The sequence below is a fragment of the Fukomys damarensis genome, unplaced genomic scaffold (assembly GCF_012274545.1).
Source record: "Fukomys damarensis isolate Sample0158 unplaced genomic scaffold, DMR_v1.0_HiC HiC_scaffold_12, whole genome shotgun sequence".
Classification (NCBI taxonomy): domain Eukaryota; kingdom Metazoa; phylum Chordata; class Mammalia; order Rodentia; family Bathyergidae; genus Fukomys; species Fukomys damarensis.
In genome coordinates, this window is record NW_022900924.1 from 52,811,447 (window position 1) to 52,882,133 (window position 70,687).

Sequence of the window (70,687 nt, forward strand, 5' to 3'; positions counted from 1 at the left end):
GCCAGGGTCTGCTCCTCCTCTGAGTTTGGTGTTATGTTACAGACACTGGTGAGTCACAGGCAGCCAAACACAAAAGTACTGCTGCTTACACAATTGCTCTTCAAACAGTAACAAACAATTTTCCTTATCCAAGTCAGATCGAATCATCCGCCTGGCCATCCTGCCTCAATCCCAGCCACACAAACAGGACCCAAAGCCTCATGCTCTGCCTCCTCCACTCCGACAACACTGGGCTTCATTCTGCCTCAGCCTCAGGACAAGGGACAAAGCGCTTCCTCCGATCCTTTCTGTGAGCTGGATCTGCTGCACGTCTGTAAGGGCTGTCTGGACAAACGGGGAAGACACAAGGACCTACAGGGCTTGGGACCCGCTCAGATGGGGGGTGACATGTTACTCAGCACCTGGGTGAAGAAAGCATTCAAGAGTTTGGAGGACTCCATTGCCAAGTTTAGAAGGAATCCAGCAAGATAACCCTGGCTCCCCACCAAAGTGCTCACTGGCCTCAAATGGAGTGTCAGTACTTGACATTTCTTTATTTAATCTTTTTGGCCAGGCAGTTTTTTCAACTAGGAATGTGTAAGCTCATTCCAGAATGTCTGCATGAGAGGCCAGTCACACTCATTACTGGGATTTTTCTACCACTTCTCTTAAAAAAAAAAAAAAAAAAAAAAGGCTGTAACATTTTATACTTGTTTCTTAAAGGTAGAGCACTTTAAAAGCACATTTACATTTATAATCTTGGGCCTCAAAATCTCCCTGGGGGGATGGACAAAGTAAAGTTTGTTTGGTCTACAGATGAGGATTAGTGGCCCAGAGGTTCAAGGTCCCGTGCAAGGTCATGGGTAGGTAAGGATCTGACTCAGTGCTCGGACTAACACCTTTCCCACACTCCCACACGGCGCTACACATTCCAGGACAATTCGTCCTGCAGTTCTGTTTCCAGCATAACTCCCACCCTTTCCACACACTAAACTATACTAAGCACTGTGTACTTCCTCACCCTGTAGGCTAGGCTACCTGAGGATCCCCCCTCATGAAGTTTCCAAAATAAAAGTTATCCAAGTGTTTCACCGTTCTCCAACCAAAGAGATATTCCTTGCCTCCACTTTAACAGCTTGGGTAAGCATTAAAAGCCCATCCAGTACACGGTGGACACAATCAAACTGGAAAACCAACCATTTAGGTCCCTTCAGTATAACACTGTAGCACCTAGGGATTGGCAAATGCTAAGGCAAAGTCCATTTTCCTTTCATACTTATTACCTCCCACACCTAAAGGCCTATTTGTTAATTTTAGAAAGTCTTAATTTCTATAATTTTCGGTATAATTTATCTGCCATGAAATACACAGGTGTTAAGTGTACAGCTTGCTAAGTTTTGACAAATGTATGTATACACTCAAATCAGGATACAGAACATTTCCATCACCCTAGAAAGTTCTTGGATACCCCCTTCCAGGCAACCCCATGCTAAGCCTCCACCGTCTTAATTTCTATAACCATACATTAGTTTATCCTGCCTTGAGCATCAGATAAATGGAATCATATTAGATATATAACCTCCTGTTTCCTCCTCCTCCTTTTGTGGTACTAGGGATTAAACCCAAGGCTTTTGCACTGAGCTATGTCCCCAGCCCTTTTTATTTTTTATTTTGAGACAGAGTCTAAGTCACTAAGTTGCTCAGCTGGACTCAAACTTGTGATCCTTCTGCCTCAGCCTCCCAGGATACTGGGCTTATAGACATGCACCTTTTTTCTTTCAATCAATGTGTCTGCCACTCACCCACATTGTATCTGTCGTTTGTTTCTTTTTATAAAAAGTATTACATTTTTCACTGTTCAATCCAGCTATATTACTATTAATTTTCCCCTCAAAATTCTTCCCATTATATTTATCTCCTGCATGCTTCTTTCCAGGTATATGTCTTCTGAATATCCTCTTGGCCATGCTTGCAATGACCAAAAACACATAAATGGATTATTTTACCTCAAGAATTACCCTTTCTGGTAGGGGTGGCTAACTAGGTCATCTGGAATGGTGGTCACAAGCTCAGGCTTCAGAGTAAGCAGATCTGAGTTTAGATTTCTGGTTTAGCACATGACAGATGGCTAGTTTGAGGCAGGTAACTTAACCTCTCTGTGACTGTTTTCCCATTTATAAAATGAGGATAATAATACCTTCTTAATAAGGATTTGTGAGGAATAAATTACACTGTGCATAAAATGTTTGGCACAATGCAAACTAATAATGGCCTCAAGCTAGACTATACTAAACATCCTCCTGCTTCATTCACACACTCTTTTTGGTAAGTGATATGTTAATGGGTATATATTTTTAAGACATATTTCACATTTATATCTAGAAAAGTCTGATATTTACTGAAAATAAACTATTTCCTAAGGAAAAAAGTAAAGGCCTCCACCATTTATTTGTTGACAAGTATATGTTGAGTGCCAACAATGAATGATTTTAAATTATTACAAACATGGCCCTGGGCCGGGGATTTAGCTCAGTGGTTCTGCTGCCTGCCTTCCAAGCACAACGTCCCAAGTTTGATCCCCGATACCACAAAACAAAAACAAAACAAAACACAGATGGCCCTAGTTTTTAGGATGTTTGGATTGGGGAAGGCAAGAAGATAAAAACAAAAATAATTACAATACAACATGTGGCAAATAATAATAATAACAATTAACATCTATTAATGTAGTGATTAAGAGTATGGTCATACTATATGGGTTAAATCCCAGCTGCAAGATGCTGGGCAAGTTACTTAGCCTCTTTGTATGTTACCTCCCTTGTAAAATGGGGATAACACTATTTACCTAGCAGGGTAAATTCTCAGTAATAATGCAGCCAACATTTATAGACTACTCAGTATGTGTCAAGCACTGTGTTAAATGCAGATATGCATTTCTTTACATAATCTCTGAATGCTATTATTCCCATTGTACTGATATGACAACTGAAGGTCAGGGAGTTTAGGTAATGTTCTCAAGATTATATAACTAAAAAATAGCAAATGCCAGAGGATAAACACAATTATCTATAAAGTGAGAATCAAGTGAATTAATATTTGAAAACTGCTTAGAACACAGTCTAGCCTATATACACAGGTGTCAAATAAATACAGTGATTCAGAGATGATAGTAAATGCACCATGCACGATGACTAAGGAAGACTTTGGAAAGGTGACATTTAAACCGGGCCCCGAAAAGTAAATAAGTTTGGCTAGGAACTCAGGAGGCGTGTGTGTATGTGTATTTAGTGGGTGGAATACTTTCCTTTCCTCCAACCATTCACTATTCTTCAATTAGCTCTTATCATTTTCCTCTTATTGCTAGAGAACCTCTCATTACAATTATCCACTGAACAATAGTTCTGGGTGTCTCTATGTTCCCCTCCAGGTCTCAATTCCTATTCTCCACTATAATCCTCCAAACTGGATTATCAGCTTTTAGAAGGGTCCACTGCAACCCATGCTCCACTCCGTCACCAGAGACTAAAGACACAGACCCGGCCCAGACATTCTTTGCTCCCCCTACAGTCTTTCCCTATTGTGTTCAGAATAAACTTCAATTTCCCTAGCATCTTGGTCGAGGCCCTTCACTAACTAGCCCTGGGAGCGTATCTCCCAGTCTTGATCTCTATACACTCTGGCTTGAGCTACAGGAAATCAGTCAAAATCAGGGCTACCTACACTTATAAAAAAGAACTCCATTCCTACTTCAGCCTTTACATATTGAAACATGTCTTGAATGAAAAAGCCCTGGTTACACCCCCTTTCCCCTCAGTTTTCCCAACCAAGTAGCAGCGTACCCATAACCCGGAGAAGACCGGAAGAGGAAAGGTTTCGCGCGGACCCGGGACCGCCATCTTGGCTGAGGTGGCCGGAAGTGGCCGGAGCGCGGGCGCGGACTGAGGATGCGCAGCGGCAGGCGGATCCAGGACGCCCGCGGCGTTATGGCAGCGATTCACGCACCGAAGGGTAGAGTCCCGCAGCTGCGCTCCCAGCCCTCCTCGCGCCGTCCAACCCTTCCGTCCGGGTTTGCGCAGCGGTTTGCACGCCCCTCGGCCCGTGTACGCGCTGTTCTGTCTGCCGGTCCGAAAACACGTTGCGGAACCCAGAGCGCGGGGGTCTCCCGGACTCGGGACGAGGGGGAACGTGATGGCGGCCGTGACGGTGAGACACAGGCCCTGCCCGTCTCTCAGAGGAGGCCTCGAGGCCCCTCCTGCAGGAGAGCCCCCTCCAAGGAGGACCTCGGCGCTGTTTCTGCTGGCGGAGAGCAGGAAGAGGTGTCCCATCACGCACTCTGAGATGGTGAAATACATCATTGGAGACTTGAAGCATCTGTTCCCGGAGATCATCGCAAGGGTCGCAGAGCATCTGCGGTGTGCTTTTGGTTTTGAGCTGAAACAGCTCGACCGCAAGCACCACACTTAAATCCTGATCAACAAATTTAAAACCTCTAGAGGTTTTAAGATTGGGTCTCTTAGTGATGATCTCTTAGCGATGATCTTGGGACTTACCTACTTGAAAGGTAATAAATAGTGCCAGGGTGGCCCAGGTCTGGGAGATGCTGCTGGGTTTGCGGTACTTGTGTCAAGAGTGTCTTATCACTTCCCCTTTGGGCACCCAAAGAGGCTTGTGGAAGATTTTGTGCATTAGCGATACATCAGTTACAGGCAGGTGCCTCACACCAGTCCACCGGAATATGAATCCATTTGGGGTCCCCAAAACAACCTGGAAATCAGCAAGATAAAAAGCCTGGGGTTCTGGTCAGCCTTCATAAGGAAGAACCCCAGCACTGGCCATTGCATTGTGGTGAGGCTGTAGCAGACAGAGGTCAACAGGGCAGAGCCGAGGCCAAGACTGTGCTAGGCCCTGCATCAATGCTAGTGAGGGCTGGTGGAAAGATGGCCAACAAGGGCCCTGTGGGTGTGGAAGCCACTGTTTTGAGTCAGTATAGGTAGGGTGAGAGAGTCATTTTTTCTAAGGAAATTATGTAACTCTTTAGATTTTGAATCCTCATAGGTTGTATTAACATTTAATATGTATATAAATGAAATTGATCTTTTTCTGTGAGATTTTGTTGTAGAGTTTTGCTAGTTTTAAAAAATGGATTGAAAAATGTTATTCTGTGATCTTGAAAAGATTACCCAGTGTGGGAATGCTGTTATTTAAATCGTTTGAAGAATCTTAGCATTGTGATGATATAGTACCAGAAGAAGAAAACAGCTGATTCCATGTCTAGCCTCCCAACACTTTTTGTCTGTTGTATATTTTTTAAAAAAGATTGACGTGTACCTTTACTTGCTTAGATGTTATATTATCTAGAAAATTACAAGTATACACTGAACACTTAATAAATTAAACCCATGTTTAACATTTTGATTTTTTGGATGCATTGTTTTGGGCATTTGGGGATAGGATACATTTTATTTTTTTATAGAATTGGGGAATATATAAATAACCCAGAAGTTACAATACAATGAGTTGAACACTACAAAGGACACCTAACGCAGTTGTGGTTGGTCAGGACTGCTTGAGATCACCTTTGGTAAGTCACCTCTCTGGGGGAGGGGAGGGAACAGAGAAAGGAAGTTGGAAAGTGAGATGAGTGGGGGATGGTATTTAAAATGACTTAAACTCAGGTGCTCCTCAATACCTTGGGAAAAGACCTGCTAGGCAGCAGACTTTGGAAATGCCCTACATTTGCCAGTGGTGCACAATGATGGTGACCAGGGGCATTTTTGGTTCTCCATCTCTCTCTCCACCTCTCTTAAGTTTCACTCTTCTGTCAAACCCTTGAGAGAGCAGTTAGTGTAACAATTCTGAAATACTGTAGTATGATGGAGAGTACATCTGATATCTCCTGTTATCTAGAAGTTGTACTTCAAGTTTTCTGCCTTACATCAGGAAGCACAGTACTCCTTGTTTGTACCTGCTGCTTTCCACCTGCCACCTCCCATTAGGTGGAGACCATTTGGTACATCCCTCACATTCTTAATACCAAGAAGAGTCGTGCTAGCTGATCTGGACTCTGCAGTGCCTACCACCTTTCACTCTGGGGGAGAAATCCTATAGAAAGATGTATATAGTAATAGAAAACCTACTGGAATGGAACCCACACCAGAGGTGGAGGGGCGTGGATTGGGAAACTGTCTCCCTACAGCTGTCATAAAAGAAGAGTTGCTCTTTGCTCTCTTTGCTGTTAGTTTTTCTGCTTCCAGTTGTATCAAATAACATTTCTGAGTGTTTTAAGGTTGTCATAGAATACAGATAACTTTGAGATGGGGCCCTGGGATCCAACAAATCAGACCAAAGCTATCAGCTTATAGGGAAAAAAGTTTAGTGATAATTAAAACTATGATGTCTAAGTAGTTTATGATTATTAAACAGAACAAAGATACTGAGGGCCCACTGTTCTGCCAACAACTCTGCTAGGTACCAAGGCTATTAAAATGGAAAGATTGAAGTCTAAGGCAATGGGCCACACCTGTGATTTCAGTGTGGGAGGCTGAGGCAGGAAGATTGCAAGTTGGAGCCCAGCCTGGGCAACTTGATGAGACTCTGTCTTAAACCTAAAAAATTTAAAAGGCAGAAGGTGTATTTTGGGGTGAAGGTTCTAGATTCAATAAAATGGGAAGACTGGCTTTGCCCTCTAAGTATAATAACGGAAATTCTTCATGTTTGTGATCTCAGTGGCTGAGAGGTCAATAGTGTGTTTACCTGAAGGTCAAAATTATCTGACAGTTTGCCTACTGTTCTACCAACAACTTTGCTAGGTAAAAGAGAATAGCAAGACTAGAATCCAAGACTCTTGCCCCCATGTTCCCCATTCCTGGCCTTCAATATTTGTGTGTGGTTTTAGTTTTCACAACTCTTAAGAAACAAGCAAGACGGGTGTAACTATCTCCAGCTGCCCCTGTTGTCTTTAAGGGAGTGAGGCAGAGTAGAAATACTCTCCACTTTACCGCGACTGAGATGGCTTTGCCCAGTGTTAAACATGGCAGCTGTGGCAAAGCAAGGACTAACAACAGTACCATTTATTAAACATCTTTGGACTAAAGGTATTTCTCGTTCTGCTTTTTATGGTCACATTGAAAAGCAGCTGTTACTAAACCCCTCCATTTTATAGATACTAATGATAATAATACTTGACATTCATTAAATTCCTGAGATGCACCACCTTCTTTATGGTTTGTGTGTGTTTTAATGATTTTCATAATGGATAGATATTATCCATTCCATTGTCACTAAGCAAATGAACTCAGAAGTCCTTAAGGTCTCACAGCTAGTCAGAATGAGGATCGAAGCAGGAGTCAGGCTGAGTCAAGAGCCTGCACTTGTCACTATTTTACATTTCTTTCCTGGGACTTTCCAGAGTTGGGTCAGGTGACACATGACACATCTTTGTTCAGACACCCCTCTCTGGAGACACAAGAGCCATGGAGTCAAGGTAATTATGGCAAGATGCTGGCCTGCAGGAGGGTAAAAAGGAAGCTAAAAGTTGGGGAATCATCTGCAAACACTGGTTCCAGTCCTGCCGACTTTCTTCTTGATGTTCTCAGAGAGCTGACAAATGCTGAATGTGTCATTTTGCTCAATCTTGGCAGATTTTGCCCTTAGAGACTATGTTTCTTCAGTGTTTAGTCTGCCCTCTGCCGTAACCCTCAAATTAGTCTTCCATGCCATGGAACAATCAAATGGTGCTTGTGGACCTGCAGTGAGAATCCCAGCGTTGCTTCCAGATGGTACAAAGGCTGGCAGAACTCCTACCCTTGCCACGGGATGAAAGACTTCTCATGTCACTGATGCCATCATCAGTTTCTTAGAAGTACAGGGAGTGTGGCTTCCAAGGCCATGTGTGGAGCAGACACTGGCCGTGGTGAGGGCGAGAAATGGATTCCCACAGTGCTTGTGGCCATTCCCAGGAGGGAGAAGGAAGACCCGGATTCCCCGTCTCCTTCCTCTTCGAAACACATAGAACTAGGTGTTCCTGGGCAAAACACTGCCTGATTGGAGTGGAAAGGATGGAGAGGGTATTGGCGAATGGATTATCCCCCAAGTTGTAATTACAGTACAACCAGGAAGCCACGTTTGCAGGGCTCAGTTGGGCCATGGGCAGCAGGGATCTTGACGCTCACCGGAGCTGCAGTTTCTAACCCTCTGGACTTGGAAGATGGTGTTTGGAAAGAGACTCAGGTCAGGTACAGTCCCAGTATCCAGCATGCACACGGTGATCCAGAGGTGGCAGCTCATTTGCAGCCTCTGCAAATCAGATCTCCATTCACAGGCTCAGTCAGTTTCCACCTGAGGTAATTATGCTCCATGCCTTGGTTGGGGGCAGCTGATCACTTGTGTGAATTATTCTTCAAATTGTGCAGCCCAGCAGAGATGGCAGTAATTAACCTCCCAACAGAAACAGTGAACTGAGCAAGGAGGTTAGGTGTTCTGGAGAATGTCCTCATCGAGGCCTTTTAAAAGTCTTGACTGCGACCTTGAACGAGGAATGTCAGTCTGAGAAACAAAGATCTAAGAAAGTTTGCTGGATGATTGGAAAAGGGGTCAACTGCAGGCTGTGCCCCACACCCCAGCCTTCCAGCTGATGTCAGACTTTGCCCAGTCCCCCAGCTGGTCGTGACCAAAAACTGGCAGCCAGGCACGGTGCTCAGTATGACAACCTCATGGTCTCATGCATCTGCACACAGCCCTACACTGCCTACATTAGGACCCTGTTAACGTTTATGTCTAGATGTCCGCAAGAGCCTCGTGCACTCATAGGTGGGGTCTTTGGAAGGTGGCTGCATTATAGGGATTTACAGCTGACTTGCTGTTAGGTGTTCTGGGTGGAAGAGGCGGGTCACTGGGGGCGTGGCCTGGAAGGATGTATCACCCTTGCCCTGTCCTCCTTTGTGCTCTCTGCCTCCGATTCCACAAGGTGAGCAGATTTTCCTTCTCAGTGCCCTTCTGCCCTGGCATCCTGCCTTGGAGCCAGCCAACTATGGACCAAGCCAAAATGAACCTCTCTTCTTTTAAGCTGTGGTGTTGGGTCTTTTGTCCCAGCGACGAGGAAAGTGACCGAGACAGGTAGTATAAGAAACCACAGGAAAGAAGGATCCCAGCTGTTCCGTGAACAAGTTAAATGACATGGCCAACTTGACAACTAGTGGATACAGACCCAGGACTTGAATCTAAACTTTCCAGGTTCTTGCTGGTCTAACACTCACTGGTCCTCAGTGAGTTCTTAGGGAGGAACCGACCTCCTGTTGGAAAAATGGGGCTGGGAGGGAAGGGAGAAGCCTCTGGCACTGCTTATTTACATCCTACCCTGGTATCATACCTGTGGCTTGTCTGGGCCATGCTGAGTGAAGAGGTATTATCTTGGGCTGCATATAAAATATATAATACAGTTACTGATAGGAGTATATAATTCCTTTATTGTTCTTACTTGAACTTATTAAATTATTTTACAAAATAACACAAGCCCAAGTTTAATAATTACATAAGAACACTTACATGTCCGCTTAGTAACAATAAACACCTCTTCACAGCACATGCGCTTGTAGGTAGGTGAAATATTACCAGTAATCGGTGTGTTTTACAGGACATTGTGCACAAGCGCAGGTCACATCTGATACGCAGGAGTTTCAGTTCTACTGATCATACTCTTCCCTACACGGCATCCCATTGTCACCCAGAGCCCTACATAGTCTGTGCTCAAGCACTGTGCAAACATAAAAAAAAAAAATCACTAAAAATGACATCATCGTGTTTAAAGTTTCCAGTCCAGTGGGGTTGTGGTACTAGCTGCCCTGGTCCAGAAACTCCCCCAGAGCAACCTGGCTAGAGGGTGGAGGCGGTAACAAGGGCCAGGAGTGAGTTGGCTTCTCTGGTTGTAACACTCCGAATGGGAGAGGGGCTCACTGTTGAGGGGTGATCTCTCCGAAGTGTCTCCCAGACCTGCTGCAGGAGCCCTGTGTCCGTGAGGTGGGGAGCAGCAGGGGCAGCCTGAGAAGGCTGTAAAGATAGAGGAGGCCTCCTGCAGTGGAAGGCTTCCGGGCCTGGAGCAGAGATCTGCGCTCCAATCTCCCTGCCTGTGGCGGCAAGGTGGCTTGCTTGGGGTTCTGTCATTAAAACAGAGATAATTTTACCAATCTCAAAACACTGATAAGTACACAACCACCAAAGCACCCACCACAGTATCTGGTTTTGGTAACTATTGTTATTAGGAAATGCATCCGCTGAACAAATATTTCTTGAGCACCTTCTAGATACCAGTCATACATATAAGTGATAAAATTACAGTGGAGAAAAAAATAGATGACCACCCTTACCCTCAGAGAGCATACATGCTAGCATGCGGACATAAGTATTGCCAGACATGGTGGTGCACACCTGCAGTCCCAGTACTCTTGAGAGGCTGAGGCAGGAGGATTTCAAGTTCAAGCCTAGCCCAGGCAACTTAAGCAACTTAATGAGATCCTGTCTCAAACAATTAAAAAAAAAAAAATGTGGTCTGGGAATGTAGCTCATGTGTTCAGTCTCTAGTATAGGAAAAAAAATCAATATAAGGCGATAGATAATAAGCATAATACATAGCTTGTCAGGTGATACAATCTTAAAGAACTCAGGGAGAGCCTCGTGGAGCGGTGACATATGAATCGCAACTGAAGGTGACGGGGGTGTGTGGGCCAGAGAAAGGGTCCTGGCAAAGAAACCTGCCGGTGTGGAGGCCCACAGCAGGAGCAGGCCCAGCTGAATCTCAGCGCAGTCCCTGGCTTCTGGCTTGTGGCAACTGTCCAGACTTTGGCTGCCACAGGCAGTGAGATCGGAGCGCAGATCTCTGCTCCAGGCCCGGAAGCCTTCCACTGCAGCAGGCCTCCTCTATCTTTATGGCCTCCTTTCTCTGGCTGCCAAACTGCTACCACCTCACGGACACAGGGCTGAGAAGCAGCTCTAGTGAGAGGACTGAGTGTCAGGCCAGTGGCAGAAGAGCTGGCAGGGCTGGCGCAGGAACCCAAGACACGGAAGAAACTGCCCACAAGCTGACTGCAGATCGGCACTGTGCCCGAGCTCCCGTCGGCCCAGCCTTCAGTGGTACAAAGATTTCCACTGAGCCTTGAAGGAGAAGGGAGATAAAATATTTCTTACTCATAGAATTGGTTTTTCTAATCACAAATATTTCTTGTTGGAACACTGGAAAGTTTCACGGAAATATAAAGAACATGAATTCTCTGCAATACTGGCACAGAGGCAACCATAGTTAACAGTAGAGGGTGGTTTTCTAGCTCTAGTACATCTTGTTTTCACTCTTCTGAGAAATGATGTGTTGATGGCTAAACTGCGAGGTACAGGGACACGGATCGCCATCTCAAGCGACATGTATTTCTGAGAGCTCCCGGGGCGGGGGTGTCTCACATGATGTCACAGACGCATCTGTGCACTGCGGCCGTGACGGGGCTTGTGGAGGCCCACGGAAGGACCCTTTGCCTGGGCAGCTTCCACAGGGTTTCCAGGCCCCACGGCTGCTGCCTTCTCCAACGCCTGGGGTTCTAGAGAGACGCTGAACTCCGCGTGAGGTTAACACAGAGTCCTCCCCAGTTCGGCGCCAAGGTATGTTACCTGGACCCCAAATCCACAGTGCCCAGTCCCCTCCCAGCTCTTCCGGTGGGACGCTTGTCCCTGGTTTCCGGCTTGCGGCAACTCTCCCAACTTCAGCTGAAAACAGCCATCTCCAGGGGGACCGGTTCAGGCGCCCTCCTTCCTCAATTCCTCCTCTGGAGCCTCAGGGAAGAAAGAGAGAAGTCAGCAGCCCCCTCTCCCAGGGCCTTGCTATCTGCATTGCTGAGCCAGAACTGTTAACATCTGTGTTCAGGCTGACAGTGACTATCTAGTGTTGGGTTTGTGTTGATTTTCCCAAAACCAAATGAAAAGTCTGCCCCAGGGGTGGACTAAACTTTCTACTTCTAGCAAACTGCTAGCAACTTTTCCCAGCTTCCCCTCATCCTATTTTCTAAAACCACAGGGTGCAACTCAGCCAGGGATGTTATCAAGTGTTAAAAATGGCTAGAATTTAGCTAAAAGGCCGGAATGGGGAAAAGGTTCCAGGCAGTGGAAACAACTGCACCAGCAAAGGCGGGGCAGGAGCACAAGGAGTGTGTGGTGTCCTGGGAACAAGGAGGGGACCGCTTAGGCTTGAGCCACAAGTCTGTGGAAGAGAGAAGAGGGCACTGTGGGTGGAGACAGCACTTGGGGCAGTGGCAAAGGGACAGCACACGGCAGTGCTTTGGGAAAAGGAACCAGCTGGTTGTGGACCAAGGGAGGCCAAGTGGGAGACCCCCTCAATAGCCCGCATGACAGTAGAGACAGCCTGACCCATGGTGGCTCCGGAATGGGAATGGGAAAGGGCTGCTTGGAGGAATATCTTCAAATTATTTGATAATTGATTAACTGTGGGAAGCAAAACCCAGGGAGATGTGAATATGACTCAGCTTTTCCAGCTGCATGACTGGAAGGCTGCTGCAGTCGTTAATCAGAATAGCCGGATGCTCAGGGAGAGCTGGTTTGGGGGTAAGAAGGTGGATATGGTTTCAGGCAAAACTGGGTTTCAGTTGCTCAACAGGATATCCAGTGGACACTTAGAAACAAGGCAGAAGAGGGTCAGTGAGGCTGGGTTGTCTTCTTGAGGGCATAGTCAAAAGCATGGGCTTCTGTTTTGGAAGAAAGTCTAGAGCACAGAAGATGGATCACCTCCCTTCTCGCTGTAGGTTACAGCGAGGGCCTTGGGGATCCCAGACAGACCACTCTGCAGTCTGGTCCTGCTCCCTTGGTTGCCTATTGGAGGCTGGTGCTGGGCCATCTTCTAGCTCCACCTCTACAAATAACCTGGGGGATATGGAGAAGGGCCCCGAAGGTGGCAGCGCGTCCTGAGCATTCAAAAGTGGGCACAGAGAGCCTCGGGTTGTTGTAGGTGGATGTCAACAAGGGGGTGGCACTAAAAACAGAACTACAAACAACAGCATCACACCACCATGGGAAGGAGTCACCACAGGCCTAAGCCAAGGCTTCAGTGGGCCACCTTGTAGGATTTTGGGCTTAGTGACCTTTCTTCCCCCTCTTTATTAGCAAACCTCCTTCCTTAGAATGGAACTTTCCAGCAATTCCATCACCTCTAGTCAGACCTGAGATATCTTTGCTGCACAAGATATATCTTGAGGAGAGGAGGCTGTCACTCAGGGAGAAGTCACAGGTTCAGACTTCTCCAGGACACCTGGCACCTCACCCAGCCATGCACATGCTTGCTCTATGTGTGCAGAAATACTGTATCTCCTCCAACTCCTCAGGAAACAGAAGGAAAATGATCGTTTGCCACCTACCACATACTTTGCTTAGACAACAACAGCTGTGAAAGAACGAGGTTATTTTCCCATTTTATAGAAAACTGAGGCTCGGAAAATATTTGCCCAATCTCAAAGCTGGAAAATGGCAGAGGGGTCCTTTCCCAGATCCGCCTGGACTTCACACTTCCTCCTTCATTGTTCTTATATGTGGCTGTCATGGACTAGTACACCCTGCGCAGGCCACCTGCTTCAGATGCAAAATCCCCGTACATTATAACAACCTGGAATGCAGGGGTCTTCGTTTTCTTCACAGAAACGTCATCCTAAACCCTTGGAAGAGGGTCTCGCATATAGCAGTCACTTGGTTAATACTTTGTTTGCTTTTGTAACACTGGGGATTGAGTCCATGGCCCTCACCCTGAGCTACATCTGCAGCCCTTTGTTGTTTTTTATGTTGAGATAAGATCTCCTTAAGTTGCTAAAGTTGCCAAGGCTGGATTCAAACTTGTGATTCTCTTGCCTCAGCCTCCCAGAGAATTAGGATTACAGGCATGTGCCACCACGGCCAGCTCTCAGTAAATACCTTGTTATTGCCATCAAGTGAGTTAAATGGACACACACGCGCACACACGTGCACACACGATACTCACCTGTACTCACCTGTACACACGCATACCTACAGACATTCACCCTTCCCGTTCACTTGCGTACAGATCAAAGCCCCTGCCCAGGGGGAGATTCTGGGTGGGGAGGACGCAGCTCTCAGGGGGACCCACCCACATCCGCCCAGTGATGGTCTCCCCAGTCTCCTTCCTGGGCAGGCAACCTGCTGTCTCTCCCGCCTTAACACAGCCCATCTCCTCCTCCTCTTCAGTAAGTCAGAACAAATAAAATTTTCCAAAAGACCTTTACCGAGAAAGAAGACGGAGAAAAACAGAGCAGGAGACTCCAAGCTTTGATGTGGCTGAGTGCAGGGCGGCTCCTTATCCTCATTTATCCCCAAGGTCTGGCCTGGTTCTCACTACCTCAGCTGGAAGGGTGAGGGGCTCCCAGAGCCCAGCTCTAAAGTGGGTGCTCTGCAGGCGGCTTGGATCCCCAGCCCCAGGGAGGATTCCAGACTTAGCAAGGGCGGGTACAGCTGCTCCGTCTAGAGCTCCTCACTTTCTCCAGGTCCTGCATCTGCTGCCGCTCTCAAGGCAAAGACCCCACTGCCACGCAGGCCTAGAACTAACTGCAATTTTGTGCTGTGCTCTCAGCTGGTCAACCAGCCTGGTCCAACCCAGATCATTCACTTGGGTGGTGCCAGTTCCCTGCTTGAAACCTCAACAAATCTTCATTCTTTCCTAGCACGCTAATGTTCTGCCTGGGCTGGCTTCTGCCCACCTCTCAACCTCATTCCGTTTCACTCTTCATCAGATCTTCTGCTGTATTCATAAAGCAGCTCTGAAGGACAAACCAAAGCCCAGGAAGTAATCCAGTTCTTCCCTGCACCACTGGGAGGTGTACTCCCTCCCTCCCTCCCTACACACACACACACACACACACACACACACACACACCAGACCATTCCAAGGCTCTGCTCATCCAGAATCCTCAGATGACTCCAGACCAGACTCCAGACCAGTGTGTCAACATCACCAGGGCCTCTGGATTCAAACGTAGATTCCTGAGCCCACTCAAGACCTGCTGAATCAGAATCTCTATGGGTGAGGCCCAGAAGCCAGCACTTTCAGCAAGCTGGGGAGCAGTTATTATAGCCCAAAGTCTAAGAAGCACCACCCCAAGTCTCCTAAATTTCATACACACACTGATGCACACATATAATAACAACAGCTCAAACATTTATTGAGCACTTACTATGCGCCAGGAAGTATTTTCATATCTTAACTCACTGAACTCTTACAATGATCCTGTGAGGGAGACATGTTAGCATTCCCACTAAACAGCAACTTTCCCATGTTCACAGCCAGCTAGTAGGAAAGTCAGAAATGGAACCCAGGCTCCGTGACTTCAGAGCCTGCACATGCCTGCCATACTTTCTCTAGCACAGACAAGGGTACACCCACACTGACTCCAACACCTACCACACACAGCACCTCCACCTCTCAGATCTCACCAAAGAGGAGACTGAAGGCCAGGGTGTCAGAAGAGCTCCTGGCTTCCCCCTCACCCCACATCTGGCCTATATGTAGCTGAGCGGAGAGCCAGCAGCCACAGCCAACAGGCCCGGGGAGTTGGCAAGTGGCAGCTCCAGGACTTTGGCAGCCCTCGGGCCCCTGCAGCCCAGCCCTGCTCATTGCATTAAGTGTGCCTGCTTCAGAGAGTGTGCCTGCTGCAGTCCACACTGCTAGGGGCCGAGGACCCTGCCCCCAGGCCCCTGCTGCCCAGCGTGTCCTGGCTCCCTGAAACCGAGCCCCCTGACAGGGCCCTCAGAATACTGCAGCCAGAGAGCAGATGTGCTTACAGCTTACTCCAAAGACTAGTCTTCTTCGGAATCCTGCCATGGGGGGTGGAGGGGCAGGGACTGGGGAGGGATGGAAAAACAACCCAAATACCATGACGCAGAAAAGTGATCCAAATAAAAAGTAGTAACTGTGTATCTGGAAAAAATAAGCTGAGGAGGAGAGGCGTGGCGTTGTGCATCGTGGCCACGAGGCTGCCAGCCTTGGCACCCACGGCGGGTACTGGGCAGCCGCCACTAGCCAGCCGCAGAGCTGCTCTGGCCAGGCTGGGCTGCAGGGAGAACAGAACCTGGGCCGCCGTCTCCGTGTCTCCCGCTCCACCCTGGGCTTCGAGTGTTGTATCCTGTAGCCCCAGAAGGCCACAGAAAGGAAGTGGGGTCTGGAAGGGGGCCTCAGGAACCCCGACCACCCACAAACTGTCTGGGGGACTCTTGTCCCTGCTCTCTGCCTAGGGACCCCTGGAACGAGCCAGCATTTGGAGCAGAGCTCAGAGAGATGCGGCTTCTCAGGCTAAGGCTGGGAAGCACCGACCATGGAGAGACGTAAAAGATGTATTCTCGGGCCACAGAGTGCAAAATCAAAGCAGGTCACTTACTCTTACAGAGCCCGGATCGCCTTGCTGTAAAACAGGCACAATTAAGCTTCCTCTGCATACTTCTGGGTCAAACAGCACCGGTAAGGACTGCGCAAAGCATCTGCAAGCAGCCGCGACTTTCTGCTGCCACTTCCCTGAGGAGCTGTGCCCCAGCCTTTTCACATATTGGTGCTTCTATTTCTGTGGAGCTGGTGCTATCATTCCCATTTTACAGACAAGGAAAGTGAGGCTCCGAAAAGTTGAGGAACTCTGCGAACTGGTGGGTGTGGGAGTCTGCAGACAGAGCCCAGAGAGCCCAGGCCTCTGCGCTAAGCCTCGTTGCTAGAGGGTTCAGCCAAGCTCCTGCCCCGTGGCCTCTGCGGTGGAGTGGTGACCCCCTCCACAGTGCCCTGTGGCCCCCGAGGTCCCACGCATACCTTTCTGACAGTGTGACCACTTCGTTCCACAGACACACTTGCCGGTCTGTGGGCTTCTGAAAGATTCCCCACCATGAGAGACAGGCAGGTGAGAGAGGAATAAAGGAAGGAGAACAGGTCCGGGGATTTAGCTCAGTGGTTCCACCGCCTGCCTCACAAGGACCCAACTTCGATCCCCAGTACCAAAAAACAAAAGCAACAACAAAACAAAAGGAAGGAGAACAGAGCACAGTTCAGCCAAGGGGATTCCCAAAGCAGCTGGTGGTCCATCTGGGCCTTAAAGGAGTGGTGCATTAGGATCCTACTTTTCCTTCAAAGAAATCAAAGGTCTTCCTGGCTCCTAATGCTTGGGCTTAGCCATAACAGTCTCCAAATGTTAGAAGAACTCTCTCGACAAACTTTATTTGTTCATTCCACAAACATTTGTTGAGCGATAGTACTCTGTGCCAGGCTAGAAAGCAGAAGCTAAAAAGACATGGCCCTTTGTCTTCAAAGGTTTAACTACGATAAGTACAATCTATTACCATCTGGAGGATTCTTTAAGATTTCATAAAAGAGACACCAAATCCATTCAGAAGGGAACAAAGAAAAGCAGGTTACCAGGTGTGACTATGCAGTGTGTGCACTGCCCAAGCCAGAGTGAGTGAAATACAGGCCCCCGGTCCTTCTAGGTCGGCAGCGTCTGAAGCCTCGTTGTCTGACTGCGGTCCCCAACTCCAGTCATCTCACTGCCCAGGAGCTCTTTCTCCTTCTCTGGCTCCTCTTCTCTCTGAGAATTCCTTTGTCCAGCCTTCCAGAGGTTTCTTTAGGAAAACTCCCTGGGAGCTCTCGCTGTCCCCTTTCTGCTGCCAACTCTATGAAACGTGCCGGCTCCTCTCGAAGATTTTCATTTTGCGGGGAGGTGTGATTCATAGGGAAAGAACTCTTTCCACAGCTTTCTAACCTTTGATGTGACCCCCGCCAAACCTGCAGCTAACACAGAGTGATCTACATCTCACAAAGCTCATAAACACAAGAGCCGCACCGCACCGGGCTGTGAACAAGGCCTCTGGCTGGCCAGCTTCGGCCACCAGCCGGAGGAATGTTCCCTTTCCCACCCTTCAGCAACAGCCCCCCGCCCCGCAGCCCGCGCTCCACTGCCAGCTCCTGTGGGGCAGCAGCCAGGGCCCCTGCCAAGGCTGCCCATGAGCGCAGTCCCTAGCTCGTCCCAGAATCTCTGCCTCTCCAACCCCGGCGAGAAAGACCTCTGTCGTTGAGCAAGAGTGAGGGAGAAAAGCAGGAGAAGCAGATATCCCAAAGACAGCCTCATTGATGGGAAGAACAGCTGGGACCAGAAAACGGCTTATAAATTACAGGTGACCCCTGGATGAGGTTGTGCCTGGTGCGGACACAGGCAGCAGCAAGGGTGGCTCAGACTGTCATTTCTCGAAGCTTCCCTGCAAAACAATACTATAAAGTCTATTTTTTTTTCAATAAACATATGTTGGGGGTGGAGCTGTGTATCAGAGACCGGTTTAATAGAATGCTATGCCTGCTCTCTATGTAGTTCAGCTTCCTAAAGCAGGATACAGAGCGAGCAGAGATGTGGCTCAGGGGTTGAGCCCTTGCCTTGTATGCACGAGGACCTAGGTCCTAGAAAAACCAGCGAGGGTGGTAGCTAATAAAGCAACGCCGGTGAGACGCCTCCCATAACACCTGGCTTAGAGCAGGGGACCCATAAGCCCTCACTATTATAATACCGCTACGTGACGAGCCCTGGCAGAGAGAGCAGCTGAGCAGAGCAGGGAGTAGACAGCAGCCTCCAGGAACCGGGCTGAGGGTCACCTGCCTGAGCCCAGGGGCCCCAGGAGCCTCCAGCGAGGGTTTCCTGGCAAGAAATCAGTCAGCTAGCTGTGCAGACTACATTTGTACTCCTGCAGCTTGCACTGAGAATAGCTCTGCCGTACAACCGGCCTCAAAGGCAGAGAGAGGGACAGGGCGGCTTCAGGGCACCTTGGCTCCGGGACCTACCTTCCTTCCCCCCACCCTCTGCCCCACTCCCCTAGCAACTGGGAAGTCAGAGGCTCTGGAAACAAGCTTCTGTCCCTGAGTCTGGGCCTCCCAGGCAGGGAGTCCTGGGCCACGACCATCTCTGAGGCAGGAGAATGCAGACCGGGCTGGCCACCAGCAGCCTGATCCTGGCACCTCCATTCCAGCAGGTAGGCAACAGGGACACTAGGCATAGACTCAGGACAAGACTGGGGTGGCGTCTGTTCCCTGGAGAGTCTTTCCAGAGGCTTTTCTCTCTTCCCATTGCAAGGAGGGCACCGGAGGGGAGATGCGGCTGGGACTTGGTTCCCACTCCCAAGTGCTATGGCTGGGTCATGGGAAGACTGAGTTTCTATCCGACCGGGCGCTACCATGTACAGAGCCAGGGAAACTATATTCTTGGAGCCCCACCTTCAGCATGAAGGCCCCCTACCTTTTCAGCTTGGTGACTTCACACCCAGGACCTGGTGAAAATTACTCACCCCAGCCCTCAATTCTCCCTCCTCCACCATCACCTAATGCTGTCACTTTCCCTACTGAAGGGACCTCCCCGGGGTGTGTGGGGGGTCTTAGCACAAAGGGACAAGCCCTGGGGACTTAGACACCACTCAGGTTCACTGCACTTTCTCACAGCTCGCTGGTTTGGTTTGTTGGCTTGTTTTGCATTGCTGGGGATGGCACCAGAGCCTCTCTCATGCTAGACAAGCACTTGGGCCTCTGAGCTACCTCTGAAGCCCGCTCATGTTTAGTTCCAGGATTTGTAGTCAGGAGATGGCTTTGTCACTCACTCCTCACCTGCAGGCACCCTTTTGAGGCTCCGTGGCCTCGTCTGTGAAATGGAGAGAATGACAAGATGGCCCACGAGTCTGTTGCTGAGAAGAGTAAATGAGATACGAGACCAGCTTTCCAAACTGCGGAGTGCCACCTAATAATGTTATAATCACTGCACTGCTGCGAGTCCAAAAAGGCAGCCACTGTCCCTCAGAAACACCCCCAAAGCCTGTGTGCGTTTCTCAGGGGGACACCACCAAACCATCAAGCCTGGCGTCTGGCTCCAGGCCCTACGACCCTGCCACAGCAGGGAACAGACAGCAAGGGAGGGGCCAGCGCAACACCAGCACCCTGCAGTCACTGCCTGGTGGCCTTCTGCCAGGACACTGATTGGGACCCTGAGAAAGAGCTCCGCCCAGCAGGAAGGATGCACTTCATGGAGGGGTTACCTTCCCTGCCACCCCAGAGCTGGAGACGCGAAGACACTGAGACACAGGGATGGCCTAGCCAGCCTGAAGTCACGTGGCTTTCCCAAAGCCAGTCCACAAGCTTAGTCACAATGTGACACTGAAAGAAGCCCTTCCCCGAGTCAGGTGTGGTGGTGGTCCATGCCTGCACACCCAGCTCTCTGGGAGGCTGAGGCAGGAGGCTTTCTAGTTCAAATCCAACATGGGCAATTTAGGGATTTAGTGAGACCCTGTCACAAAATAAAAAATTTTTAAAAGGGCTGGAAGTGCAGCTCAGTGCAAAGGTCCTGGGCTAAATCCTGGTACCGAAACAAGGAAGAGGAAGAGTAGGAGAAGAAGGAGGAGAAGGATAAGAGGAAGAAGAAGAGGAGGAGCATCAGGAGAAGGAGCCACTCATTCCAAGAGTCAAGTCCAAGGTCCTCCCCCAGCCCAAGAACCTGGCTCCGAAGGGGCCAGACACACAGAAGACGCCATAGCAGCTGTTGTTTGTTGAGTCTGTGCTGGATGCTTTACACTCATTTTTTATTGCATCAGTTTTTCAGATAAGACTGTATGTAATTTTCCTGAGGCTGCTCAGTCAGTAAGTAGCAAAACTGGACAAGATATGAATCAGGGTCTGAATGGGGAGTGAAGCTCATAACCGCTCTACTCACTGCCTGCTTTGTTTGGGGACTGACCCAAAATGTCAGAGTGGGCTGGTGGCTTCTGGGCGGGGTCTCCAGCCACCCCAGGAAAAGGAGAGAACCACAGAGGAGAGGGAACGCCATTGACTCCTGGCAGCTGCAGGACTGGCCCCCTGCCAGCCTTGTACACCCCCCACCCCCAGGCAAAGACCACAGGGCCGCCCTGCCCTCGTGCCCGGCCGGGAGAAGTGTCAAGTTTGGCTTGCTCTGAACTTGGCTCTGAACCCGGGGTGGGGACCCCAGGAGGGGGAGATGGCGCCTGCTGTGGTACGTCTCCCACTTCCCTTCTGCTGCAGCCAGAGCAACAGGGCGCTATTTATGGAACCCTGTGGACCCTGCTCCTGGAGAACAATTTGGGGTGAGGAGGACGCAGCCCTTCAGAATTCCAGGGCCAGATGGGCCGTGGGAAAGACGCCTGAGTCATCACCTGGGCAAGTGGTGCCCTGCCGGGCCCGCCACCTCCATTCTTGTCACCTCCTAGGATGGGGCAGAAGGTGAGGTGGCCTGGACTGAGACAGAGGATCAAGGCCTGTGGTTGGGGGGCAGATGGATCACCCCAAAGGACCTCCTCTTTGCCTTTGGAACAACACTCCTCCAGACACATCGCAGGAGGGTTGGCAGATAGAATTCTCTGGAGTTGCACAACACACCCACTGCTAACATTTTCACCAAAGGGGATGCAGAGTCTACACCACTCTCCCTGCCGCCACGATTCTTTACAGGTCCTGCAGGGGAGGTCCATCGTGTCGGGGGAGGTAAAGGCCTTCGCCTCCAATTTGAGGACGTTTGTACTTGAAGTCTTTCAAAAGCAGAACATGGAATCGCGTTTGCTCAAACCTTTCACAAACCACCAATTTTGAAAAGAAAATTACATGGATTCAGGGCTGATCCAGAAAATCCAGGCAGCCCTCGGTTTGGGCAGATTGAGGAAGCCTGCCGATGAGGGAGGCACCACTGGGGCAGGGCTGGGACACCTGCTCTGGGCTCAGGAGCCCCCCACATCAGGCCCCCTGGCCTCCCCTGCAGGACCCGTGATCTCAGGAGAGCTCCTGGGCCACAGTTGCAAGAAGAGACTGTTGTGTGAATGCTGAGTTAGAAACCAAGGAGCCCCTGCATCTGCCTGCTGTCCTTTCCAGAGCTTTTCTGCACTTGCTGGAGGCTGATTGGGGAAGGCACCTGCCTGCCCTGAGCCACTGCGGGGAGCACAGCATGGAGTCCCATCTATCCCAGCCTGCCACACCTCCCTCCTTCAGCCTGCAAGTGCTCTCAGGCGTATTTGACGTTTCTTACGGAGCAGCTGGACGCATCATTCCAGACCCGCTGCATACAGGAAGACACAGCCCCTGCCCCTGGAAGTTTACATTCTGCTTGCTGAAGAATATAAAGAGGGCCATCAAGCCTGGGGATCAATGGCTCTCACTCTGGCCAGACCTGCCTTAGGTTGAGCGTTTCCCTGCCTCGCTCTACTTGTTTCACAAGGAATTTTGACTTGCTTTCACCTTTCTAACCTCAGCCTTTTCATCTGCAGGATGGAGTTAATCTAATTTACATGGCAGAGTTGCAGTGAGGACCAGAGACAAGATATGTAAAATGCCAGACATTCAGTCGGCTTTCACAAATGTTACCGTTAAAAGAGCACAGAACATATGTAAAATGCTAAAGGGTCACTGTGTAAAGCTGAGAGGTCAGAGCATTGAGGACCGATGAGGCAAACAATTCTGCTAAGGCAGAGATTCTCGTCCTTGTCTGTGTAGTAGAAATAGCTGGAGCACTTTAAATGATGCTGGTGCCCAGGCCCTGATAATTACACCAGACAAGGGCCGAGGTGAGGGTAGATTTTTTAAATCTGCTCAGTTGATGCTGGGTGCACCCAGGCTAGAGAAACAGAAGGTGCTTTGCAATGCAATCTGGGAAGGCAAGAAAAGAACCTGTATTGAGTTAACTGGTTTGTGCCAGTTGCTTTGAAACAACTACCGGCTCATCTAGTTCTCCCAACAATCATCAGACCCACTTGAACCAAAGGAAGCAGAGATTTAGCAAAGTCACACATAAAACCGCGCTGCCAGGCAGATCTGCCCCCCGCCCAGCCGGGCACTCTTCCCTGCACCGTGGTCTGGAGCAGGCGGTCCAGGAGAAATAGAAAGCAAGCCACAAATGGAGTCTCATGTGTAATCTCACATTTTCTAGTAGCTGCATTAAAACATAAAACGAGGGCTGGGGTTAGAACTCAGTGAGAGCATACAAGGTGTGGATGAATAATTCAGTGAATATTTAAATTTCAAAATGTATTACAGTAAGAGACACATTGCCACCAACCATATTCGAGATACCTCCCTTGCTCAAACACACTCACCCCATCATCCATGTCGCTTCCTGAAGCAGTTCTGGGAGTCCTCTTTCATGAGTGTCTTTAGTTTCTCTGCTGTTGCTGCTGTGATGCCCTGAATCGATTCAAAACGTTTACCTTTCATGGCTTATTTTGACTTTGGGGAAGAGTCAGAAGCTGCATGGTACCAGATCCAGTAAATAAGGTAGCTGAGGACATACCATGATGTTTGCAGGTGCCTGCCTTCCACAAGGCAGGCGCTCACAGCAGCCTTCACTCATTTTCTAAAGAGGACTTCCAGTGCTAATTCAGAAAGTAGAAAATGGAAAATGAAAATGGAAAAAGTTCTTGGAGGGGGGAATTCATGACAATGAGTCTTTTACTGTAATAAAAATATTAACTTGGGCTGGGGATTTAGCTCAGCAGTTCAGTGGCCTGCCTTGCAAGTGCAAGGACCCGAGTTCAATCCCCGATACCAAAAAAAAAAAAAATTAACTTTAAACTGTATATTTTGATCACCCCTTGTACACAAGGCCCTCAGTTTGAGGCCCCGGTTCAAGGTCTAGCCCTGCAAAAAATAAATAAATAAATAAATAAGTAGAAAGAAACAGGTGAAATTAATTTTAGTAATACATTTTATTTAACCCAATTGATCCATAATATTATCATTTCCACATGTAATCAATATAAAACTATTAATAAAGTATTTTTATATGACTCCTTTTCAAGCCGAATCTTCCAAATCTTATTTCAGACGGGCTGTAAGTGTTCAAGAGTCACAGGCAGCTGCCGCATCAAACTTCTCCTGGGGCAGCTGATCTGGAATGGGGCTGGGCAGATGATGAGAGGAGGTGGAGAAAGATCCGTGGATGGGGCTGAGGTGAAGACTGAGGAGTTTCAGATTAGCCAAGGGGCAGTAGGGAGCAACCACTATTTCATGAGTGGGAGCATCCTGCGAGCTGGATCCTGAGAGGGCATTTGTGCTGAGGACTTGGAGGCTGCCCACTAGCTGAACAAGAGCTCAGAGAACAATGAGAGGTCTAAGCGGGAAAGCCCAGCCCGGTGGAACTGGGAGGCCAAGGCCCCTGCCCTCATCCGCCGCTAGAAATACCCAAGGCAGGAGCTGCACGTGTGAATTCACTCCCTAGGGCAGTGGGCAGGTCATCACAGCCAGCTCTAGTTGGGACAAGACTGTGGGGGACCCAGGGGCTGCTTTAAGGGTCCTCTTGCTCCGCAGTCACAGAGGCTGCTCCTTCCCGCCCCCCACCACTCCTGTAGCCCATAAAGGGTAATGAAGCTGAAGTTAAAATAGTCACATGAAACCCCACTCATTTGAAAGGGCACCTGCTTTAAAGGCCAAATTTCCTGAGCCCAGGTTTATGCATTAAAATGCAGAACGAACTAATTAATTCAGACCCCACTCACTCTGAATTTGGGAGAAATTCTGCCTCAGGCTGGTCTGAAGCCTTTCCTTTTGCACTATCTATGAAGGAACGGTTTGCTAAGCAAATAAATAGTGCAGGCCAGATTACAGAGACAGGTCTGGCTTACTTAACTGTTTTTAAGAACTTTAAAAATCACTTTAGCAGTCCCATTCCCAGAAAGTTAATGAGATCATTACAGCTGGTCCTTATCTGTTTATTCCAGCATTTCAGTTTTCCAAGAACCCTCATACCTGCCCGTTGATGTGATCCTTGAATGGAGATTCCATTATTTTTCCGTCTCCAACAACTGACTTGGCACACGGCGCGTTTCTGGTGCCCAGCACGTAGTAGGTAGTTAATATTTGCTGAATGAATGAAGGCAGGCATGGCAATTAACATCAGTTCCACGTTACACAGGGGGAACAGGACGCCCAGAGGAACTGTTATAACAGGTCAGGGTCGCGAGGGCTTTGGGGCATCCAAGAACTGGACCAGCCACACAGCCAGCAAACAGTGAGGTCCAGGTTTGAATCAGAGCTTTGGGTTTCCAAGGCCTCTCATCTCTTCAGTAACAGTGCATTAGTTGACTTTGAGGAACGGTGTGTTCTCAGGAGCAGCCACAAAACCCCCCATGTTCTCCTGTCAATTGCCTTTCCTCCAGGTGAGGAAGGCAGTGAGGCTGTGTCCCCCTTCCCTTCAGGGGCTGCGACACTGGCCCCCAGGATGTCAGGGCCTTCGCAGGTCGTTGTCCTCCCAGGAGGGAAGAGCTGGAAGGAATGGGTATTGTTCTACACTGAGCTGGGCCTGGTGCCTCTGGGGACTGTTCCCCAGGATGGTCTTTGCCCCCCTGTCCCCTGGCCTCCCCTGGCCCTGATGGATGGAGAGGGAGGGAGGTTACAGTGTGGAGGGGAACTATCTCTGTCTCTCTCTCCCCTTTGTTCTGGAGGCTCTGCCGGCTTGGAATACTGCACAGGGAAAATTCCCTGACCGTGAGATCTGCAGGCAGCAGGGTCCCCCAGGGAGGGCCGGCCCCGGGCTCTTTCGAGCTACAGCTGGAAAACGGGGTTGGATTTCAACAAGCCTGGCTAGGGGAAGGCAGCCCGCCTCCTCCTCCCCTTCTTCCTCCCCCACGGTGGCGGTGAGGGAGCAGGTCCTGCAAGCCAGTGCCAGCGGTGCCCACAGCTTCCTGTCGAGAGCCGGGGGCCCACACGACCGCTCCCCACTCCTGGGATTAGGGGGTGAAAAGCCCAAGAGAGAGGGAAGGCAGAAGAGGCACTCTGGTGCTGTCTCGCTTGGCTGGGGGCTGGCTGAGGGGCAGAGGACCAAAGCTGTTGTTGCTAGATGACTTCTGCCGACTCCTTGTCACATGGCCCAGTGTGTGCCCCAAGAGGGGAGCCTTGGCACTGTTTGGGGCAAGGGGCTGCTTGTTTAAAGTCCCCACCCCTCAGCCTGGCCACACACATTCCATAGTGCCTGACAGGGAGGGGATGCAGAAGTCACAGGCCGGCTTGGTGCAGGGAAGATGGGACCCAGCGGGTGACAGGGAAAATACACGCGGCTGGGCTGAGGACTACAGAGGTGCTCTGACCTCCCTGGCCTTCCCTTACTCCTCACTGTAGGCCAAGAGTGGCCAGGAACAGAGAATGAGGCCTGTTGCTGGAGTCATCCTGACCAGGACATCATGTATGGTCAAGAGATTCCTTGTTCTGCACCAAAAGCATTTATTGAACACCTACTATGTACAGAAGCGGGCACAGAAATACACCAGACTCTGACTTGAGGTGAAGTTTGAGGGCTATAGGGTGCAGCCTTAGGGTTCAGAGAGCTTCCTGAAGGAGAAGGAAGCCAGTAGGGAGCGAGGTCCCCAAGGAGCCAATTTAGAGTGGATTTCTGGGTACAATTCTGCATCCCACCTCGTAGGCACAGCACCTCCCTCTGCAGTCTATCCTGCTCCTACCAGCTAAGAGGTGGCCTAGAATACCCAGGGCAGTGGCGGTGAAACTTTTAGAGCTTTCAGTGATACAAACAGCCTGCCGTGGCATGCGTGCCAAGGGTTTGCCATAGGGTGTGGTAGGCCAAGCACCTGACAGCTTCCCAGGGGCACAGGTCTGCCGGGGGTTCCGGGGGGAGCTGTGCTCACTTCCCCTCCTTGGTCTGTGCCCCTTGTGAGGGATGCTGGGGTGTCCGGAGAAGCAGTAGCCATGACGGCCAATGGTGCTGGGGCCAAAGCCCACCCCACTGCAGTTCACTGGCTTCTGAGCTGAGTGCTGTCTGTCAAACGTCTCCTCAGGCCAGCACAGCCTTGGCCTCTTCCCCATAGGGATTTCTGGTGCTGCTGTCTACCCTATAGGTGATTTTTGTTCCAAGCTCTGTCTCTATTGTTTACACAGTCCAGAGTTCCATGGAGTTAGAAAAACATATTTTCCTTTCCACTCACGGTACTACAGAAAACAGCCAGCCCAAGGAGTGCCCTCGCTCTGATGGGCTCGTCCGAGTTCTAGAGGCTTCTCTGTCTAGGATTCTGTGATTACTGTCTCCCCAGGGCTGGTTCAGCACTGAGGCCCCGCCTAGGGCCTGGAACTCTTGCTGTGAGGTCAGTTTCTAAGAACGGAGTCATTCCTGCTCAGAGTTCTGAGGCCAGGGTACTGCCCCTCTGCAGTATGGCCTCCAGCTGCCACCTTGTCTGAGAGCCCTAACAAAGATGAGGGAAGCAGATGCTTGGGAAGGTAGCTGGCAAGGCAATGACCAAGCGAAGGAGGCCACGGGAGAGGAGGCAGAAGGCTGTCCAGCTCGCCTGCAGGAGGGGCGAAATCTCCCTGCTTTTAGCCAGCATGCTGTGCCCCTGGGCTTTCTCTCTAGCATCTTTGTTTCTTCTCCACAGCAAAGATCTCCCTTTTCTCTCACTTAGTTCAATAGCTGTCCTCCTGCGGGGCTGGAGGCCTGGCTGGCTGAGGGCTCTACAGATAGTTCTTCAGTGTTTCCTCCTGAGAACTGGGTTCTAGGCTACCCTCACTCCTGCTTCTTACCATACTTTTTCCTTCCTCCCTCCTCACCCTTCTCCTCTGCTAACCTGCAGCCCCTGTACACCCAGCACCTTGTCCCTTTGGGTCTCCGAGACTTCTCCACTCATACCCCACCTGGAGTTCTTTCCTCTCCATCAGTCAAGAAATAGGTCAAGCCACCTCGCTTCTCTGCACCTCAGTTTCCTTGTCTACAGAATGACGGAAGTAGCAGGTGGAGGGTGCCTGACAGTCAGAGCCCTTCACCCCAAGCCTGGAAGAGCCTACTTATGAATGCCCTGGTGCCTAAGCAGGTGTTTCAAGAAAAGACTGCCAAGTATGTGCACTGGGACCCCAAGACTCTCTACCCCAGGCCAGCCCAGGGCTGAGCAGCAATCCACTGCTGATTCACGTTGCTGCGGGTCCAAAGATAGGGGGTGCAGCTCAATAGAGCACTTGCCTAGCATGTGCAAAGCCATGGGTTCAACCCCCGGCACCCCCAAAGTAGATGGGATGGGGTGCAGCAGAATGGGGGAACCCCAGGGGGATAGGGGGCAGCAGGATGGAATGGAATGAGCCTTCTGCCCTTGGCTAGTTCAAATATTCTTGAATTCTGAAACATTCTCAAATGTTTCTGAGCCAAGAATGCCCCAAAGGAGTGGCTCGGTGTCTGGGGTTACAGAGACTTTGTTACTTCAGCAAAGCATACTACAAGTCATTTACTGGTTTAATTTAATTATTTATGATAACACTTCAGAGCAAAAACTACACTTGTCAAAATAAAGGGGACTTTGTGCTGCAGTGACCGAGATTTTATTGTTTCATTACCTAATGCACCGAGACCTGGTAATCGGCACCAGATCTCCCTGCAACTTGGGCAAATCAGCACCGAGTGAGGAGGACTGAAATGGATTACTGCTTCCTGGGGGAATTATTGTCAACCATTCTAACGAAAAGGCCTTCGATTCCATCCTCCTGCTCTTGTTGCATCTCCTTCTTTCCCCAAATAAGCTGGTTTCTACACACATTGGACTGTGTGTTTCCCATGTCGATCACCTCCCTTACACATGCAGTGCCCGCTGGAATGCCTTCACCACCCAAAGGATCTCCATCCCAAACCTGTCCTCACCACCGATTCCCCTGAGCATTTAAGAAGGCATGCAGATGCCTGGGTGCCTGAAGAGTTCCCACTGAGCCTCCGTGGGGCCCTCCAGTGTCCCTGCCCTTCTAAACACTTCCTCCTAGTGGTTCACCAGCCTTGACTCTTTTCCTGGCAGCTTCTCCTCCATGGCACTGAGTTCCTGGAAGACAGGTCTTGTCTTAACCTTTGAGCTTAGAGGGAGCTCAGAGAATCAATGGCTGGTTGAGTATTGGGTACTTCGCAGAACGAAGAGTTTGTTAGAGCTGTACAGATAAGAGACGTGGGTGCCAACTCCTGTCCTCACCCAGCACTGAGTCCCTCTTCTCTCACCTGATGCCTTCAGGTTCACATTCTTCTTTTGATAGAAATGACCTTTTCGGTAAGAGGTCCTTTGAGGACGTGACCTTCCTAGATACTGTCTGTGATGGGACATAGGGAACTGTGAACTTCTGGCACGGTACCATAGGCGTGGAGTCCGGCCCACCGCTCACAGGAGGCCTGTCAGGACCAGCCTCCGCTGCTTACTCTTTATTAATGACCCTCTCCTGAGCACCAAGGCTAACAGGTTCTCTCAATACCCCACTGCCTCCCTCAGCCCTGCCCCTCCATTATTCACATTTGGTGTCAGGGGTGATGACAGCGAGGTTATCCACAGCTGAATCTAGTGACAAGTACTCAAAATAAGGAAGGAAAACATACCTGGTAGAAGACCCCATCCATCCATCCATCCATCCATCCATCCATCCATCCACATGGTCACTTATTGCTAAGTCAAGAGGATAAAACAGAACAGAACAGTTTTTAAAAAGCCCTGCTTCCTGTTCATAAGGGGGTTACAGTCTAACTGGGGAGACAGAAAGGAGCTGTAATTCTGGCTGCAAGTTGTTCTTCATCCTCAACCGTCCCATCTGTAACAAGAGTCGTTTCCCACATTGTCAATACTTTTTATTTACAAAGCACCTCCTGTGTGAGCTACGAAAGAAAAATCTTCTGCACTTTTACCATATCTAAAACCAAACTGGACCAGATGTACCCTGAGGTCCTGCCTGCCCCTGCCCAGGTGGGCTCCTAGTATAGAAACTTCTGGGGCCCATGGCCTGCAAATTGACAGCTCCCTGGAGGTGTTTGCTAAGAAGCCAGGAATGTTCAAGGAGGAATTAATGAGCCACAGAGTCAGAGACCTTGGGAACCACCCAAACCAGTGGGCCCCAGCCCTGGCTGCACATTACAATCATTCATTGAAGGCTTTAAAGGGGAAAATGGCAGTGTCTGGAATCCAGTGGAATCCGTATTTCTTAAAGGCTCCTCAGGTAAGGCCCTTTGTGCAGCCAGGTTGAAAGCCACTGGTCTCACAAACAAGGCCATTCTGAGACCAGGAGAGGAGGAAGTTGAGCAGAGAACAGATATCACACAGCCAAAGCCCCTGCCTTCCCATAATGCCCGCTGCTTCTCTAAGCCTTCGTGGAAGGTGAGATCTTTCCAGCGCACCTCCAGAGATGGCTAGGCCCTGCTGTCCCTGGACACCCTGCCCTGTCCCATCCTGAGGACATTGCCTAGAGCTGCCTGGCCCTTGTCGCGTCCTTTCCCAGTGTCCAGAGGCAAGGAGACAGGCACTGGCAGGTGAGGCCAGGGCCTTCCATCAAGAGAGGGATTTTTGTCAGAGTAGGTTGTGATTGTTTGACTTAAACAAACAGGGCTTGTTCCAGGAAGACATTTGTCTGCGTGGGGCAGCAGCGCCATTCATCACAGTAGCTCCAGGGCTAAGGTCGAGAAGTCACCTTTTCAGGACCCCAGCCCACAGGGAGGGGCTTGAGGGCCACTCCCCCAGGGCCGGCCTGGAGAAGATGTCAGGAAAGCTAATGAGCCACTGGACAGCTGCAGCTCGTTAAAAAGCACCCGGGGCCCATTGTAACTGAGACCTTTAAATATACATCGTAGTCAAATAAACAGCATCCTCCCACCCAGTGGCCAGTCCCTCCAGGGCCAGGCTGGTCCAGCGCAGCCCAGCCCAGCCCACCCAACCCTTCCTGGCCCTCCCAGCACTATCCCATTCCAAAGGGAAAAGTCCTTCCAAGGCTTACTCCTTCCTTGTCTGGAAACGATAGACTCTAACTGGGAAAGGTGGTGCGGCCAGGTTCTGTGACCCGCCCCCTCCTCTAATCAGAAACAGCTGTATCCTCATCACAGGCCCTGTCGCCATGTGTAGGTCCCCCTGGGTATCACAAGGTCAGGATGGCACGGGGGTCCCTGGAGAACCTACGCAGGACACATTCTGCTGAGTCCGAACCCCTTGGAAGCTCTGAGAGCCAGCTCGGAACACCCAGTCCCCCGCCCCCCTCTTCCTCCTCTCCTTCAAAACCCTCTGAACAGGTTCCCACCTCCGGGAAGCCTTGCCAGATTTATCTAAGCAGGGCTGGTGGCCTGCTGTGTCCTCTGACTGAAGGTGTGGTGCGTGCCTCTGGGAGTGCTCTGAGCCCAGGGGAAAGGAGGGGTCTCTTTCCCTTGCCACACTGTTCCTCCGGGAGCCGGGACCAGTTTGTTCATTCTAATCCCCAGAGACTAGCTTGGCTCGAAGATCCTAGGAGCCCCGCTGAGTGAGTGCGGGACTCCTGGGCTCTGCTCACCCCTCTCTAAGGCCTCCTCCATCAGGGCCTGGTTAGGGCCCGGGCAGCACACAGTAAGCGGGCTCCATGCACATCGAGCTATTGTTGCCCAGCAGCAAATGGTGCTGGGAAGGAGAAGTCACAGAGCTGTCCCCAGAGCGCTATCTGATGCAGAGGGATATTTTACATCCAGTGACAGGACCCTGGCCAGTAGAAGTCTAATTTGAGAGTGGAGCAGCAGATTCAGGAACACAAGACAGGACTAGGAAAGGGAAGAGGCCCGCGCTCTCTCGCCAGAGCACTTCTATCGGCTGAGAGCCTCAGTTTACCGCTCTGTGCCCTCACAGGCTCCACTGTGGGCGCTACACCTCCCCACAGTGTACCCCACTTCATTGCTGGGTACCCCCTGCCGTCAGAGGCTGTGTCACCTCCACACCCAACTCCGTTAGACCACGGGTATCCGCCGCCATTTTCCCATGGTGACGCTCAGTCTGTCACACCCTCCTTCAAGGGAGCCTGCTACAAATGCGGTGTGTGAAGTTTGGAGGCCCTGCCCGGGCCAGCAATCTGTCTCTGCAGCCTCTGGGTGTGAGGAGAAACTAGAGGGGAAGGGAGAAAAGAGCCCTGAGGCTGAGCAGCAGCAGAATAGGTCATAGGGTCCCTGTGGGGAGGGGCCTTACCAACCCCTCAAAAAAGCAGCCCACATCAGGGGTGAACTGACGTGTCTGCCAAACATCATGGTTTTGTGCACAGGTGGGCAGTGATGTCCACCGTCCACCATTCGCTTGCACGGGCATTGTCCAGTTTGTAGATATTAACACTGTCAATCTTTATCAGCTCCCAGGGAGGTGGTATAATTGAACTCGTTTCACAGATAAGGAAACGGAACACTTTGGCCGGGGTTGCATACCTTATAAATTGTAGTGTTGGAATTTGAACCTTTGTCCCCGCAGCCCCAAATCTGTCACCCTAGTCCACAGTTGGCCCAGAGATCATTATCTTGTACTGACAGTGGGGAAGACAACACCTACCAGACACAGTGGGCAGGTGGGGGGACATGCTTTGATTAAAACTGAGGAGACTATGGCTGAGAACAATTGATTGTGTACCTCAAAAGAGCCAGGAGAAAGAACTGTGTATGATCCCAACACAAAGAAACGACAAATGTGTGAGATGATAGAATGGTCACTCACCCTGATTTGGTCATCACATTACAGACAACTACTGAAATATCACACATGCCCCATAAATACGTTCAATGGGCATCAGTTAAATTTTTGAAATATTTCTAAAACTTTACTTAGAGGCATCCTGCCCCAGGATGATCCAGAGGAAATCAAAGTTGACCATATTTCTCTTTGTCCCAGGCTTAGTGAGGTGCACAGATGTTTTACCTGCATGTGGTTACCAGCCAGTTACTCTGGATGAGCAGACCTCCTAAGCCGCTCACACATAGGTGTCCTCAGGCTACTTCCTTCCAAGCCTGGACACCCAGTCAGCCACTTCAGTGTGATCCTCCCCATGTTCCTGTCCCCTTGACCCGCTCTGGACCTTCAGTGCCGACACCCAGTTCCAGCCACGCCTGCCATGGTTTTCATGTTCCTGACCTTAGATCCCTGCAGAAGCAAAATGCACAGATTTCAGGTCATGCAGACCAGAGGATTTGCCTCTCATCTCTTCCCTCTGCTCCCTCAGCATGGAGACGTTGGACACTTCCAGCCTGGCCCTGGGCCCACAGCTCAGAAACGCTAGAGTCTAACACAGTTTCTGGTCTCTGAGGCTGACGAGTATGTTGGTATAAATTCCTTACAATGCAGAGGCACTCAGCCACCTGGCCAGGTAGGGGTGGAAATTCCCACTCCACAGAGGTCCTGTCCACCGAGTCAGCCCTACACCCTTAAGGCTGTGCCTGCCTGGGAAGGGGGTGGGCGAGCTTGTTCCCAAAGTCACACAAAGGTGCTGTGTACTTGACGCCCCTGACTTCTCTGAACAAACCCAACCTGTTCTCTGCATCTTCGCCATCGCTAGAGGGGCAGACTCTCCTTCTGGGTGCTTACCTGACCGCCATGGCTTCTCCCGGCACAGGTCTGTTTCTGTCCACTTCCTGTGGTCACCTGCTCTCAACACAACACGTTCTCTCCACTTGTCCAAAGCCATGCCCGTGGAGACTTCCAGTGGTGCTCCCCCTAAACACACACTGCTTTCCTCTGAGGCTGAGCAGCAGAACAATAGGTCATGGGGGCCCTGTGGGGAGGGGCCCTACCACCCCCCAAAACAGCCCACATCAGGGGTCAGCTGTCAAACTTTCTGACATCAATCTGCCAAACATGGTTTTGTGCACAGGTGGGGAGATACCTCCTGGGGAAGGTAATTCCATCCATTTATTTCTAATTTGTTAGAACTGAAACTCAGTACCCAATGAACACCAACTCACATTCTCCCTCCCCCTAGTCCCAGTCCCAGGAAATAACTTTCCGTCTCTGGATTGGACCATTCCAGACACTTCGTGTAAGTGGAATCATGTAATATCCGTCCTTTTGTGACAGGCCTGTTTCACGGAGCATAATGCTCTCGTGCTTCATTCATGTTATAGCCCTTTTGGTGGCTGAATGATATTCTGTTGTGTGTCTGGAACACCTGTGGCTTTAACCATGTGTCCTGCCATGAACACTTGGGTTGCTTCCATCTTTTTTCCATTGTGCATAATATTGCGACAAACATAGATGCCATCTTTTTGTTCTTCTTTTCTTTTTTTTTAGGACAGGGTCTTGCTATATTGCCCAGGCTGCTCTCAGCCTCCTGGGCCCAAGCCTTCCCAGTAGCCGGGCCTGTAGGTGCGCACCACCACACAAAGTTCCTGTTTCTTTGCATCCTCTTTATCTTCTTTTACTTGCTCCTTCCTCTCTGATTGGAAACCCACCCAATACTTAACAGCCACAAAGCCCGGGCTTTCCAGAATAACCCTAGTTTCATAGTTCCCCACCAACTATTGAAAAGTCCCAGCAACTCCAGTAAATCTCCTCTGTCTGTGGCTCATATTTAGAAAAGACACAAAAATCTTTTATAAGACTCTGCATTTTTTTCTTTTAATTTGGAAAATGTCATCACTTTAAAAAGTCCCTCCCACGTTCAATCAAGAACGAACATCTTTGCTCAGCCCAGTGCCTCCAGGTGCCATCTCTCTCCTTCCCTCTCCTGCCAACCCTCTCTGTGGCTCTGCTCCCCTCTCCCGCTTCCTCACCCCCTGCCATTTTCTTAATGCCTTGCAATCTGGCTTGTCGGAACAACTCGGCTGAATCTGCTCTTGCCAAGGTCACCAGTGACTTCTTTTTAAAACAAGCTCCAATTGTTGTGTTTCTGGATTATCAAATAGATGCTCATTGTAGAAAAGCTGGCAAGTACCAAGTAGCACATAGGAGCAGAGAAAGGTCACTTGCCCACAGTCACTCCAGCCAGAGGCAACTGCCATTAGCCTTTTGGCATATTTCTTTCCAGTCTTTCTTCTTTAATCCAAAAAGTTTCTCGCTTTGCACCATCCCCATCTTTCCTGATCCCTGCAATACCTAATGCTATAGAATATTCATTTCCTTTTGAAATTCCCTCCTCCAAAATTTCTACTTCTCTGGTTTCTGCTCCAGCTCCACCAATTGTCTCCTTTGTGACCTGTTCTCTAACTGAGCCCTGCCTAGATTCAGAGGTGCCTGGGTTCAGTGTCCACAGAGGTCCCTGAGAGCCAAGTGGTGGTAACCTAATACAGACCATTATCTGAAGTCAAGAGCAGATCGAGGTAAGCCAGCAAACCCACAAGCTCCCACCGTCCTCCCTGTCCTTATCCAGGTGTCACCTCCTCTGTGGGTGCTCTCTGGCTCCCTGGCAGGGAGGGGTGTCACTATATCCTCCCTCCTTCCTGTTTCCTTCCAGTGTGCTATCTGTCCTTGAAGTGCCTAGATCACTACCTGGACTCACAGTGACACCCTCCTTGCTGGGTCCCTCTGTAGACTGTCAGCCTCTTAAGAGCAAGGACATTCATGCTCCCTTTCCTGATCCCAGTGGGAAACCCAACAGCCAGCTCTGAGGCCCAGAGAGAGGAGGCCGCAAGCAGGCTTAAGAGCCACTAAGCCCAGAGCCTAGCGGACTCCTGGTCCCAAACTCTTACAATATCGAAATGGGACCCCATCATGGTGCAGCATGAGGACAGATTATGGTGCATCCACCAGGAAACACCCGGCTGCCAGACACGATAGAGCAGTGCAGGGACTGGTAAGAAAGGTGAGGGAAAACAGAGGTGGGCTGACCTCTGAGAGAGAGAGAGTTCCCTGCGAATCACTAAAGTGTCCAGGTTAGGACTCCATCGTCCCCACTCTGAAATTTCTCCTAGGATGTACTTCCTTATGCATAACTCGAGCTCTCTCTCTTCCAGACTTTTGAGCCAGATAAAGAGGAGAGGGCCAGGGTTCTACCTGATACACAAAGAGCAGACAGAGTTTGGAGAGGGAGTGCACATCTATGATCAGGAATTCGAGAGGAGTAATGGAAGAAGAGATACCAGAGCCCAACTCAGTCCTTAAGGAGGGGTAAGGTTTGACCTGAAAGAAAATTGTAAGAAGGAAAGCACAGACAAGAGTTAGTATGTGAGCCCGGAAAATGTCAGTCTGCCAGCTGCCTACTGAGGTAAGGCTCCTGTGCTCTAAGGACACTCTCAGAATGATCCCGGAGGCACCTCCCAAACTTGAACACTCAACACGACACATGGGGACCACCGAAGCTAAAACAAGCCAAGCTGGAAATCCTGGTTTCAGGTAATGCCTTTGAGTCTGTTTCCACATTCTACCACAGGGATAATAATACCAACCTTGAGAAGTTGTAAGGATTCAAATGCTGTATGCGCAGTAGATGCACAGTACTCGCTCAACACATAGCACTAACCTCATTGGTAGTACTATATTAGTACTATTTTGAGACCTACCGTTTCAGCTTTGGGGAAACAGCCCAGAGATTGGAGGGACCCAACTGGGTCTCCCCACTCTTGCCTCTGACTCCAACCCTCCTCAGTCACTTCTGATTTGCAGTGATGAGGGGGAATCAAAAGACCTGGGTATTTATTCCACTTGGCCCTGTGACCTAGAGCAAAGAATTTTAACTCTGTAACGTTTACCCATAGGGTTGTTGGGAGGCTCCCTGATGCATGTGTGTCAGAGCCCTGCTGGCACACCCCAGGTGCTAGGTCAACCTTCTGGAAACCCTTGCCTTCTTCCCACCCTCCCAGGGCCTGGTGTGGGGTCCAGGGCTGGGCTGCTCTGAGTTGCTGGGTGGTGGGGTGGGGTGGAGCAGAGTCAAGGGCCCGAGATGAATGCATAAATAACCAGCCATCCTGGTCTCGCTTCAAAAGTCCTGGTCTCCAACCCTTTAATCATGAAGCTGCTCTTCCCTGGCCACCTTCCAGGGCCCCGCCCGCCCACTTCCCATGCAGAGAAGGGCCCAAGGAGGGAGCTCTGGATCTTCCCAGCTGCCTGGTTTGCATGGCACGCGCCTAATCGATCCCAGGAACCCAAGGGTCTGCCTCTCGGCTGCCTCACCCCATGCCCAGCATCCCTCACCCCATGCAACTCCCAGCAACCTCTCAGGGTTGGCTCTGAGTTCCCCACCATCCTGTCCGCTACTCTCTGACCAGGCCTGCCCTTCAGTCCTGCCAGGCAGGAAAATGAGTTTGTCAGGGCAGTGTCCTCCTCTCCATGGGGACCACGTTCCATTGCATGAGCCGAAGCATCAGTCCCCAAGGCCGATAGTTCCAAGCGTCCTCGTGGGACAATGGAAACCTAATATTAGAAAGTGAGCCGGTCTTGGAAAATCCAGGACATGTGTTTGCCATGTTGGTTACCAGCCCCCCCTCCACTGAAGGCGAACCTCTTTATGCAAGGCGGAGTATTCCTCTGGGATCAGGAGTGAGAAGTATGTTGGGGGTAGGGAGAGGGATTGCATATGAAATCACATTTGGCAACTTGAGTCGTATTTTTTAATGCACTAATGGAGCTGGCTTCTTGAATCAGTGATTCTTTTTCATATGGGAATGAATTCATATGGGAAACAGTTCCAATAGAGCTATTTTTAGACTGGGGTATACTGGATTTGCTTAAACTGAGGCACACCATATCCACTGTGCAGCCCTTTTGTTCGAGGTCTCCTTCTCTGAATTTCCTCGACCCTGGAATTCAGCTGCCAGTTCTGTAATTTGTATCTCTCCCAACAGAGGTGCGGCTGCAGGACCTCGGGGCAGAGCAGGCAGCACCTGGCCTTTGGCACCCTCACACCGGGATCAGAGCCTCTGCTCCTCTGCTTCCCGCCCGACCCGGTGTCCTTACTGAGCTGGGTGGGGTGAGGGAGACCCTGGCTGGGGGTGAGGGCGGCAATATTCTTCCCCGGGGGATAGACTGGGAGGATTAAACCAGGTCACAGAAGAGGCAGTCCACGAGTCTGCGAGATTCCCTCCCCCCAGGTCTTGCATTCAGAAGTTCTTAAAAAGTAACATCTGCCAGCTTACGGAACACATCTGTCCATTCCCAGCACACCATTAGGCCCTGCAAACCTGAGCACATCCTGCTTTTGTAAATCATCTTCACCCAGGGCTCCCCTCTTCCCGGATGAGCACCCCCCTCCTGAGTTCTGAGCTCTGGCAGACGATGAAGCTGCAGGATTAAAGGCAACCGAGGCACCTTCTTGAGAAGCCCCCACAGCAGGTCACGCTTCCCTGCACCCAGGCCTGGCTAGCCCAAGGCACTCTCCAAAGTCACAAATTCTAGAATCTTAGAGTGAGGTGCCCTAGAGACTCTTACACCTCTCAGTTCCCTGTAGTGCAAAAGGAGAAACTGAGGCCCAGAGAGGCATCTCTTACTTAGGGTCACAAGGCCAGTTAACAGTGGCACGACCAGCCTGAGGAGAGCCCTCCCTCCCGCCGTCCTGTCTCCCTCCCGAGGCTGCTGGTCTCTACGCCCAGAGAGCCTGCATTCCGCCGGAGCAAGGAGTGTGTCCCTCACTAGTCCACGCCCAGAGCTCTGAGTAAGTGGTGTTGGCTGATGGCTAACAGCATTCTTCACAAAGAAAGGAGATTGACAAAGAGCCCTGGAAGCTCCTGGCTTTCCATCCTTGTCTTTGGGAGGCAGTGTGGGGCTGAGAAAGAAGGCTGACCTGGGGCCAAAAGGCTTGGGTTCTGGTGGAATGCAAGGAGCTCACACACACGGTGCCCAGAGCTGTCCCCAGAACACAGCAGGTGCTCCAAAGTGGAGCCCGCTATCAGGAATGTCAGTCCCCACTCTCCTGCTCTGTGACCTCCGTCTCAGAAATCTCTGTTTTCTGGAAAACAGGAAAAATTACACATCCCAGCCTCTCTCCCAGGGGAGTCCTTTCCTGCAGGGACCTCACAGGGCTGCAAAGACACCTGAGAGATGAGATGAGATTCCTTTACATTCAAGGCTAAAATGTAACGCTGGCAACTGTGAGACAGAGAAAGAGGGTCCTTTGCATTGGCCACTAAACGTCCTATCAACCCTTACTTTCTCCATTGTCACCTAGGGGTGGTTCCAGAGTCCCTACTGCTTGCTCTGTAATCCTAGTGCAGCCTGGGGCAGGGTTCTATTATCTTATGACTGCAAGGTCACCAGGTATGGAGAGGCTGAGGTTAAGCCCTAGGCTGTGTCCACCTCCCACAGGTCTTTCAGATCCCCCACAATTCCAGAGAGCTAGCCTCACCCCTGTCTTGTATCCTGCTCAGCTCCCAGAATCCTACTCCCCTGGAAGGACTTCCAGAAAGTCACTCTCCCTGACAAGACTCAGATAAGCTCCTGGACACGAATGACAGGTGTTTGTAAAACCTCAGAAATCGGGTACAAGCCTGTGTGTGCATAGGTGTGCCTGAGCACATGGGGACTTTTCTAAGGAGCAGCCTTCAGCTCTCTCATCAGATTGTCAAGGAGAGCTGTGCTCCAAAAGGTTGGAAATCCCTTCATTAGTGTCCCTCAGCCCTCCCACTGTGACCAGCCCTCTGAACTCCAGGTGAGAATGTGACCACAGGCCCTGGGGTCGGGGCTCAGAGACAGCAAGTGGTCAGGTGCAGGGTGCCCCCCAACCCTGTCTCAACAGACTCCAGGCCCTGTGCAGGTTGTTTCTCCTCCACCTCGCCATGGAGCTGGAGCTCTGGGTGGGCTCCAAGGTCCAGCATGGCCGGATGGCCACGAAGAGACAGTGTGGGGTCTGGGCTTCGGGAGGCATCCGGGTGGGGCTGTTGCTAGACGAGCAGCTGGCCCTGGGCTACGGGTGCTGACAGAGCAGAGAGGATCTGCCCTTCCTCCTTGGGTTTGAGCAGATGAGGAGTGAGTGACAGCAGCAGGTCCAAGCCAAGTGGCCTGATGGGGCTCTCAGGCCTCTTCAGCCACCATGGAGGCCCCGGAAATACCGAGGCTGGGAGGGGACTCGCAGGAGGACAGAAGCCTAACCTCCTATCACTTGGGTCTCGGCCAGGTCATCCTTCAAGCCCTTTCAGCCGCACTGCTTGCCTCACCCTTTGCTGCCATCAAACCCCTGCCTCTGCCCCAGCCAGGCCCTGAGCTTCCTCTCCTATCAGACTCCAACACCATACTCAGAAAGATCTTGTATGTTTTTCAAATTAATGCAATTAAGAGCATTAAAGTTTGCAAACGATAGAGTTTTTCATTTTCCTTTTATTTGATTAGAGAAATTCCCACCGCACAGTTCCTCCAAATGAAACCCAGACCTGGGGCCCATTGTGCCGAGGGCTTCCATGAGAATGTGTTACCTTTCAATCTCACACACTAATGTGTTTAGCGTTACAGTCCCCCCCGGGCGGCTGCAGGAAGGATCTGGAGTCTTGATTAAAGCGGCCTTTGCCGGGCAGGAATGTGGGCTCCTCCAGCCGGGAGTCACAGAGCGGCTGGGTGTTCAGAGGCAGAGCCTCCGCTCAGAGCCGGGCTCCGTGGCAGTTGTGCCTGGGTGTGATTAGGTGTCTTCCCTTCTCTGTGGTCTTTCCTCTGGATCTCCTGCACACACACACATGCACACCCTTCCGTAGCTTCTTTTTTCTCTGTATTGCTTCCCCTCTATTCCTTTCATCCTCTCTTCTCACCTTCTGGTCCCTACTTGGCCTTTGGGCTTCATGGCAGCCCCCTTATAGTCATCTGGTCCAGAAGTGTCCTTTAAGACACCATGCTGTTCCTTCCTTGGTCAGGCCCAGAGCACCAAGGTGAGGAGCAGAATTAGAGCCAAAGCTAAAAATTGATTAGCGGAATATGTAAGGAAGGCCTGAGAGAGTGAAGAAGGAGGGTTGTAACCCCTGTTAAAAAATTCGACGAGTGCCAAATTTAAACAGGATGTTAAGTCTACACCCCTCCTGCCCCAAATCACCAAAGGCTCAGCACTGGGAGGCCCAGGTTCCTTCCTCTTCCAACTGGGGTGGCTGGTCCAGACCCCAGGGTGGCCAATGCCCTGGGACAGGAAGCTGATGGGACTTCCCTGCTCCAGTGCTTTGTGCCCTGCAGACCTCTAATAGTCTGTACTGGGGTCCTCAGGGACACCGCCGTGACCTGGCCCAAATTAGGCAAAACTGAAAAACAATCGGGCTTGTAAGCTAGGATACAAACTAAAAATAAAGGCTGCTGACTCTCAGAGGCTGCTCTGGCTACTCCCAGGTCCCACAGAGTCAGAAGAGCTGGGGTGTGATCCCTCCTCACCCCTACCCCAAACTGCTTTGACCCTCTGCCGCACTGCCAGGTGCCTGAGAGCCCATTCACAAACAGCACGGGCACCTACACCTTGCAGAGCAGGGTGGGCACTGAAGGGAGTTCAGAGAGCGGTCTGCTCCTCCCCAGAGTGGTTAAAGAAGTGGGGAGCCTAAATTCTTCCAGTTGACCCTTGCAATGACATTCTCTATGGGGAGGTGAGTCCTTCCTCCCCAAGCCCCATCCTGCATAAGTGGGGACCATCTAGATTTGCAGATAGAAGATTAAGGAAGGGGCCTAAGGCTGAGGAGGCCTTCACTATAACCTCCCCAGCCTCTGCAGAGCCCACACCTGGCAGTTCCACACATTCAGGTTTGATTTGCCCTGTGGAGAAGCTTGGAGACCCGAGGGTGGAGGCAGGGATCCCAATACCTACTAGAGTTGAGGAAGATGGTGGCCAAATTAAAGCTATGGTGTTAGGATGGGGAGAAGTGGGAGGCCTGGAGGGATGAGTCAGCTGGGTCCTGAGCCAGTCCCGCATCCTCCTCCTTGGAGCCGCTGCCTCGTTTATTCTCCTCAACCTGGAGGAAGGAAAAGAACCCCACCACGTGGGGCTGGGAAAGGTGAGGGACTGATCTGCAAGGCTAAGTGAGAGGAGTTCACCATCCCTGTGAGCACGGACACTCACTCGGGCAATGCTTGTCCGATGAGATAAATCCACCTACACCTTTAAGCTGCACCTCCCCACGCAGGGCCCAGAAGGTCTCACCCTTGGATCAGTCCCAGGGTTCTGCCGCAAACATCTGCCAGGGCCAACAGCCCCCAGGGAGCAGAAACATAATGTGAACTGCATTTGGATGGGGAAGGCAGCAGGAGGGAATCTGGACTGTAGTGGAAATTGCTCAGGAATTTGGCTTCATGTCTCCGCTGATTCTTCCTAGACAATCACCTTAATGTGGGTACCTCCTAGTTACCCAGGCTTCAGGGAAGATTGGGAAGGGGGTGGATCATCCCAAAGGTGAATAAATTCAGAGACTATGTCTGATTATTCCTGTTGGGCTTTGCCAATTGGCTTCCCCCCACCCCTGCTGGGAAACTTGCTTCCCTAAGCAGGATTTTCTTTGACTATTTTTCAAAATTTACTCAGGATTTCCAGCCACAAGCAATGTTTCCTCCAAGATGACTGGGCTGAGCTTTATCCTGAGCTCCGTTCAAACCACACAGACAGCAAGCAGGGGTGGGGAGATGTGGCCCACTAAGCTGGCCCTGGGGGCAGGCACCCTTCTAGAGGAGTTGGTGCTCGCTGTGGACAAGCCCCATGGCGAAGAAACTACCAGCGAGGGCTCTAGTCTCTGGGACTGGTGCCCACTCATGTTGCCCAGTCCATTTTGGCTTACTTTGCAGACACGGTCACAGACGTGCTAAGCCTTTCGAGGTGGCTTGGTAAGAAGAGGGAGCTTGGATTATACGGGATCAGAGTGAGGGGTGGTGGCCTAGGTAAAGGCTGGCTCCCAAAATGGGTGGGAAGCTGGAGTCTGCTCTCAACTGCCAAGGGCTTTGGAAACTTCGGGTGCATCTAAGCCAGCACCCGTATCCCTGGAGAGCTACCAGCATAAAGACGCCAGACCCTACAGGTGGGGCTCAGGACCCTACAGCCTACAGGAGTCAGAGCCTTTTCCTGGGGTCCAAAAGAAGCTGAGGGAGAAGTATGGTTCCTTCGTCTGCGCCTGCGCCTGAGCCTGCGCCTGCGCACATCGTTCTTCTGGGCCCACTCACTGTCCAAAAGGCTCTGCAGCAAGGATTCATCTGTGTCTCAATTTTCATGGAAATGAAGCATTTTATCTCAGAACACAGGGGTAAGAGTGAATTCCCATTCCTTAATGCAGATGGACTAGATCTCCTTTCACTTTCTTACTTTAAAAAGGGAAATCCGAATGCCGCTGCCATTTGCTCGGTTGGATGCCAGCAGATAATTCTGAAAGCTGGGTGAATAGATCCAGAGCCAGGTTCCTTGCCGCAACCCGGCCTGATGCCACCCGAGCTGCCATAGCCTCCGATGGAGTTCGCCAGGGGACTCAGGGAGGACTGAGCTGGGTCACGAAGCAGCCTGACTTAGAGGAAAGCAAAGGTCTTGAGAAGGAGGCCTGAAACTCAGAGTCCAAAGCCTGGTGCCCTCAGGAAAGTTTGGGGAAACACTGTCCCAGGTCAGTCTGCAGTGCTGCTGTCAGCCCACAAAAGCCAGCCATCAACACGCTATGGCTACGCCACCCTGCCCAACACTCAGCAGCAACCCTGCTATCAACTGACCAAGGCAGGACTGCTCCGAGGTTCACCTGCAATCCCCACTGGAGATCCTTGGACTGGGTACTGATTGTGGCCCCGTGTTATAGACTGAGAAACTGAGGTCTGAGAGCTTAGGGGCCACACAACTCATACGTGGTAGAATCAAGAGTTGAATCCACAGCTTTAATTTCTGAGCGAGTGTTCTGCATTCCTACACTAGGCCATAAGTGATTCAATTTCCAGCCCACTATATCAGTCCTCTCTGCTCTGCTCCTTCTGTAAATAATACAGTTCATATGCCCTATGCTTTCCGGCCTTCTGGACTGTCTCCTTTACCTGCTCTGCCCCTCAGCTTTACCTCCAACTTTGCCATTCTACGCTGATTCTGTGTACACAAAAACACTTCCTACCCTCTCCTGGGCCCCTTTGGTATTTAGTTCTCCTTCGTTGTTTTTAAAGTACGTCCCCAGATCAGCAGCTTCAGCATGAGCTCCTACCTAAGACCTGCTGAATCAGAAACTGGGCACAGAGCCCGGTGATCTGTTTTAACAAGCCCTCCAGTGAGTCTGATGCATGACAGGCTTGAGAACCACTGGGCTCCCTCCTGCTTCTCTGGACCCCAACAAGTCTTGGCGACAATTAACGGTAAGCTCAGCTCTTGTGGTCTTGATGGGCCCGCCTTATTGGGTATATTATGGAGGGATCCTAAGTGGCTAATAAGGAAATGGGTGGAAGCTGATTTTTGGCTTTTGCTGCTGTTCCCACTCCACTACTTGCCATCCTGTTCTGGAACAGCTGCAAATTATCAGCACCCCCATTATCAGCACCCCCTCAGAGCCAGCTTTGATGGCCTCACTTACTGCCTCCCTGCCTCAGGTGAAGCCTGAGCTGTAGTCTCGGCCCAAAAATCAGCTGAGACCACCAGCATCCAATCTCAAAGAACCTCTCCAGATGTTTGTACCTGAACTGCCTGTACGGCTCCCTCCTGGCCTCTTCCCTAAGTGGTCTTATCAGCCCACAACCCACAGCCCAAGTCCTGAAGGTGAAATCTGACAGCTCTACCCTTCCCCGTGAGATCTCCAACTCTAATTATGGTGTTTTCTATTTCTCCCTTAAAATCTATTCATGTCCCTTTAAATCTCTTTCGTGTATTTGAAGCACTGATATTAATTGCATATGTGGTTATGATTGTTTTCCTTTCCTGATGAATTGAAATTTCTGCCATTATGAAACATAGCCCTCTTTCTTTGGCAATACTCTTTGTCTTGAAGTCTAGTTTATCTGATATTAATATAGCCTCTCCAGCTTTTGAAATATATATCATTTTCATCCATTTATTTTCAACTTATTTGTGTCTTTGTACTTAAAGTACATCTCTTGTAGACTGCAAATAATTAGGTCTTTAAAAAATCTAGTCTGACAATCTTTGCCTTTTAATTGGAATGTTTGGTCCATTAACATTTAATGTAATTATTGATATGGTTGAATTTAGTTTTATTTGCCCCCTCTGTTTTGTATTTCTCTGTTCCTCCTTCCTTGTTTTCTTTGGGATTTTTGGAATTCCATTTAACTTTATCTATTGGATTTGTAGCTATACCTCTTTGCATTAATTCTTTAATGATTGCCTCAGGGATTAAAATACATCCTTAACTTTTAACAGTCCACTTAGAGTTACTATTTCAAGTAAAATGTAGAAATTTTGCAGCTACAGAGGTTTATTACCCCCTACTCTTTATGCTATAGTTATCATATGTATTACATCTACATACATTATAAAACCCACAAGAAAATGTCATAATTTTTGCTTTAAACCACCATGTAAATTTCAGAGCAATTAAGAGGTCTTATTGCCAAAGGGAATCTCATAATTAGGGGAGGCCTTTCTCGGGAATCTGACTCAGCTCATGGTTCATAAAGAAAACCTAGATCTTTCGATTTACAATCACTCCCTTCAAGTGAAGATGAGTTTTGGGGCCACAGGACAGAACCACAGCTGATTCACCCTTCATTGTGACTTTATTGGTCCAGGGATTAGCTCAGTGGTTCCGCCGCCTGCCTCACAAACGAAGGTCCCGAGTTCAATCCCCAGTACCAAAAAAAAAAAAGTGACTTAATCGGTCATCAGATCTCCTGGAACCTGATCATCCCAAAGTCCTTTCCTCTATTTCCCACAAGTCCTTCGCATTCAGACCTGAGGATCCAGAGTGAAAATGCAGAGTAAGCCTCACCTGTGTCCTGCCTGCCTCGGCCTCCCTCATGGAGTACTTTCATGTTTTTACTGGTTGTGTCTTTTCCCCACCCCTCCTCCTAGGTTATAAATGCTGAGGGTAAGGATCTGGTCCAAGACATAGAAGGTGCTCAGACAACATTGTTGAATGAGCACATAAGCCCCGTATGCATTTCCTGGCCCCTCGGAGGGTGGTGGGGTACAGAAGGGAGAGGGCTGAGAGAGAAGGCGGTACACATGTGTCTGTCTCTGGAGTGGTGGAAAATTGTTTCCAGGGGTAGGAAGTATAGCCAAAAACATCACTGTGGGTTGCTGGGGGGGTCGCAGAGAGCTCAGGGTTGACTCTGATGAAATGTAGACGTGGGAGTTGAGTATGGGAAGGCTCCAGAGTAGAACGGGGAGTATCTCAGGCCAGGATGTATGGGTGGAGCCAGGATTTTTAGCATGCTCACGTGTACCTGGAGGAAGTGTGTGCTGGGCCACCCGGAGGTGCTGACACTGCAGCCTCGAGGGCTGAGCATTTTAGAGAAACCACTGGTCTAGTGACAAGAAGAATGAAAAAGCCACCAGAGCCTGGGTAAGCACGGGGCTGGTCTTTGGGGCTGCAGGCATTGTTGTAAGGGACAAAGGAGGTAATCCATCTGGATACTTCTAGGAGGCATGTGGGGGACAGGGCGTAGACATGGGGTTGATCAGAAAAGGCCCTTTGTCTTAGAAGAAGAGGCCTTGAGATTGTAGCTTAACCCAAGCCTCAGAAGGAAGTAGGGTGTCCTGGCCAGATAGGGTCTCCCCAGGGTCAGCATAGAGGAGGCAGCCACCACTGGAAGGAGGTGAAACTGGGAGCACCTCTGAGTCATGCCCTCAGCCCTGCCAAGCTATTTGAATAACATGAGACCTGCAATACCTAATTCTGTAGGAAATGTGATAATCAAGTGATGGGGCAGATTTTGCATGTGGCTTATAGAAAAGCTGAGGAGGAGGAGGAGGAGGAGAGATGGAGCAGGAATAAGCCACAGCATGTTTCAGACCATAAGAGCCAGTTAGTTAGCCAGTCTGCTGGGCACTGCCAGCTGGGGTGAATGGAGTGCGTGTTGTTCCAAGGCAGGGGGGAAGTGAGTGACCATTATTTTGAGTGAGGAATTTATATCCAACCTGGAGTGAGGTTAAACAAATCTTCAAGTGAGACTTGACCTGTTATAAAAACCTTAAGTGCTTGAGGCCCACTCCAGGAGGGGGTGGGAAAGGCTCGACCGCTTGTGAGACCTACTGTGTACACATCCCCACAGCAAGCTGACCACAGGAGGGTGATACTGCCACTTTGTAGGCACTAAAAGCTCAGGGTATTGTGAGATGTCTAGGTTACTGGAATTTCACTATTTTACAACACAGAATAGCTGGCTCTTCACTGCATGAAACTTCTCTGGGATACCATGTGGTCAGCATGATTGTAAAAAGCTTAGGACTAGGCCTTCCATTTGGTTTCTGGGGATTCAAGCCAAGCCAAGTGTGAATCGTTCCCCCCAAGGAAATGCCAGAGTATTGAGAAATGTGTTTTCCTCTCAATACAGTCCGACTGCAGCTTCCCTTACCTACATCCACGGTGACTGCCATTTCTAATGGAGTAAGTGGTTGGGCAAGCTAGATCTTTGCAGAATTCAAAGCGATTCCAAGAAATCCTGAAAGTCAGCCTCCTACAGGTGGTCTTCTTCAAGCAGGGAGTATGGAGGCCATGGCCCCAAACCATCCTCTCTAGTGATGGTCTCTCGGCTCCTAGACAAATGTGCTGAGCTCTTTCTTGGCTGCAGCAGCTGATCCAAGGCTTTATGGTGGCCTGGCTTCTCTGCTCCCTAGGGTGGACAGCAGGCCTAATCCCGGTCTTTATGAAATGGGTTTTTGCCTCTGGCGGACAGTGCAGGTGCAGCACGACCTGGTCGTGGAAGGATGTCCCTTCCTGAGCTCTACAATGTGAACAGTTCTCCCCGGACACCTGGAAGTTTAGGTGGGTCCATACTGCTCGACATTAAGTGTGGACTTTAAAACAAAAGGACTCCTGAATTCTTCGTGAAGAGCCAAATCCCAGGAAGAGTCCACTACAACTTCATTAAAAAGCAAAAGTAAGTATTTTGCCTAATTACAGGCGTATAACATGGCTGCCTTTCTGGATCGAGCACCCCAGCCGTGCTGCCCCTGGAGTCTCCCCGTGTTGTCAGTTCCTGTTCTGTTCATCAGTCCAAGTTGCAGGGGCCAGGAGACCCTGTTCCTGTTCCCTACCTGATGGTTATATTGTTAATGCTTGGCCGCACCCGTGGCACTTGGCTCCTGAGAGCGTCCCCACTGCCAGTTTCCCGCGTGCTTCTCACCCCATCACTCATCTCATCACCCTACAGCTTCCTTCACGAAGCTCCAGCAGCTAGTTCCTTGCAGTATCCTCTCTTGGGGCTCCAGTGGGACTCAGCCTCCTTCCGGCCCAGGCCACCTTACAGCCCTCAGTTGCTTGGACCGGGTCATCATCACTGTGCAAATCTCCTGGCGATAGAGCCCTTCGGCCACGTGTGGTGGTCAGGACCAACAGCTGGCGTGTCAACACCTGCATGGCTATTCGGGTAACTGCATACTTATTGTTTCCCATTACACGTCAGTCTCGCCTCTGAGGAGTTATATATCTCAAATGCTTGGTCTCTCGGAAAAAATTCCTTCAGCACAGCATTATTACACTAATTGTCACAACCACCCTGAGCCATTAATTCAAAAGTGTCATTATTATAGCTTTAATAGCCAACCAATATCAATGTGTTTTAATAATTAAGATGGTTAACGATGATTCATTATTAAGTTATCAGTCTGTGCCTCTACTCAGCTCCCTGAAGTTTTTGCAAGTGGCACTTAACTGACAAGTGGCCACACCATGGAACTCTGACCTCTGCGTGGCCACCGACCCTTTGGTTTTTGTTTGGCACTGAATGCTCATCTTGTGCCCCAACATCCACTACTTCCTGTGTGTCCTCATCGTGACTCGGGTCACCTGACTGTGACAGGCTCCCACAGATGGCTCACACCGGTGCGGGTCAGCGGGGACCCAGAAGAACAAAGAGAGGAGAGGCTCGCTGTTTCAGAGGCGGGACTGTGCTGTGCCTTCAGTGTGGGCCCCACATGGCTGGATTCACACAGTAGTACAGCCACCTATGGTTCAGTGTGCAGGCCCTGGGAGGAGGTGGAGGACCGGACAGGCCATTAGAGAGGACGAAGCGCTGGCTGTGGTACTCGCGCCCTCTTATGAGGTCCTCAGAGTACATTACGGATGATGACGCCGAATCCTGGAGAGGGCACATGACTCATCTGCAGCCATGGAACCCGGAAGAGAACATGGGTCCTTTCTAGCCAGGGGATTTCTGTTTGTTTTTGTTTTGTTGTTCTTCAGGTTTCTTACTTGTTTTCTGAAATGAGGAAATAAAACTAACTTTCTTCTTTGTCTGGGGGGATGCATATGACTGGCCCCTAATAGCCATGAGGCAATCATACCAGCCAAGTGGCTCTGGGGCACTGACACAAACACTCTCTCTGCTTTCCAGAGCCCACGAATGCGGGTAGAGGAGGCACTGAGCTGGGACCAGAAGAGCGGATGGAATCACTTGCGAAACACTAATAAATCTGCTGGCCCAGCTGTTCCTCATCTGATGATTCTGCAGGGAAAGTGTGAAATGGTAGAGATGTCCATGGGCCTGGGGGAGCCCTTCAGAGGCAAACAGTTCTCCCAAAGCCCCTGAAGCTGGGGTGGGAAGCATCTGGAAATATCTGAGGGGCACTCACTGGTGTCAGGAGGCCTGGGCCCCCAGAGGCCGCATACATGCATGGGGTGTGCCTGGGAACACAAGGGGTGGCCAAGTCCCATCTCCCAGAGCACAAGAACAGAGCAGAGATAGACCTGAGTTCAAATCCTGCACCACTGTTGGCTGGCCCAGGGAGCCCCAGGGAGATAGTTAATTTCCCTGAACTTCATTTCTGTCCTTTAGAAACTGAGGCTAATCCTCCTCTGCCCCAGGGTGCTGTGTGGATTAAATGTGCTAATGTATGTAAAGCTGTTGGCTCAAGAAGGTGCTGGATGTTCTTTCCCCTTCCTTTTCTTTCTGTTCCTCTCCCCTGGAATGGAGAAGGGGCTGGACCTTGCTAAGCCCCGCACATAGGGTAGGATGTGCATGGGGTTGGCAGGGAGCAGGCCCTGGGGGAGACCAGAGACTGCAGAGCAGCACCCCCTCCTGTGACCTTGACCGCTCTCCATAGGCAGGAGCTGCAATGCCAAATCCTGGAGTGCTGAGTCCAGCTTGAACTAACGGCTTCCAAAGAATGATTGGCAACAGGCAAAGACTCTGTGTGGCTGAGATCTCTACCCCAGGGAAAGCGCCTTCCATGGGTTCCAGCTTCTCATTTCCCCAGAGCTCAGGGCTCAGTCCTCCCAGAAGACAAGTTCAGCCTTGGAGAACAGGCCTATGTAGCCCAAGGGGACCTGCGGAGCTGCAGGGTAGACAGCTATGAGCATCCTGGACAATGAAAGATCACACGGAATGGGGCCTGCCTGGGCTCTGTGCCCAAATGCCAGTTCTCCGGGGCCGGGAACTGTCCTGGATTGGAACCAGATTGTGTTAGGTTCAAGGCCCGGCTGGAGATCCACAGGCAAGCCAGGCAGCCCCTCCATGGAGCTTGTCTGTAAAATGCTAGCATACTGCAGGGTGTAGTGGTGCACACTTGTAATCCCAACTTGGTGGGAGGCTGAGGCAGGAAGATTGCAAATTCAAGCCGAGCAGGAGTGAGTTGAGTATTTAGCAAGACCTAGGAGTTCAGTTCAAAGGCCCTGGGCTCAATCCCCAGTACTACCAATCAATCAATCAATCAATCAATCAATCAACCAAAGCCAGCACACCTTGCTCAAGCCTGTGCATTGCTGAGACCCTCTTCCTATGCCCAGGCCTGAACTCCACATATTGGTTCCCCTTTGCTTTTCCTCTTCCCTTGTGTCACTGGCCTCTTTCCACTCTAAATGTCTTCTCGGCATGTTTTCCAGTCCCAGAGCTTTTGCTCATCTCTTTCCCACTCACAGCAGAAGTGAGGAAGCTGGAGGAAAATGCCTGCATCTCAGACCAGAGGACGCTACACTCCAGGCCCAATCACACCGGGCTCAGCCTTGGGCTTGCAGCTCTTGGGAAGATCTTGGCAGTGACCTCAGCTCCTCCTCTTTCCTTCTGCCTGGAGCTTCTGCCTGGCCCAGTTAGGGAAAGGAGTCAGCAGAGCGGGCTGAGCCAGTGAGCAGAGGTGGTCACCCATATGAAACAGACCGGTGGACGCTACTGGAAATAAATTCCTTAGTGGCAGAGAAATGGGGGAAGCCAGTCATCCCCTCTGCTCCCCTCCCCACATCAGGCCAGAAAGGAAGTCCTTCCTCATATCTAACTTACATCCGTCCTGCTGCAGTCATTACCTAGTTCCTTTAGGTGCAAGTGGAACAATGCCCTCCTCGTCATCCCTCCACTGGCACCTCAGCGGGCCTCTCCTCAATTGTGTTCAGCTAAAAGCCTCAGGGGAGTGAAAGTGAACTTTAAGAGGATGTTTAAAGTTTGGCTTCTCATCACCACATCTCAGCTGAGTCCATAAAACCGCCTTATAAAGCCCACTGGCCAGCCAGCTGCCCTCAGCCTCAGGGGCCTCCCTGTTTTATGATCAGCCCCAATTCAGACGCCAGCTGGTTGCAGGAACTCGGCTGGCTTTTATGAAGAGATGTTAACAAGAAGCATCTCTTCCCCTCTGTCTTGCTCCAAAGCCCCTCTCTCTGCCTTATTCGTGTGCTCCAGCACTCAGGAGGATATGCAAGCTCTTCCTCCAGCCAGGCAGCTCAGGTAAGCCAGAGTGAGTGGAGTCAGGTGGCTTGGGCAGGGAGGGCCGGCCAGAAAGGGCCTGGTGGCCCTGCAGGAGCCCTGCACAGGGCAGGGGCGGAGGGAGGAGGGGCGGTGGCCCCACTGCAGTAGCAGGATCACACTGCATTTTCAGTGTTTGTAAACTGCTCAGTAATTGTGAAACAGTGTTGAGAAAACAAACAATTACCAGGCGGCCTGATAAGAGCTACTGTGAGGTGTGCTTAGGGGGCCGGGAAAGCAGGGAGGAGCCTTCAGTTCCACTCAGGGTCAGGGGAGCCTTCCTGACACAGCTGCCCCACGCTGTTGCCTAGGCACACTTAGGAATTTTCAGAGCAGGCCAGGTGGGGCAGGTGGAGGGTCTGGTGGGCTCTCCTTTGCCGAAATACAGGCAGTGAGAGGTAGGGAGTTGGAGTGGGGATTCTGGCCAAAAAAAATTACAGGAGCAGCTCAGAGAAGTTGCTCAGGACTCAGTCTGTCCACCTGTCAAATGGAGACGGTGTGGGTCAGCCAAAAGAAAAGCCAGCAATAACAGTAGCCGGTGAGCGTGTGCAGTCCTGTGTCCTTTCCCACATGAGAAATCCCTCAGCGCATACAGTAATAACCTTGCAAGGTCGGCAGGGTGAGAATTTTAATTCCTCTCTGGCAGATGAAGAAGTGGAGTCTAGGAAAAGTGAATGACTTGCAGCTTTGCCACAGCCAGCACGTGGAAAGGCGGCGCTCCTGTTCGAAAGCTAGAGGGCCGGATGAGAGTCACCTGATAAGGGCTGAGAGCGACGGGTGGGGTGCAAGAGAAATGAAAGGTTCTTTCTCAGCAGCATGGGCCGTGACTGTACCCTACTCCTCTCAGGTTGCCAACTAATACAAAAAGGGGGCTTGCAGGGAGTGAGGAGACCCGGACAGGGCTTGAGGAGGGGCGTGTGAAGAAGAACAGCACCCTGGGCAGAACTGCACTCGCAGGGGCTCTTAGCACAGGGAGAAGAGGCTGGGGAGGAAAGAGCCAGGGTCAGCTGGACTGGACCGAGGGTCGTCTACCGGCTAGACTGGGGGCATCCGGCTCTGACACCCATCCCTGGATGTCCCAGAGGGAGGTGCCTTTGCACCTTCCTACTTCCCCATCCTTTATTTGCAGGTGAAGCGGTGGGGACGAGGGAGGTAATCTGTACCCAGATGCCCCTTTACAGCCTGGTGTCAGAATGGAGGGTCAGAGGGGCCACACGGTCAGATACACTTAGTCATGTCGCGTCGCAGTGTCCAAACACGTGCACAGACCTAGACAAACCACTGAAGCGTCACACCCTGCTTCTCTGGGTTCTCACAAGCGAGAGCAGTGCCGAGGGTGATTTACAGGCTTTTTTTTGTTTTTATTTTTCACTACCAGGGATCAAACTCAGGACCTTGCGCCAGTGAGGCAGGCACAATGCTGCTGGACTAAATCCCTGCCTGATTCAGGGTTTTTACACTCATATTCACAAGCACACCACCACCAGGGCCACGACCAAATCCAAGGACCCAACACTCAGGCACATGGATATGCACGGGACAGGGAATAGTGTCGTACATGCAGCCCAGGGCCTAAGCTAGGGACCAGAGAGCTCAGGAGCTGGTAAGGGTCCCCCAGAGGGGCTTCCCCTGAGCTGTCACTCTGCTCGCACCTCTGCAGATAGGAGCTGACCTGATAGGGACCCGGTTCCCAAACCTTATCTCCAAGCCCCCTCCTCCCCTACAATCCTTCCAGAATCCATCAGGGCCCTGGCACTCAGCGGGGCTCTGTTAATATTTACCTCTCCCCTCCCCCTTCGTGCAGCAACCTAGGGCCAGAGAGTGTGGGGTTAGGAAGAGCCACCTCATCCCAGGCCCCCTGACCTAGGATGGGGGACTGGCTGCCATCTGAAACAGGAAACCGGAAACATGAGCTAGGGCCTCCCTTCCAGGCCTAGGGCCCTGAGGAGGAACAGGAGGCTTGTCCTGGTCAGCAGGCTCCTCACTGTGTCTCTGCCCATGCAGGCTGGCAGAGTGAGCACATGCACGCGCACGCGCGCGCGCACACACACACACACACACACACACACACACACACACACGCTCCCCCCGCAGCTGTAATTAGAATGGTTGCTCCAGCACCCGGAATCGGCTGTGATTTATGAATGGGAGTTGGTGCAGAGAGATTCCAGCACCATCTGCTTGGGAGCAAACAGGAAGTGCTTCAACATGCAGCAGACCTGGGGGAGGGAGCCCATTGGTGTAACAGGCTCATAAAAGCCTTCCTAATGGCCACAGGTGCTCTGACACCCTGCTCCCCAGCCCCCACCCCCAGGGGAGAGCTGGCTTTCTGCACAGTCACAGCCTGGCCCAAACCATCCAGGAAATACCTGGCTGTTTACAACCTGGGTCAGTTTATTCATCTATAAAATGGGCATGATGGCCACAAAGAGCGATACTGCATGAGACATTTACCACATATCTGACAAGGTAAGACTGCCCCATGGTGCCCTTAGAGCTGATTAAAGCTACCACAGTGAGCGGCAGGCCAGGGCTGGGCCCAGGAACAGCTTACCGTTGCAGGATTAATGGAAATAAATAGTGCAAGCTCCTGGCATACGATGGGTGCCTGGTATGCAGTTGTTTTCTTCTTTCTGGGTGTCCAGTTCTGGAAGCTGAAAGCAGCGGACAGGGGAGCAGGCCCAGGTCCCTGGGATTGCACTCAATACCTTGAACAGCAGCTCCTGAGGAGTTTAGAGTTACAATCCACTGTGGCCAATAAAAAATGATCCGACACCTTTTGGCCTGTCCAATTGCCCTTGGATCGCATGGTGATTCTTCTGGGACCATTTATATGACCGCCTGAGTATACCTTTTTTGTTATCACTTTGTTAGCTCCATGATGCATTTTGCTAGGTCTCTAAACCCTGGTTCCCACTATGAAGTAAGATCCTTACCTAATAGGGGAATATCTGGTCAAATGGAATTCCTATTTTAGTTTTTTGAGCAATCTCCATACTGATTTCAATAGTGGTTGTACCAGTTTATGTTCCTACCAACAATGCAGAAAGATTTGTTTTTCCCCACAGCCTTGCTAGCATTTGTTATTATTTGATTTTTGAGGGTGATAGCCATTTTTTTCTGGAGTAAATGGCCTATCAACAGATGAATGGATAAAGGAAATGTGATATCTATACACAATGTATACTCTGCTATGAAGAAAGATAAATCTGAGTCCTTCGTAGGAAAAATGAGATACCTTAAAACCATACGATTAAGAGAAATATATCAGACATGCAAGCTTATAAACAAAATGAAAGGCAGATAATAGGAAACAAGGAGATAGGTCTTTTACAAATGGGAAGGGGACCAAGAGATGGAGAGAAGGAGAGGTAAAAAGAACAAAGATATTTCATGTACACATGCCAACTCTCCATGATGAACATAATCATTTTGTATTGCAAAGGCAAGCTAAATTAAAAAAAAAAAAAAGATTGAGAACCATCAGAGGTTTCTAAAGGTTAAGAAGTCCTGACCATCCCTGCACCCACCACCTTGTATCAGAACCCCTGGGGGAGGCCTATGCAATCTTGGAAGTTTCTCTGGGTGGCTTCAGAACACTACTGCTCCTCCAGCCTGCCCCATCCTGCCTGAGGACCAAGGTCTTCCCTTTCCAGGTCCTAGCCCTGGAGATCCAGAAATCCATCAGGATCCACTGATGCTATGACCAGAATATGAGCCCTTCCCTACAGAACCCTGTCTTATCGTCCCCGTGACCCTATCGTAGGCCCGGCCTCCAAGAATGGAATCTTCTGCCAAACACAGACCTGTAACAACCACCTGAAGGACTGGTGGAAAGAAATGCTAAATGGAAAGAACAGCAGAGGATCTTGCCAGCAAAGTCACTGACACAGAGAAGGGGATGAGGAAGGAGGTGATGCCCCCTTGGCTGGGCCTTGAAAGGCTGAGCAGGACTTTGATAGCAGGCAAAAGGAAGCAGGTATTTCAAAGGGGTGGGCTGCCATGTACCTGACACCATGATCCTCAGCGAGGTCGTCATACTCAACCCCTCTTTGTGTTGGTTTAACTTCCATGCAAGTTGGAAGATAGAAATGCTCTTCGGGGAGATGGAGAGCAGGTAGAGGGATCCCAGAGTGACCCCACACTTTCACTATCCCAAGCTGCAGTCAGAGCTTTTCTGTCCTGTGTCTATGGCCCGTTTCTCAGAATACACCGGGGCCACCGTGCATAGAGATGGCAATCCACCCACGAGCTCAGGTCCTGCCGTCTGATCTGGGAGAGCAGTCTATTGTGCATACTCCAAGATCAAGTAGTAGCTTTCAGGCTCAGTGAACAGTTGAACTCAAGGAAAGAGCGGTCGGAGGGGCCTGGCCGCAGGAGGTGGCAGCCGGCTAGGCCGGAGCGTCGGCATTCCTGTGCCTCCCTCTGCCATCCTGCCCATTGCACTCCCTCTCCCACTCCAGTCAGACCTCCAGGTTCCCACCGTCCAACCCTAACACCCTTCACCCAACCCGGCTGATGTCACCCATGCATCCAGAGGCAACCCAACCTCCTTTGAGGATTAGGGCTCCATATTTTTCCTCTGCTCCCAACTCCTGCCACCATCGGGTAACCTGAGTGGCCACAGGACATGCCAACATCCTCACATCTTGGCTCCTCTCTTTCACCATCTCCCCTGATCTCTCCACCTCAGCCACCCACGAGTCACCTGGCTCGCCTTCTATAGAACCTTACGTGCCGGCGTCCCTGAGTCTGGCTACGGTTGTTTTCCCTTCTTCACGTGAAACCGGGTCTCCAGTTCTCCCATTCCGTCATTCAGCTGTGGGACGCGAGTGCTAGCTCTGGACAGGGCATCCTGCCAGGCTGTCAGCTCCCTCCTGGCTCTACTTCCCCCCCTATTGACTTGTCCGAGATTGGCCACATCACTCATTCTCCCTGGCACCCTCCATTCCCACACCCCTTGGCCTTGCCTTTCCCAGCCCTGGAGGATTCCAGTCATCTGCTTTCCCCATCACGATTCTCAGACTACTGGGAGGCACAGGAAAGTCACCCAACCATGCAAACTGGTGCCACTCCGATTTATGGTCCCTGACTCCAGTCCGGCCTGCAGGCTACCGGGCCCCTGGTGGTCAGCTCCTGTTGCAATCCTTTTACCACCCTTCCAGGCTTCTGGCCCGCCCCTCCCTCACCTATAATTGCCAGAGAAAATAGACATCCTCAGGCCAGCGCTCTCCTGACTTCCCTTTACTCCTCTTGCCTGCTGATCACCCAGCCCCTCCTATCTTCAGCATCTTATTTTCATTCGGAGGCCGCCCAGCCCTGGTGGCCTTGCTCCTCCCTCTGGTGTTATAACATCTACTCTTTTTCAGATCTCCTGCCACTCTGGGCATCCCTGCCCTGTCTCTCACCTGCTTCTCGTCCTCTGCCCACTGTCTCCGCATTGGGGCTCCCTAGGGCTCCATGGTCTCTGGCCCTGCCCTGCCCCTGCACCCCAAGCATTCTCATCCAGACTCACGGTTTCTTGCTCCCATAGCGCTAATGTCCGTGGCTCTGAAGCCCTAGCACTACATCCTGGTGTCCTGGATAATGGTCTGTGCTGTAGGCCTGTCCCCAACAAGGCCTCTTCCTCCTCCTCCGGCAGCCCCCGGGTCAGTTACAGCATCACTACCTGCAGCTCCTTCTCTATCTACCCTTACCTCCTCCACCTGCCACACCACCTACTCCTTGCTCTGCCTATTTCCCACTTTGGGACTTCAGTCAAACTTCCTGCAATGGCCCACCTGGGTCTTACACAGGACATGTACCTTGTCTGTTCTTTCTGCCTCTCTCCCTGCCCACCCCCACCCGAATGCCTTCTGGACACACTGGAGCTGCACCCTTGCTGAGACCTCCATCCCTTCCTCTGCCTCCACTGGGAAACTGTTTCGCCTCCAAAAGCTAATTCAGAGGTCCTCACCCACCCCAGCCACCCCAGGTGCTCCGACAGAATGTACTGTTTCCCGAGTGTACAGTTGTTGGATACTGGTTGGTTCCAGTTTGGAGCCTTCATAAGCAGTGCCTGCTATGAGCACTCCTGCATGGATTCACCTCTTGGGTCCTCATGCCTGCGACCCGATTACCTGAATACTGGCCAGGATGTTTTAAAAGAACTTGACAACTCCTCTTCCAGTCTTCACCAACTCCTGGCTGAGCAGACTTCTATTTCCACTACCGTGGCGAGCGTGTTAGAGGCTCTCACTGGGACTCTGACTGCCATTTCTTTAGTTCCTAACAAGGTCATATACCTTCTCTATGCATCTAGTGGCCATTTGGATTTCTGCGTATTTAATGATTTGATCCAGCTTTCCCAGTGAGTTATCAATTTCCTTCATACTCCTTTGTATTCTTTACACATTCTGGAGATAGCCCTGTGTTGGTTGCATCATAAAATCCTCTCCCACCTTGTAACTTCCCTTTTCCTTTTTTTAACAGTGTCTTTTGAAGAACATAACTTTTTTTTTATTTTAACAAACTTGAATAAACACAGATGTCTATTCAGTACTGGCAGTTTAACCCAGGGCACTTACACTGAACTATATCCCCAGCCCTTTTTTACTTTTTATTTTGAAATACAGTCTCACCAAGTTCCCCGGGCTGGGTTCAAACTTGTAGTCCTCCTGCCTCAGCCTCCCAGAGAGCTGGGGTTGCAGGTGTGAACCACCATGCCGGGTTTGAATTTATCAATCTTTTCCTTTTTGCTTATGTTCTTTTTGAGTGTTGTTTAAGAAAACTTTCCCTACCCCTGGGTCATGGAGATATTTTTCTACATTATCAGGGAAAAGCTCTGTTGTCATGCTTTTCACATTTAGATCCACGCCCCACCTGGAAACCCACAGCATTTGGCGCTTCTGTAGAGCCACTAACCCCATCTGTTTATGTTTCTACCTCCGGGGATAAACAAATATCTCCTGGGCCGGGGATTTAGCTCAGTGGTTACGAAGACCCGAGTTTGATATCCGGCAACAACAACAAAAAAAAAGCAGCACAAAAACAATATCTCCTTTGGGGCAAAGCACAAGTGCATATTTTAAATCAGAGGCCCTCACACAGCTCCTGGCACACAGTAGGTGCTCATTAAATGTCCCTAATGCCTGAGCCAGCTCCTAATGCCAGCACCTTCCAAAGAGAGCTGTCTTCTCTTCTTGAGCCCCCCACCCCATAACTCCTGCTAACTCCTGCTAACAATCATGGACAAGCGCAGGGTAAGCACCTACTGTGTACAAGCACTGGGTACTGTCCCAGTAGTGTGCAGGTTGGGACTCAAGAACAGCCAAAGACGTGAAGCCTTGGCCTCTCAGGAGCTCATCAGCTGGCCCCGAGATTCCTCACACTGGCCAGAGGCCACGCGCTGATTTGGGAACTCAGAGCATGGAGTCCAGATCCCCTTTCTCACCTGTGCAACTCTGGGCAAGTCACTTCCGCAGACTGGACTTCCGCTTTCCGCTTGGTTAAGAGCGAAGATGACAGACACCCTCCTTGGTTGCTGTGAGGATGGGACGAAACAGAAAGAGAAAACTGCCCAGCAGGTGCGAGAGGAGACCATGCCAGGTGTCCGGAGCTTGTTAAGTGGAGCCAGAGATGCAATAGATGAGTAAGTGAACGGGGGAGGCAGGAAGGGGAGACACAATCAGGGGCAGGGGAAGAGGGGCAGGAGGTGGGGCTTCGTGAAGGGCTGTTAGCGGCCTCCTCCTAGAAACTGCTGTCAGAGAAGGTTTCCCAGACAGGAATCCCCTTCAGGGCTCCCTGCCCCAACCCACTGCATTTGTTGACTCAAAACCTCCCCACTGCCAATTTAGCCTGAAGTAAGGAAGGGGGTGGGGAGGAGGGAGAGGTGTGGGAGGGGGTGGGACTCTACAGAAAGGGGTCTTTGTCTGAGCACTGTGTGGCATTTCAGATTCAACAGAGTTGGTTGTGTTTTTTTCTCTTCTTTTAACCTCCTGAAGAGTTGAGTGGGCTGTCTTTGCAATAGGAGGGATCTAAGCTAGACAGCAGGAAGGACTTCCGGAGGGCCGTCTGTGTCTGTGTCGGGTGGGAGAGCAATGGAATGGGCTGAGGCCCCAAGGAGTCCACCTGAGGCTTAAGCCCAGATGCAGGGTCACCGTCTCTGTGGAGAGGCTGTGCGAGCTCAACCCTGAGATCCCTCAGCGGCTCCCCTCCCTGCGGAAGTGAGAGACCCCCAAGTTCAGCCAGAACTTCTAGTCAACAGCCTGGGGAAGGGGGTAAAGAAAAAAAAGTGAGAAGAGAAGGAAAAATGGAAACAAATCTTTTATAAATAAAGAAGGGAAGAAGGATTAAAGGAAGGGAAGGGGAATGGGGACAAAAAGAAGAATCAAGAGACTCTGGGCTTCGAGGCTTGGCCCGGACCTAGTATCGCACGCTATTCTCTGGCTTAGGCTTCCTCTTCTTGCTCCTGTTGGGGCAGCGAGGGACTCTGGGGGCGGGGGTCAAGGCTGGACCCCACTTTCCCTGACCCACAGAGCCCTCCCTGCCTCACTGCTAGGCCGTTCCTGTCCCCCGACTCCCACATCACAGCCACGGATAGCAGACTTTCTGGTAGGCCCTGGCCCCCGCCACCCTCCCCAGCACCAGCCCAGGGCCCCTGTGCCCCTCCACACCCATCTCTAGCAGTTTCCTGGCTTCCCTCACATTTGGTCACGTGGTCATCGACCTCCCTCAGGGCCCCACGCCACTGTCTGTCCCGTCCGCGTTTCCTCTCTCTCGCCCTCCTGCCTTACTTCTCTCTCTGCCTGCCTCTTCCTTCCTACAACCCTGCTTCTACCTCAGCCTGTGTGTGTGTCACTCTCTCAGCTCTCTCCAAATCCCCCCACCTCTCCCTCCCTGGAGTTGTAGGGGAAGGAAATCTCTCCTCTACGCTCTGGTGAAATAAAGGGGCACGGACAGCCGCATTCCTCAGGGATACACGATGTCACAGGAAAGACCAGTGGGGCCTGACAGAGCTGGTGCCTCCTCAGGAGAAGGGGAGGGTAGGAAAGAGGACCAGAGGACAGACCGCTCAGTGACAAGTCTGCCTGTGACAAGTCTGTCCAGCCCTGACTGAGGAGACTCTCAGGGGGGACTCAGAACTGTGGGTTCCTTTCTGAGGCCTTGTGCTGAGGCAGCTAAGGGGAGCTTGGGGAAGGCCGTCCACCCCACCCCATTATCCCTGCTTTTATCGCTCCGCAAGGACAAGCACCCTCCATTCTTTCAACAGGCCAGTGTCAAAGCCAGATCCTGCCCAGCCACCAGGCCACCTGTCCCAAGGCCCCCATCTCTGGCATCGCCCCTGGGAATAGCTGCCAGGTAAGAGCAGGCCTTGTGGCCTCCAGCCCTGACTTCGCCTAGCACTGGCTGAGGGCTCCAATCTTCCTGCCCCGGTCATAAACTCAAGACCTACCCCCACCTCAAGTCCCAAGCTGAGCCCTGACAGTGAGCCCAGCACCCCTCAGAGCTCCACGGGGAGCACCACAGTGAGAGCTCCACCCACCTTGTCCATAGAACAAGGGGACCCACTTTGTACATGCAGCATGGTGTGGGTGGCACAAGGCAAAAGCATCTAGCCCCCGACTAAACTCCCAAAGGAAAGGAGACCGAGTGTATGGTGGAGAGGTTTGGTCTGAGCCACACAGGGCTGCATCAAATGAAGAAGACAAGAATCTGTGCTCAGAGAGCGGGACCTACGCTGGTGAAGCTCTGGGTGGGAGGAGAATGAAGGGATCCCTGGGACAGCAGCAGTGTGAGGCAGGAGCTAAGGTTTATGCAAGCACTCGAGAGTACAGAGATTGAAAGGCATCCACACGGTGGTGGGCGGGAAGAGGTAGAAGTCTACACAAGCGACAGTGACATCTGAGTGAGGTTCTGGATTCATTCAAGGTGAGGGGAAAGGCATTTCAGGCCAAGGAGTAGGTACGTGTCTACGGAAAGAGGCACAAGGGTTTGGGAAGATGCCGGCTCCATTGTAGGGGGGGGAGTCAGCGCAGAGGGACAAGCAAAGGAAGGAAGGTCCCAGGGTGCCACCCACTTCAGGACTGGACTCGATGGCAGCTGTTTGGGGATGGCCTGGCAGGAAGGAAGACTCAGGACAGGGAGGTCAGCTAACAGCTACGGCAGTGATCCTGGCAAGGCCCACAGAGGGGCAGGCCAAGCTCGCATTCATGAGGCTGGGAACAAGAGGACTGTTGCAGGGCATCTTCTGAGGAAAACACAGTCAAGGAAGAGGCCCGGGCTGACTGACGCTTCCGGCTCAGGGAGGAGGTAATGCTGGGTGAAAAGACCTCATGCCTGTTGGTTTGGGGGACGGCGGGGCTTCCTGGGCAGAATGCCCTCCTGCTCGTCCTGATGGCTGGGTGTAAGGTGGAGGCCTAGAGAGAGCTCAGGGGCACAGGCAGTGGGCAAGGTAGGCAGAGAGCGAGCCTGGGTCGGATCTATTTATGGCTGGATCCAGCTGCAAGCGAGAAAGGGTAAGAAACAACTTAGGAAAGACACTGCCTCCCCTGAGTCCAGCTGCTGCCTCAGTATCTTCTTCCATGCACCACCCCCTCCACAGATTTCAGCAAAGGCATCAAACGCTTCGGGCCAACCAACAAGTATTTTCAAATGCAAATTCCCTCCCTGCCACTCTCACCCCATCCCTAACTGCTCTCTGAGCAGCTGGGGTGGGGGGGCAGCAAAAATAAATCCCATTTTCTGCTCCTTTTCAGGGCTGGGCTGCCTTCTCCCCTCCACGGATGGGGGATTAGAGCAGCCTCAGGTTCTCCTCTGTCTCGCAGGGAGGGTGATGGGTAGGGCAGGGCCCGAGCCAGGGAGGATGGAAGTGTCCGTGACAAGGCTAAGAATAACAGGCTCCGTCAGGCCTCACCCTCTCCTACTTGCCATGGCTCAAGTTGTCCGGCGTTGTGTGGGAGACAGGCAGACAGATACAGGGTGTCTCCACAGGGCCGTGTGCGTCTGCTGGAGACGAAGAGTGAAGTGGGGGGGGGGTGCGCCAGCGGGGGGCCCAGCTGACAGGCGGGTGTCACGGACTTGGCTGGAAAAGAGACAGCCCTGTGTGACAGCGAGCTGGCGAGGGAGCCAGGACGGCTCGTGAGCTTGAGTGCGTGTGTGTGTGCACAGAGCCTGGGGGTGCAGGGGCGAGCTATTGTGAGAGGGGCCATCCATGCATGAAAGAGCCAGGCACAGGAGGGCAGGGCCAGGGCCAAATACGTGGTCATCAGTATCTGTGAGTGGCCGAGGGGGTGGCCCTGGCTCTCGCCCAGGTTGTGGCAACTCAGGCAGAGGCACAGGGACCCCCAAAGCGGCCCTCCGCTGTCTGAAAACAGGTGACTGTGTGTTACAGCTAAGGTGTGCCTCGCACGAGTGTGTTATGTATGTACACGCCTGTCTCTGAGTGTGTCTGTCTCTGAGTGCATTGAGATCTGCTTCTGAGCATGCAAATGCATCTGTGTATGTGAATGTGCATGCATGTACATGTGTATGTGTATGTGTGAGCCTGCTCGTGTGTGAGTGTCTGCATCACCGTGTGATTGTGAATATACCATCTCTGTGGGACAGGTGTGTGAAGGGTGTGCATAACTGTGGGAGAATGTGTGGGGAGACACAGGCTGAGCTCCTCAGACCCTCGCCTGCCCAGACACCTTCCCTGGCCTCTGGCTCCAGCTCGAGTTGCTCTTTAAATCTTTCCATTTCCAGCACATGCCTGCAATCCTAGTGTGTGGAGGCTGAGGCAGGAGGATCTCCACAAGTTCCAGGTCACCCTCAGCTACATAGCAAGACTCTGTCTCCAAAACAAAACAAACGTCCACTGTAGAGTAAGCTAAAGATGGAGGCAGGAGACTGCTGTGTCCTTCACCCCTCCGAAGATAAAGCAGAAAGAACAAGTGCAGAGTCTGCCTGGTGAAGCACCTACCCCCGTGCCCTCATTAGCTGGCCTCAGTGTTCCAAAAGCACATGCTGGGGGAGGGACATACTGTTGGGTTTCTGCATGTGGCTCACTGGTGTCGCCAGAGGTCCCGTAACAGACGGCAAGAGGTCTGTCAAGCCGGTGCTCTGTGCCATGTATGGCGCCCTGGCCCTGTCAGAACAGCTGTCTGGGGGGATGGCTTCTTCCCGGGGTTTCCCCAACCCAGGCCCCCAGCCTTGACATCAACAGCCGGCGAGTTCTGCCTGGCCCAGGTACCCATCCATCTATAACACCACCAACAGGGGTCCTTTAATTCAGGACTTTGCGAAGCCAACAAAATGGTTCATTGAGAATGACTAAACTCAACCTTGGAAAGCAAATCATAAACATTTTACTACCCCGCTAAGCCAAGCATGATTACATATGGAAACTATGGACACTACTCAGTGGGATTTTCATATTAATTTCTAATTTCCTCTTTGGTGAGGACCTGATGAAAGCCCAGTCTCTCGGTGCTGTCCAGGCTAAGAGCAACATCTCCCACTGCCCATGCAAAATGCAGCTTCTCACTGAGGAGCTGGCTGCTCTAGCAGCTCTCGACCCTCGGCCGCCAAGGGTGCGCCTGCTCCGGGGTCAGCTCAGCACAGCCTCTGCTGCTTGTACCGGGGAGGCTGGGTGGGCACTCGCCCTGCAGTTGCCAGCCTGCTGTCATGGGGCGCCAGTCCCTCTGTGGTTTTCACTGAGCTTCTCATTGTCCTCATCCCAACACCAACAGTGCCACACGGTGCGTATTTCCGGCCTGTTCTTGCTCCATGCAGGGACGCCATGTTCTGCTTGTCTCCCAGGCAGGAACAAGACAGCCTCCCCTGTCCTGCATCACCGAGGGAGCTGCCACCTCTTACACAATGTCAGGGAGACTCCGCTGACCAGTGCACGGAACAAGTGGCTTGAAGGTGGACCTGGCTCCAGCAAAGGGCCCAGACCAGGGTTGGACGCAGGTTTGACTCTTGGCCCTGCCATGATGACTTTGGGAGAGGCATTAGCTTCCTTATCTGCAGAAAGGTACATAGTCACACCTTTCTCAGAGGCAGTGTGCGATTTCAATGAAACCACATCGTAGCAGATAAAGCCCCTGCCCGGGTGGGCAATCAGTACAGGGCGCTTAGCACTGTTACTCCTCTTAGATGAGACTCAGAGCCTGAGGGTTTCAGACTCCAGATGTGCATCAGTGACTGAGAAACTGCTAAATGGCATACCCCGTACTCCAGCTGCCCCCATTGCCAGAGCTGGGTGGTTCCGGGGAAGGCTGGGCTCCCCTGCCTCCTACCCCTTCTCCTTTTCCATTTCAGCGCTAGGGGCCTCCAGGTAAGGGTCCGATTGAGTTTGACATCGTCTTCACTGGAGAGCACCCTGGCCGCCGCTTTGGTTTTGATTACAGGCGGCCTGGCACCGGGTAGCCACGGCCTGTTCACCTGAACCGCCGGCACGAGGCACAGATGCTAATTACACGGCTAAGTACTTGCAGATTTCCCAGGAACAACAAAGATAATTTGTTTGCTCCATGGCTTGTTAGGAGGGAAGCCAGGCTCTGGTGACTGGGTGGCTTATAGATTAGGCCCGTGGCCTTTCACCTCCCCCTGCCCTTGCCTGCTGGTTCTCCCAGTTGTGCTGATTAGAAGCGGGCAAAATCAAGGTTCCCCCCTTACCCCCATGACCAACAGGCTGGAGGAAGCTGGGGGAGGGAAGGGAGATCCAACCAGAGGCTAAGCCAGGCTGAGGATGTCTAGCCGGGACCGGCCCCGGGCCAGACGTTGAGCAGGAAGCAGGGCTTTCTCAGCTCATGCACAGTGTGGCCATCATTGCAACCATTCTTGGGGACACTGAAGCCCAGTCCTCCTCTAGCCAAGCAGGGCAGAAGAGGGACAAGAAGGAGCTGCTCCAAGCTGTATGGGCTGGAGCAACTGGGAGGTGGCTTCAAGACTCCTGACTGTTTGGGGGTGGGCAAGAGGGGCCTCCCCTCCAGCTGAGAACAGGACCCAGATCTGAACGGCACTGCAGAAGACAAAAGTCACCGTAGAAATGAGAGGCCATCTGCTGAAGAACAACTTGAATGCATCTAGCAGAAATCTGTCCCCGGGCTGTAGGGATGTAATAGTCCTCTCTCCTTGGCTGCCTTCTGCCTGGAGGGATGAGGAGAGTAGGATAATTACTACAATCATCGTTAATGTTGTTGGCCCTTATGCTTTCGTGTGTCTTGATGGTTTCTACACGCTAATAGTCACTATTTATCAATGGCCTACTGTGTTCCAGACAAGGACCTAGGCATTCTGCATCTACGATTAGGTTGGGGAGGCAGAGATCAGTAGGTACATATTACAGGTGAGGGCATGGATGCTCCAGAGACAGTGTAGATAAGATTCAGAATAAGGGATTGTGCCCAGGGCCTCTTGTCCCTGCCCCCCCCCGGCTTTGAGCCGTCTCTCCATAGGCCCCTGCTGGAGAGGAACATGGGAGCCATGTCAGAGCTCGAACACACCCCAGCACGGGGCCTTCTCAGAGAGGATGGAGCTCGGGGAGCCAGCGGGGACAGAGAGTGTGTTTCCTAAAGTGGGTACTGTGATGAGTTTATTCACAAGGCATCCAAGTGACCTCTGAAGCTGGATGGAAACTGTCCCTGTGGACTGGGAGCTGAACTCGGGGAGCCAGCGGGGACAGAGTGTGTTTCCTAAAGCGGGTACTGTGATGAGCTGATTCACAAGGCATCCAAGTGACCTCTGAAGCTGGATGGAAACTGTCCCTGTGGACTGGGAGCTGAGGCCAGCCTCCATGGGGTGGCACACAGCAGATTGGGGTGGGGAGGCTTCAGGGCCACACTTCTGGGTCCTTGGGGGCAGGGGTTAGTGAAGTAGGGAGGCTGCTGGTGACCACTGCTCTCTGGAGGCCTGGATTGACTTTCAGGCAACGTCTTTGCCTTCTGTTAGGTTTTTGTTTGTTTGTTTTTTGTACCGGGGCTAGAACTCAGGACCTTGTGCTTGCAAGGCAGGCAGTGGAACCACTGAGCTAAATCCCTGGCCCGCACGTCTTTGCTTCCTGGTTTCTCTCCAACACACCTCTACGCTCCCTTCAAAAATGACCAAAGAGTTGCTAGTTTGGGAAACTGTGTTCAAGGTGAGTTGCTTGGGTCCATGGCCACTTCTGCCCTCAGGCCGGAGATGATGGCCACCTTGGATGCCAAGGAGGAAACCTCTCCTGCCATCATTGGCTGTGCCTGGCATGGCCCTGTTGCCTGTATTTGTGATCTTTCCAATTGAAATGATTCTTTAAAACCCCTGGCAGGTTTTTCTTTTTTCCTTGCTTAAAAACTTTCAAATAAGTACCCTCAGCCTGAAGGAAAAAAAAAAAATCCTTTGACAGAGTCACATCCTAATTTTGGCCTGGAGAATGTGATCCTTAAGGTGTCAGCTGGAAATGGGCAAGACAGCCCTGGGCCAGTTCCCCTCTCTCGCTGCTGCGGACTTTTCAAGAGGGAAGCAAACAGGCTGACCTTAACTTTCCTCCTGTGGACAGCACCCTCAGCATGCCCAGAAATCGACTCCACGTAAATTAGAGGAAAAGCATGGGTGGTGTCGAATCAGTCATCAAGGATCAGGTCTCTCTGTCTTTCCTTCCTGTTACATTGCTTTGGTTTTCCGTCTTTATTCTTGTCCAATATTATACTCGTAATGTGGCTGCCGCAGCTTCTGGCATTACATCTGCATTCGGGGCAAGAGGAAGAAAAGACATTTGACCCTTTAGTCAAGAAATCAGAAGCCTTCAATTTCCCATTTGAAAGATTTAATAAACTGGTTTAAAAGCAAAGGAAGAAAGGAAGAGCTGAAGGAAGAAAGGATGGTGGAAGGGAGGGAGGGAAGGAAGGAAGGAACCTGTGACCATTAATCATTGTGTGTCAACTTGAATGGATTAAGAAGCGCATAGCAGCTTAGGGGACCGCAGTGCTGGGTGTGTCTGTGGATGATTGACATGTAGGCCAGCAACTGAGGGCGGAAGACCAGACCTACCTGTGATGCAGTGGCACCAACCAATAGGCTTGTGGTCTAGACAAGATAAAAGGGCAATGAAGACCGAAGTGTCCCATTTAGGAAGAGCTCTTCTTCGCCATCACCTTTACACATTAGTCTTCAGTTTCTTCAGCCTCCCACAGGAGACTCATACCTTCACCCCTCCAGGGAGCTTCCGGGCCTTCAGTCTCTACCAGTGCTGCATCCTGGATCCTCTTGTTCTTTGGCTTCCATCTCCTTGGGCTGAGCAGCTGCTGGAACCTCTGGTGTGCAGAAGGCCACTGCGGATTCTCCCACCTCTCATCCTGTAAGCCCACCTAACAAATCCCCTTGCATAATTATACACATATTTTCTATTGAACCTGTTCCCCTAGAGAACCCCAACTCATACAAATTCCTTCCAGAGCCCCCAGTAGAGTCGCCTGATCACTTTTAGCTGCAAACAAAGATGAGAAAGACATCATCTGGCTTTTTCCCTGAGATTGGCTTCTTGCTTTGTCAACCGATAGAATGTGCCGTACAGTTCTACATCTTGGCCAGGTCATGGAATCCAAAGGTAAATTGCAGAAAGCTGTCCTGGTCAATGCACCTTTATACATGTTGTTGCCTAGACTTGGGACCCCCATCCAGTTCCTACACCTCTTATATTTGCCTAACAAAGCCCTCAGTGTATTTTGGGCCTCCACTTTTAGAAGCAATTTGGCAACGTGCTTCAAGGACCATAAAAGTGTTAATAAACTTTGACCCAGTATTTCCACTTCTGAGCATTTATTTGTTCCAAGGAAATATCCCAAGAGGAAAAAAAAAGGGGGGGAGCCAACAGGCTCAAGGATGTACACTACAGCATTAGTAGTAAAAAAGTAACCCCAATAACCAACCATACGGGAAGGAGTAATTAAATCATAGTATGCTCGCTGGATGACATACTGTACTGCCATCACAAGCTGCCTATTATAAATGTCACTTAATAATGTCATAAAGGACCTATGATATAATGTGATTTCTTTAAACCATGTAATCACAATGCACTATTTGGACTGCATACTTAAACGATATGTGCCTTGTAGAGAAAGAATTGAAGGAAATTCATAAACATTGTTTAGCTAATGGGATTATAAGTGATAGTTTTTATTCATTATTCAAAATGTCTGTGGGTGTTATGCAGTGTTTAACATAATCGAGAGGAAGAGTTAGGATGAAAGTTATCTTTCAAGCCACGGTTCAAATGCCACCTCCTTTAGGAAGCCTTCCTTGCTTTTTCCAGCTGCATCTTTCTGAAGCTCTTTTTATTTCTGGCCCATATGCTCTCCTGAGCTATCACCATGACCGATTGCCCTTTATTCCCGACTCATGATAAGCACCAGCATTCAAGAATAGTAAAGTGGCTCAGGTCAAGAACGCAGTCTAACACCCTCATGTCATGGAGGTGGTGAGGGGCCAGGGACATGGGCAGTCAGGAACCAGACATGAGATCTAAACAACAGGCCCAAGGCAGCAGCAGGGTGCAGGGGCCTCAACTGCTAGGCATCAGATCACAGCTGGCTCTTCTAGCTATTTTAATTGTATTATTATTACGTAAGTAACATATGCTCGGTGCAAAAAATAAACAAATAGTTCAGATAAACTCCTCCTTGGCTCCCGCATGATCCTACTCCCCTCCCTTAGGATTGTCGGCCTGGTATATGTCCTTCCAGGATGCTGTTGAAGTAAGCCTCCATGTTTATACAAACAGAGCAGAGTGCTTTGGGACTTGTTCTTCTCTTGTAATGAGACCTTTCTGTCTGAGGATCTAGATAAAGGGCTACCTCATTTGTTTAGAGCCCAGAAAACCATTTACCAAATACAGAGTCAAAGAGCATTTTCACTGTTTCTGATTGTTCCCATTTCTGTCACACACCACCACCCACTCCAGGTGAATGTACTTGGAACGTTTCTCCAGGCAGAGACTCCCAATTGCTTCCATGAAGGTCTGGGGCATTTCACAGTTTAATAAGCCTGATCTATAAGCACCATGGCAGGCTCAGTCTTAACCACTGGTGACAAAAGTGTTCATGACTTTTAGATTCTTCTCAACAGTGGCTATGATAAATCCTTAAAATTTTTGCACATCTGATATGTGAAAAATATTATCTCAGTGTTGTTTCTATTTACATTTCTTTGGTTACTAATGAGACTGGGCATGTTTTCATGTTAACTGGCCATTTGTAGTCCCTTGTAGGTGAATTGTCTATTCCTATCACTCATTTTGCCTTTCCTTTCCTTTATCTTTTGCTTGTTTGTAGGAATTCATGTAGATCTTAAACATTGATTCTTTTCTGTGGCATACGTTATAGATACCTTCTTCTAGTCTGTCACTTGTCTTTTTAACATATTTATGGTATCTTTTGTCACACAGAAGTATTACATTTGGATATAATCAAATTTAGCAATCTTTTCCTTTATGGTTTCTGTGTTTTATATCTCACTAAGGAAAGTCTTTCCTACCCCAAGGTTATAAACAAATTCTCCTATATTTTCTTTTAATAGTTTTATAGCTTTGTTTTTTACATTTCACTCTCTAATCCATCTGGAATTTATTTTAGCAAATGGTGCAAAACAGGAATCTAACTTTATGATTTTGTTTTTTCCACAAAGATGGCCAATTGTCTCTATAATATTTATTGAAGCATTCACTATTCTCCTACTGCTTCTTTTCTTGGCTTTATTGAGGTATAATTGATATATGTATATATATATATACACACACACATATATTCAAGGCACACAATGTGATAATTTCATATACATTACATTGTAATATGATTAGCATAATTGAGTTAATTAGCACATCCATCACCTTACATACCTGTGTGTGTGTTTGTGTCCGTGTTTGTGTGTATGTGTGTGTGTAATGAAAACACTCAAGTTCACTGTCTTAGCACGCTGCAAGAGTACAAAACAGTATTATTATTAACTCATAGTTACCAGGCTATATATAGGATTCCCAGAATTTATGTATCTTATAACTGAAATACTGCCCTACCGCTTTTAAATGCTGTTTTACGGTTTCCTGATTTGCTCTCTTCTATGCCCCCTGTGCCATGGTATCGCCCTGTGCCTGCCTGGCACCCTCTGTGTCGGTCCTGCCCAGGACTGTTTGGATGCGAGATTGGATGAGTCTGTCAGGGATGCTTTTCTGAATATCCCTTGTCTCTTCTGACAGTTGTTCTCCCAGATTCATTTTAGAATGAGCTTGTGAAATTTCACCAAAAAATCAAACTCCTGTTGTGATTTGGTCAGTGTTACATTGAGCTTG

The 70,687-nt window shown here is 50.7% G+C and overlaps 1 protein-coding gene and 3 long non-coding RNA genes across 6 annotated transcripts; 2 read left to right on the top strand and 2 right to left on the bottom strand.

The window, feature by feature from the left end:
* Positions 1-3,905: 3,905 nt before the first annotated feature.
* On the top strand, positions 3,906-5,370 carry Magef1 (MAGE family member F1). Its single transcript, XM_010624239.3, is given in 5 exon segments — positions 3,906-4,222; positions 4,224-4,542; positions 4,544-4,594; positions 4,597-4,774; positions 4,777-5,370. Coding segments are annotated over 5 exon segments (1,044 nt in total). The 5' UTR covers positions 3,906-3,923; the 3' UTR covers positions 4,974-5,370.
* Positions 5,371-23,754: 18,384 nt separating this feature from the next.
* LOC117285729 lies at positions 23,755-30,126 on the bottom strand. 3 transcript variants are annotated; one of them, XR_004516855.1, is made up of 3 exons: positions 26,602-30,126; positions 24,770-24,883; positions 23,755-23,981 (listed from the first exon to the last, which is right to left on the bottom strand). It is a non-coding gene; the product is annotated as an uncharacterized LOC117285729 (long non-coding RNA). The 3 variants fall into 3 exon arrangements; XR_004516853.1 differs by having other exon boundaries at positions 26,956-30,123; XR_004516854.1 differs by having other exon boundaries at positions 23,755-23,924; positions 26,956-30,122.
* Positions 30,127-32,601: 2,475 nt separating this feature from the next.
* On the bottom strand, positions 32,602-58,930 carry LOC117285730. The gene is made up of 3 exons (XR_004516856.1): positions 58,832-58,930; positions 33,319-33,468; positions 32,602-32,877 (listed from the first exon to the last, which is right to left on the bottom strand). It is a non-coding gene; the product is annotated as an uncharacterized LOC117285730 (long non-coding RNA).
* LOC117285731 lies at positions 43,738-49,297 on the top strand. The gene is made up of 4 exons (XR_004516857.1): positions 43,738-43,914; positions 47,412-47,610; positions 47,884-48,099; positions 49,066-49,297. It is a non-coding gene; the product is annotated as an uncharacterized LOC117285731 (long non-coding RNA).
* Positions 58,931-70,687: the final 11,757 nt, after the last annotated feature.